A 72,089-nucleotide genomic window follows, 5' to 3' on the forward strand; every position below is an offset into this window, starting at 1 on the left:
TCTGTTTACCTCCGGCGAGGGAACATTTACTGGCCTTTAGACGTTTTCGTTGGTAATAAACTAGTTTTGTTTTTTTTATTGGTTTCACGAATTGTGGATTTGTTGTGACAGTTTCAAATAAATGTAAACCAGTTTTATCGTTTGCTTAACAAAAAAAACCCAGACTGTTTTTTGAAACTATCGAAATTCCCCCAGAAGGCGGTTTCGTCGGTTCGTTCCATCCGAAAATAGCTACTTTAAAAAAAAAAACATGGCCGACAGTGATCCAACACGTGTATTGAACATCATGTAGATAAACCAGGCAAACCACCGTCTGCAGTATCATTATTATGAAGAAATTCGAAAATAATTGCTTCGTGCAGAAGCCTCATTATGTTGCTGAAGCTGTTCAGAAAACCATGCATTTACAACATAAAGCAAAACTTTCGACACAGGTTTCTTATCCGCTGAAACTCTTGATACCAAAACTAAAACTATTTTGGTATCAACAAAACGCCCTCAGTAATGAAACTTGACCCTGATAGTCATACAAAGGGAGATAAATGCAATATATACTCACGGTAAATTACGAAGAGTTGAGAGGCGATACCGACTAAAACTACAACAATCACGCATTTCTTACAGTATCTGAAAGAAAAAAAAGAAGGATTAATTTCGTTTAGTTAGCAACGACTGTTAAAGAAGTTATTACATCAGTATCTTTATCACTTTCGTTGGTAACAGGGTAAGGCGAGGGTGTGGTCTTACGTTGCGGGGGCAACCTAAGTACCCTGAGGCAGATGTGGGTCTTATAAGTTACCATGAGGTAAACCAACAATTTGACGTCAGAGTTTTTTCCTATAAACAATACGGCTGTTCATATTACTTATATTATAATTTGGGGTAAAGAATAATCTGACATGATGTAAAAAAATATTATTTTAAGGTAAGCCCTCCAGTTATAGAGTGCAAATATGTGTTAGTGCATTTTAAATATAAACATCGATATTTTTTTTATTTTTTAAATTATACTGATTGATCATTTTATCATTTTGCAAATATGTGCAATATGCGTAATTGCATTTTAGATATAAACATCGATATTATTTCTATTTTTAATTCATATTGATTGACCATTATATAATTTTTACATGGTGGATAACATGTTTGAATTACACCATAATGACGCTATTATATATCCAAGGGATGCAATAAAACCAAAAATTTACTATGCACATATAGCAAAAAAGCTCTCGGTGAAAACTTTAAAGATATTTAAACTTAATGCTTTCAAATTTACAAGTAAGATTTCTTTGTATTTATGATGGATTGCTTACCTTGAAATTTAATATAAGAACTATTTCTGCATACCAATAAACATAGAAGAGAATTAAGAATAGAATATAGAACAGAATATAGAAAAATAACATAACATAATATAGAATAGAACATAGACTTGAATAAAGAATATAACATAGATAATTACGTATATATAAAAGAACACAGAACGGAATAAAGAACAAAACATTGAAAACAATAAAGAAAAGACAATATAACAAAATATAGTTTAGAACACAACAGAATAAAGGATAGAACATAATATATAACAGAACATATAACATAAGATTGAATAGAAGACAACATATATTATAAAAAAGAACTTATAACAGAATGCAGAATTCAACCGAATAAAACATAATTTAGAATAAAACATAGAACAAAATATATATTCAGAATATAACAGGACTGCTCAATACGGAATGTATTACACGAGTTTTCTGAAATTGATAAAAAGAGCCTAGCCTTAGTTTTTATCAGTTCTAGTACACGACTTTAAAGGTATAACATCTTGTTATATGCATAAAGAAAACCGAAAAAGCATATGATTTGTGTATAGATAAAAAATAATTAGCGATATTCTATTTATTCTTTATTTATATTTTTTTTGTGGAGAGTTAACTAGAGAATTCATGGCCACGTAGATATTAATAGAAAAAAAAACATTTAAAAAGGCTTTTATTTTTATCTAGACTTTTTGTCAATAATAAATTATAAATTGAATGACCACGAATGTGAAAATCTATTTATACCATTAAAACTAATTTGATGAATACATTAACGTCGCTATATGGCGCGCACATTTCAACGCTATTCAATTAAGAAATGTTATTACACCAGTTATATGTCAAATATAGAAATCTGAAATATTAGTATATTCATTGAATTTTATCGTCAGAATTCGTGGCTGAATAACAAAGTGTGCAATAGGAAAAAACAAATCACTGGCCCAGATGCGTACATAGGCATACTCTAGTCCGCCCGGGCGTACAAATCAATTTTGGTTTTCCGACATCAGGAATAACATTTGAAGGCTTTCAAGGGCCTATATTAACATGTATAATTATACTGATTAAAGTTTGTGGTAATTACACGAAACGTTGGCGTTTTTTTTATCATGATAATGCTTAAAAATGTTCGTTTATAACTCTTCTACAAATATGTATACGTGAGGGGACTGACCCTTTTCGGCCCCACCCCAATAACATATTGAGACCAAACTAATGAAATACCTTATTGAATACGGGCGTACGGCTCCAAATGAACATAGTACGTCCTTGACTGCAAATTGTATCAACTAATTGACTGTTACAGATTTAGTTCCTAACTGACAGATGCCATACTCATGCCATTAGATTGGTTTCTAGAACTGATTCCAGAGAAGTTGGATTTCCAGAGAGCACGGCAGTGCGGCCAGGGAGGTGTAAATTGTTTCCACATTCTGGTGAAATCTACCAGACCTTGCTTATAGCCTGGTCGCAGTCGTGTTGTGTTCACCCGTGGTCACTCTATATTCAAATCATTGTTAAGCGCCTTCCACAGTACAAATGTCATTTTTTTCATTTGTTAATTAGTTTTGGGTGTATGTTTTTCAGCCTGAAAAGATTGTACCTCAAAACTAAATATAACATGTGTCATAGGGTGTGACTTTTATACTTCAATAAAAGTGTTACAAATATATTTATTCGCATTTTGTTAAAATACCCTAATTCTCATTTATTACTCAGCCACGTAAATTATCAGGTTTGGTAACTTTTACATATAGTGTAGTGTAGTTTGTTGAATATCGAGTAATAGTATATATTAACCTAAAACTAATACGTCAGTGTTTTAGATTAACCAATCAACTTATTGCTACTTTCACTTTTAAGTCAACAAATCTACACGTTCAACGCCATTTTTATACGATGCTTTTCTATCCAATTTATGCAGCTACTTATTTAGAATACTGCAGGTAATTCATTTAATCCCGTTATTATAATCTGTTATCTTTGTATTGATCTATAGTGTTATAGGTTTTTGTATGTCGTGAGATATTTACATTGTTTCAATGTATTGTTTAATGATCGCGCCATTGTTTATCTGAGACTTTTAAAACGTTTTTATTTTTGGCCATCTGCATTTTTGACGGCCACTTGTTATCTGTTTTGGGATTCAATGAAGACATATGACCGGTGGGATGCCCGGGTAAAAGCTTGGTGCGACAATGGCAATATTGTTCTTGCGCATGATGGAAGCAAGCACTTCTTGATTATGGAATGGCTTATCAGTAAATTGTTGAATTTAATTGATTGAAGCTAACACGTTTTGTTAATGGAATGGCGGGTCAGTTAGTTGACCAGTCGCATCTATGTTTGGCCTATCGAATAACATATTCAGACCTACCAACCTTTTATAAAGATAAAATTAACCTATATTTTTGAAACAAATTGCCATCAACTGCTCAAATGATATTTCCTATTACTTTAGGTATCAATAAAGTTATCTTTCTACCAATTAGCCATACCCTTTGACCGATCGCAATTAATATATGCATCAAATAAAATTTATCAATGATCAACTTTCTTTATTATTAAATTGTATAAATTGTGTGAGCTGTTAAAACGAAATAAACTTTGTTCTATTCTGATCATAGAGCTATTACTACAACTTCTTGATGAGGCGCATCAGTTCATTCATTGGATAATGCAACAACCTTTTATCATTTATTCATTAGAAATATACGTTATTATTGGTAACTGCTTGTATGATTGACAACTGGCATTCGGGATATAGTTCGACCATAAGTTTATGGTGCGTTTTATCTCATTCTATATATCGGCTCGTATCAACGTTAATTCTCCTGTTAGAGTCAGCATTTGGCTCTATGCAACCCTAAAGCACAAACTCCACGTAGTGTAAAATCCCTACCAGTACCAGTACAGTAATCACTGTCACCATGCAAATCACAAGACCATGATAATGATATCACGTGATACTCATATAAAGAATGGAATATATCTTTGATTTTGTTTTGTTTTCGTATTTCAACCTCAAATTACCCCAAATAATTGAAACGATAGAAAAAAATAAGAACAAAAAGAAGAAAACACGTTTAAAAAGTTCATGTAGCTGAAATCCAGCTTTACTCGCTCATAGTGGCAGAAAACTATTTTGCTTTTCAGGGGAGATCACTGCGTAGGAGACTGCCAGAAGACATTTTACTAAATGCGCAAATGAAACGAGACGAATTTCTAAGCAAGACATCAAAAACGCGGCTGAAAACACAAACAAAACGAGACGGTTTTCTTTGCAAGACACCAAAGACGCGGCTGAAAATACAAACAAAGCGAGACGGTTTTCTTTGCAAGGCACCAAAGACGCGGCTGAAAACACAAACAAAACGAACGATTTTCTATGCAAGGCACCAAAGACGCGGCTGAAAAGATTTTAGTGTGAATACGTACTTATAATAATTCGAATCAGAGTAAACATTAGTTTAAATGTCCTCATACGAGATGAAAATATGCAGAAGTGAAATGGATTGACATACCCCGGTAAAATTTATTAAATCAAGAGAACGCCATGTTTTTAAAAAAACATGTTTAAGATTAAAAAACATGTGTATCGCCAAATAACTGAATTTCAGCCAATAAGTCATTTGGCACTTAATGTCTGCGGAACAATTAAGGAGATATTTATTTGTGAAAAGTGTTCCACACACGTGAGGTCTATGTCAAGGTGCGTAATCGCCTTATTTGAGTTTATAAATGTCTGCTTAATTTATAAATCCGAACATTGCGATAAGCCAATGACTTGTACACTGTGTTTATCATCGTTAAAAGTAACGACATGTATGCGCGTGCATATATAAAGCGATTTTCAAGCATACTACTTTCCCTTGTCAAAAGGAAATAAACACTAAGTCTGACCAGCGACCAGTCTAAATCAAAAGGCATTGAATAAGTTTGTGTTTTCTTTCGTTATAAAGGTATGACGTCACCATTACGTCATATGTACTTCCGTTGTGTGGAAAATTCTCAATAAAAAATAATGTTTTCATGACTGATAGACATGTTTTCACATGCTCAATAGACTGTAAATAAAAAATATCCTTATTCCTGAAACTTTTATACCTTAAGTATCTATTATTGCTTGATTTATCATTTAGAATAGAGATTTAAGCATAAACTGCGGCCCTATAGTTGAAAGGTAATTTTGGGAGAACTGTCATGGCGGACTGTGGAATTTTGAGAGTTTGTTTTTCAAGTGGAGAGATTTTTCTTAGGAATAACTTGACCCCCCTTTTTATTGGCTTAAAAGGTAATTTAAAGCTTGTACTCTAAGAATATATATGTTTATCATAGTCTGCATTCGCTCGAAATGCCTTAAAATGTTGTCTAAAATTAATCATTTCACATTGAATTATAGAGGAAATGACAATGGTGGTGTGTAACCTAAAAAGGGGGTTTCAACCGCCCGTTATAGGCTAACGTTTCTTTGAACACTTATTTTATATCCGTGTTTTAACAATGTCCGGACATAAAAACGGATTCTTTACAATATATGTTAAGAAAAGTTGAAACAAATTTGTTATTGATAAGTATACACTTTTAGTTATCCATAAACCCTTGTTAATCGACATTTTGTACATGCATGAGCCGCATCTAATGAACTGCATTTGTTTATATTAAAGGGATACCACATACGTATTCTAATAAATAGGTTTAAAATAAAACTACAGTCGAAACCCGTTGGCTCGACCTCGCTTGGCTCGATTTCTTCGCTGGCTTGAATTGGCTGTAAAGGACCGATTCCTTTTCACAGAAGGTTAGCATTCCCGGGTGGGTCGAATTTCCCGAGGCTCGAGTAATTTGTGCCGATCCCTGGGAATTCGAGCCAAGGGTTTCGACTGTGAATTATTCATGAAAACCGTCTATGGCTACCAAGCTAACTAGATGTTTCTCTGAAATTTCTCTGAAATTTTAAAAATGCCTAGTACTTGTTGGCGGAAATTTTTATTGTTGAAAAATAAAAGAAAAACACAGATTGTTTCTCAACATTTACATCAAAACAAATTAAATATGTACATACTCGTCTGCGTATTCTCCGCCAGAAAAAAATCCTACGACATATAGAAAAGGGATGAAACCTCCCGCTAGCTTCGCGTTGTGCTTATGCACGGCGACTAACATAAGACATTAAACAGTGGGCTGGGTATCTTTCCATGATTTCAACCAGAACGCATTTTTACAGTATCTGCCAATGATACCGTTTATTCTTGTTATTGTATGCCGATTATTATTTCGCCGTAAATTATATCTCTAAATAAATTGATCTTATGGATAATACAGTTTCAGATGTATTGGAATAAAAATAAAAATGTTATGAACAATTTACACGAACTTCGCGATCACCCCTCGTATCTTTCGAAAAGATAGAAGAATCCTTTTGCCAGGCTACGTCTAAACCAGATGCCTTCCTATCGCGTCTTATCTTAACAGTGTTACTGAGAACTGACAGAATTCCTGATATTTTTCCCGAAATTATATTTTTATCCCAAAACCTTCGTCTTATTATATTTCAACTGATGTTTTCATTTGGAAAACTATTAGAATTTAACAGTGTGTTATTGTTTTAAAAAGCGTTCCTCTATGTTTTTGTTTTTGTTTTGTTTTTAATTTGCAATTTTGCTGAAAACTTCCATGATAAAAATGCTTAAAAATAGCCAAAGATTGACGGAATTCCGACTAATCAAAATGTTGTTTGTAAACAAAATGAGAATGATCCGTACAAAAAAAATATATAATACTTCTAATAATATAAAGCGTATTTTAAACAATGATAAAATTAAACGTTACTCAACTAATAATAAACAAAATGTACGTTTACCTAAATCGTGGCATTTTGTATCCAGATGCGTTAATCGTCCATATATCCGTATGTTTTGATTTTTTATCCCAGAACTCCCGGAGTTCCAAAACAAACTTTCTCGTCTGTGCAATCAATCAAGCGCGCGCATTTGCATGCGACAGAAAGTAGCGGGCTTTTGGCAGACGATAAACTATCAAGCATGTGATTATTCGAGGAAAGAACAAAAAAAAGCGAAGTAAAATCCATTATCTCCAAGATGATTTTATAATGAAGTTTTATGGAGAATTAATAAGTCTGGTATTTTTATTCGGCGAAAACTCAAAACTTATATATTACTCGATCGATTTTTTTTAATAGTGACGGTTGAAGAGTACGCCTTAGCCGCTAATTTTCACGTGCATCGCGCTTCGCTATTGTTTGCTGTAATGAGGACTTCTTTTTTCTAGAAGTGAATTTAGAATTAGTCAAAAACGAGTTTCGAGTAGAAAAGGCAAGAATTGAGTTTGAAAAATTCCGGTTCCAGTTGTTAAAAGCTAGCTTCGAGTTAAAAAACTGACTTTTGCTCAGTGACCACTACAAATTCAAAAAAAATAAGTCCATGGGTTGGAGTTATCCCTTGACACGTTGTTTAGATTTTGCTTTTTTTGACCAGTCGGTATCAGACAGCAGGTTTCAGCCGGGCTTGGGAGGCGTGTCCTTACAGCTGCACTCTCACAGATTCACAAAGTGCAGCTTTTCATATTTACGTTCGAAAATGAATGATTTATGGGTAAAAGCGTTACGCTTTATCAAAAATGCATACAACATCAATTTGAAGATAGATATGAAAAACTGCAATCAGATTTTTGTCAGCAGTCTTAGATCACTGGTTTCCATGCTTTTTTGCAAAAAATGGCTCGTTCCAAGACAAAAAAGACGTTATATCTGTGAGAGTGTAACGTTAAAGCTAATCATACCCCTTGATTAAAATTAAAAATTCCCCGTATCTCCGATAAAAAAACATTTTTTGATGAATTGGCAATGGGAACACATTGACTTCTTGTTTTTGAAGCATTTTACTATCAAAGTTAGATGCGGCTGAAAAGTACCCATTTCACTAATATTTGCCCTGATTGCCACAGATATGAAGAATTATGTTCCTTAAAGGGACTAGACACCAGACGATATGATTGCAAGAAAAAAGGAAAATTGACATCGTTACGTACAACGCATTGATTCTTACTTATAGAATAACTGATGTTACGTCACATGGTTTGGTTTATTCAGAAATACATGTAGACTAAATGTCCATGCGTATACATTCGAGAACATAATATATATATATATATTTAACTTGTCAAGTGATCAATGCCATCATGCATCTTGCTCAGTGTCTACGCAGTTTTCCAATTGGCAAATTACTACGGATGTCTACTACTTAAATCATAGTATGTTTAAACATCGCGTCTGTATTTATCTGTACTCATAAACAGATATGATTTATACTGGGAACCATTATGGGCTATTTTAAACGGGGAAACACAGATGAGACATCAACATGATTGTTGCGCTTTTTATTAACTTTAATCATGTAAAGTCTCCTAGCTCGCAAATACAATTCAAGCCTTGTTTTGTGGAAATACTGTATTTGCTGACTTTGGGATCATCCGGTGTCTAGTCCCTTTAATTATCATATTGACGAACAGTATGTACACCTTACAATGTACAATTTTACTAGAAGAAAACTAGACATACGTTTGGCACCAAATTCACTATTTTAAATACATGTTATACCGTTTTGCTATTGTAACACACTCAAATAACTGTTGTCATTAAAGCTCTATTTAGATTTGTAGATTGCTTATGTTGATGAAAAGATGTAATAATATTATAACGCTGTATGATGTGGTGAACCTGTCAGATGTTGCCGGGTAGCGCGGAATGCACACTGATATTAAATTATGTTTTCTTTAGCAATGTATTCTAACCTTAATGTATATTGAATAATGTAAATAACTAAACTATCAAAAAAAGAGAGAAGAAAAAGCATTTAAAAATAGTTTATATAGCTGAAATCAAGCTATACTCGCTCATGACTTGACAGGGGAGATCACTGCGTAGGAGTTTGTTATTCAGCTACGATAGTTAAATCCATTTCACGCGATCACATGACCTTGGCTCAAGTATCAAATAGCGCCGAGGTTATATTACACTAAGTTTTATAATGATCATAATAAATTATATCAGCGTTAAGGGCGCTTCTAATCTTTTAAACTTCGCTAAAACATATTAAGTACATGAATTAGTAAGGTCGATTCACTATAGAATATACAGGAAAATAATTTATTAAAAATTAATTTCCTGTATATTCTATAGTCAATCGACCTATTGGAACGCTAACTTGAATCAATGATTTTTAGTGCTTCACGATCCCCAACGCTTATATGAAAGGAGAGTTCAACTTGTGTACTAAACATTAAATAACGATATAATTTTTATATTTGTTTTCATAAGAAAAATGAAATGGGTTGAACGTAACCACCGTCTATTCGATAAAGTGACCAAATCCGGTGTAGGATTTCTAACAATGCGGTAAAAATGTAAACAATAAAAAGAAGATCAAGTAGATCCAGCATGTTCAGAAGAAATTTGAAATCACAAACCATTCAGCTTCAACCCTTATAAAGATGGAAAGTAACCGATGGTCTGAGATGATATAATCATGCCTTGATTCACTGTCATATCTTAATAAAACGAAAACTAAGGAATGTAACACTTCATAATTGATATAATTTGCCATTTTTTGCTGCACTCTCACAGATTGTCAAAGTCAGCAGACTTTGGAATTAATGCCTTCAGTAAAGTCATATAAGATGACTCACACGAGAACAGATCTTAAATTCTCGAAAAACGACTGAAAAGAACGCTTTTAGCTGTAAAACATATATTTTCGACCATACATATGACTTTTTTTTTTAAACTTGTCAAAACGGTCAATCTGTGAGAGAGCAGCCTTATTGAAGTCATAACTGCAACTATCTTAAATCTGTAGGAACGTCAAAGTTGGCTACATTTTGTTTTTGACTTCATTGTTTTACAAATCAATATAATTTTTTTTTTTATTATTCTTAGATAATTAAACTACATTTGAAACAGGTCACATGGTCGGCCGGCCACTTCAATTCGATAAGCAGGAGTCGGCTTAGTGTTCAAAATTATGCTTTGTCTGAGTGGCCCAGCCTCTGTTTAAATCAACAGATCTACCTGATTAAATATTTCAAACTTTTTCACTAAAATAAACGTGAGTCTGCTTTGAAAAGTACTGCCATCTAATTAAACAAAATATTATTTCGAACACCAACTTTGCTTTCACCACTAGTCAGACATACGATACACTTAAATACGGAGTGCGGTTGATATCACTTCATTTATTGACATGTTAAAAATCAGTGTTACGTACCGCTGGTCGCGTGTTAAGTTAACCGGCGAGCTGGTGTATATTATGTTTTACGATGTGCATTATGATACAAAATGGTAATTTGGTAACGCTACCGACTTAACCACATATTACAATAAAGCATAAACTATCTATAGTTTGTACATTATTATTCACTTCCGTTGAGCCAGGAAGTTAAAATTCTGTCTACTTAACTAAGACACTCAAATGCTTCCGTATAGAATTCAAGATCCTTAAACAAAGAGAGTATTCATCGCAAGTATTCAGATTTTGGATACATAATTTTATGTACATGTCAATTGTTGGGGATTTTTGGCTGTGAAGACAGAAGACTTTTCGGATAGTTTTTCATAGCAGACGACATTGTGTATGAAAAGACAGGATGCAGGCGATCAAATGTGTCGTTGTTGGAGACGGGTGAGATTTGATTTTCATCATTAAAATGTACTTTGTATGTGGTTAGAAATATATGCATATATAAAGTTGTATTGTTCATGCTGTGTGCGGGTTTATTTCTTCATTTATTTATAACCCTGAATGGGCCAATTGTTCAAAACTGTGTTCAAGTTAACAACGTAATAAAATACTTTGTAAGGGGTGGAAAAAAAGTATTTATAAAGAGTTGTGTTGCTCATGTTGTTGGTTGGTGTATTTCTTCATTCATTTAAAATCCTTAATGGGCCAATTGTTTAAAACTGTGTTCAAGTTAACAACGTGATAAAATACTTTGTAAGGGGTGAAAAAAGTATTTATAAAGAGTTGGGTGGGTTTATTTTTTTATTATTTATAACCGTCAATGAAACAATTGTTCAGAACCTTGTTCAAATTAACAACGTGTACAACAAAATACGCTGTAAACAGAAAAAAATACGTAAACATAAAAAGTTGTATTGCTTATGTTATGGGTGGGTTTATTCCGTCGTTTATTTATAACCCTCATGAGGCCAATTGTTCAGAACCTTGCTTAAGTTAACAACATGAACAAAAATAATTATAGTGGTATTGCTCAGCATGTTGTGGATGGGTTTATTACTTCGTTTATTTATAACCCTCACGAGGCCAATTGTTCAGAACCTTGTTAAAGTTTACAACGTGAAAAATCTATATATGAAGTTGTATTGTTCATATTGTGGATGGATTTATTTTATTTATGTATTTATAACCCTTAATGAGCCGACTGTTCAGAATTTTGTTAAAGTTAACAACGTGAATAAATATTTATAAAGTTGTATTGCTCAAGTTTCGGGTTGGTGGTTAGTTTCTCCATCTATTTATTACTCTAAATGGGATGATTGTTCACAACCTTGTAATAGTTAACAACGCTACAAACGAGATCATTGTTAACTTTTAAACGTGAACTAATTTCATGATGAGCTCATAAATTTGAATAAAACAGACACTGCTGTAATAGATGTCTCTAATGTTGTCAGAAATAGTGCAGATCTCAAGTGTGTCCGTTAATCATCCAGAGCAGATTATATTTAAAAGATAACAGCGAGGATGTTAACAACGTTGTTAACTTTAACAACGGTTCTGATCAGTGAAAATGTATGTCGAATCTGCTTGTTTATGAATGGAGAACGTATCATATGACACATAATTGACAACCAATGGGTGAAGCTTATTGTTTTAATCAAACAATGGCCACCACTTGTTGTTGTTAAACCTTTGACATATTTTTATTATATTTTTAACTAATAAAATGCTTAAGTAGGGTTCCTGTCATGAAAATCATCTATTTAGAGACGAAAACTTTTCTTAAAGAGACTCTTTCATAGATTTTAAGTTGGAAATATTTTGTTTTTCAAAGTTGCTCAAATTAAGTTATTCTACTTTCTTTTATGATAACAACAACAACAACAACAACAACAACAAATAACAACAACAGCAACAGACAACTGGCAGCTACTCAATTGGACAGAATTTAAAGGCTTGAGTCATCTTATTTCCAATAGCGTTATTACAGTAACGCTTTACGTCAATGTCGAGCCTTTTCTGTCTCGTTTTAAAGCTGCACTCTCACAGATTGACTTTGACTTTTTTAATTTTTGTCTAAGAATCAGCTTATTTTGGCATCAATGCCTTCAATTCAGTCATATAAGATAACTCACAATAAAACATATCTCAATTGTTAAGAAAACTGCCGATTTTTTTAAAAAAAGCATTAGTAACACTTTTAGCTATTGAACATTGAATGTAAATATGAAAAACTGCGATTTTATATTTACGCAAAATTATGGCTCATTCCAAGACAATATATATATTTTTTTTCAAAAACGGTCATTTTGTGAGAGTGCAGCTTTAAGATATTTATTACCAATAGAGCTTTTGTTGATGTTTTATTAATTTGAAAAGCATTTTCTTCACATTTTACAAACATATTTTTCTATTCGGATTCAATAAATCATGAACGAGTCCCTTCAAAACAATAGACTCTGTGACTTAAACGAAAGTTATATAAACTCAAATTCGAGAAGAAAAAAATGGTTTCGTACCACATGTAAATATCTTGCATTTTTTAAAAAGTATATATATTCTATAGCTAACAACGAACTTAATAAGAACAATTTAAAATCTAATATTAAATCCTAACGAGCATATTAATTCGTCAAAAAATAAGGACATTTATTCGTTATTTGCAAGCAAATTGAAACCATCTATTTACCTAAGATAATTTATCATCTTATCATAAAAGCAACCCGGAAGATTCAGACGTTAACTGTTCTGATCATGGTTGACAAGGATGTTTAAATTGTTTACTTTTTACGCTATCAGATGCATGTGTACTTGTGTAGACGTCCAATCGTAAAACAATGAATACTAATATAGTTATGACGCATATGATTGGTAGATAAACAATCGGTGCATTGACATTTAGTACTGTACACAATCGATGTCACCTATGTATGACATGACACTGCAGTTTATATGGTATTATAAAATGCAGGATGTCATATTTTTATACTAAAGACACGACACTGTATTTTATATGATAATATTAAATGCAGGATTTCATATAGAATCAAATTGCAGACAATGTACGTGAAGTTAGCGGCCTAGCGGCCTAGCGGCCTAGCGGCGTGAAGTTAGCGGCCTAGCGGCCTAGCGGCGTGAAGTTAGCGGCCTGGCGGCCTAGCGGCCTAGCGGCGTGAAGTTGGCGGCCTAGCGGCCTAGCGGCCTAGCGGCCTAGCGGCCTGGCGGCCTAATTATTTTTTCTATTTCCAAGCAATTGTTAATGCGTTTTTTTTAAAACAATGATAAATCAAGGTTTTTTATTCATATAGTTACATAGCGGCCTTAAATTGTTATATATTCAGAATATTTTTCTTTACCTTTTATTCTAAAACAATTTTAAATTAACTGTTTTATGCACAAATTATCACTCTGAAGCGTTTTTCAAACTTTTTTCAAAAAAGTCGATCAAGCACTTCAGCGACCAAGCGGCATAGCGGCCTGAAATTAGCGGCCTAGCGGCCTAAATTGAATCCTATTTCAAAGCATGTATACATGCATTTTCTTCTAAAACAATAACAATTTAACTGTTTTTATGCACAAATTAACATATTGAAGCGATTATCAACAGTTTTTTTCCAAAAACGTCGACAAAGCAGTCAGCTATTTCAAAGCATTAAACATGCCTGTTCTTCTAAAACAATGATGTATTTACTGTTTTTATGCACAAATTATCACTCTGAAGCGTTTTTCATTTTTCCCCCCAAAAAAGTCGATCGAGCAGTTCAGCGGCCTAGCGGCCTAGCGGCGTGAAGTTAGCGGCCTGGCGGCCTAGCCGCCTAGCGGCCTAAAATGGTTTCCTATTTCAAAGCATGTATACATGCATTTTCTTCTAAAACAATGACATATTAACTGCTTTTATGCACAAATTAACACTTTGAAGCTATTAGCGATAATCAACATCTTTTTTTTTTCAAAAGCGTCGATAAAGCAGTCAGCTATTTCATAGCATTAAACATGCCTGATCTTCTTAATCAATGATATATTTACTGTTTATATGCACAAATTATCACTCTGAAGCTTTTTTCAACTTTTTTTTCAAAAAAGTCGATCGAGCACTTCAGCGGCCTAGCGGCCTAGCGGCCTAGCGGCCTAGCGGCGTGAAGTTACCGGCCTGGCGGCCTAGCGGCCTAGCGGCCTAAAATGGTATCCTATATCAAAGCATGTATACATGCATTTTCTTCTAAAACAATGACATATTAACTGTTTTTATGCACAAATTAACACTTTGAAGCTATTAGCGATAATCAACATTTTTTTTGAAAAGCGTCGATAAAGCAGTCAGCTATTTAAAACATTAAACATGCCTGATCTTCTAAAACAATGATATATTTACTGTTTTATGCACAAATTATCACTCTAAAGCGTTTTGTTTTGTTTTTTTAAAAGTTGATCGAGCACTTCAGCGGCCTAGCGGCCTAGCGGCGTGAAGTTAGCGGCCTGGCGGCCTAGCGGCCTAGCGGTCTAGCGGCCTAAAATGGTTTCCTATTTCAAAGCATGTATACATGCATTTTCTTCTAAAACAATGACATATTAACTGTTTGAATGCACAAATTTACACTTTGAAGCTATTAGCGATAATCAATATCTTTTTTTCTTCAAAAAAGTCGATTAAGCAGTCAGCTATTTCAAAGCATTAAACATGCCTGATCTTCTTAATCAATGATATATTTACTGTTTATATACACAAATTATCACTCTGAAGCGTTTTTCAACTTTTTTCAAAAAAGTCGATCGAGCACTTCAGCGGCCTAGCGGCCTAGCGGCCTAGCGGCGTGGAGTTAGCGGCTAGCCGCCTAAAATGGTTTCCTATTTCAAAGCATGTTTAAATGCATTTTCTTCTAAAACAATGACATATTAACTGTTTTTATGCACAAATTAACACTTTGAAGCTATTAGCGATTATCAACAGTTTTTTTTCAAAAGCGTCGATAAAGCAGTCAGCTATTTCAAAGCATTAAACATGCGTGTTCTTCTAAAACAATGATGCATTTATTGTTTTTATGCACAAATTATCACTCTGAAGCGTTTTTCAATTCTTTTCAAAAAAGTCGATAGAGCACTTCAGCGGCCTAGCGGCCTAGCGGCGTGAAGTTAGCGGCCTGGCGGCCTAGCGGCCTAGCGGCCTAAAATGATTTCCTATTTCAAAGCATGTATACATGCATTTTTTTCTAAAACAATGACATATTAACTGTTTGAATGCACAAATTAACACTTTGAAGCTATTAGCGATAATCAACATCTTTTGGAAAAGAATTAAAAAACGCTTTAGAGTGATAATTTGTGCATAAAAACAGTAAATACATCATTGATTTAGAAGAACAGGCATGCTTAATACTTTGAAATAGCTGACTGCTTTATCGACGCTTTTGAAAAAAAACTGTTGATAATCGCTAATAGCTTCAAAGTGTTAATTTGTGCATAAAAACAGTTAATATGTCATTGTTTTAGAAGAAAATGCATGTATACATGCTTTGAAATAGGAAACAATTTTAGGCCGCTAGGCCGCTAGGCCGCCAGGCCGCTAACTTCACGCCGCTAGGCCGCTAGGCCGCTGAAGTGCTCGATCGACTTTTTTGAAAAAAAGTTGAAAAACGCTTCAGAGTGATAATTTGTGCATATAAACAGTAAATATATCATTGATTAAGAAGATCAGGCATGTTTAATGCTTTGAAATAGCTGACTGCTTAATCGACGCTTTTGAAAAAAAAGATGTTGATTATCGCTAATAGCTTCAAAGTGTTAATTTGTGCATTCAAACAGTTAATATGTCATTGTTTTAGAAGAAAATGCATGTATACATGCTTTGAAATAGGATACCATTTTAGGCCGCTAGGCCGCTAGGCCGCCAGGCCGCTAACTTCACGCCGCTAGGCCGCTAGGCCGCTGAAGTGCTCGATCGACTTTTTTGTGGGAAAAATGAAAAACGCTTCAGAGTGATAATTTGTGCATAAAAACAGTAAATACATCATTGTTTTAGAAGAACAGGCATGTTTAATGCTTTGAAATAGCTGACTGCTTTATCGACGTTTTTGGAAAAAAAACTGTTGATAATCGCTTCAAAGTGTTAATTTGTGCATAAAAACAGTTAAAATGTTATTGTTTTAGAAGAAAATGCATGTATACATGCTTTGAAATAGGATTCAATTTAGGCCGCTAGGCCGCTAGGCCGCTAATTTCAGGCCGCTATGCCGCTAGGTCGCTGAAGTGCTTGATCGACTTTTTTGAAAAAAGTTTGAAAAACGCTTCAGAGTGATAATTTGTGCATAAAACAGTTAATTTAAAATTGTTTTAGAATAAAAGGTAAAGAAAAATATTCTGAATATATAACAATTTAAGGCCGCTATGTAACTATATGAATAAAAAACCATTGATTTATCATTGTTTTAAAAAAAACGCATTAACAATTGCTTGGAAATAGAAAAAATAATTAGGCCGCCAGGCCGCTAGGCCGCTAGGCCGCCAACTTCACGCCGCTAGGTCGCTAGGCCGCTAGGCCGCTAACTTCACGCCGCTAGGCCGCTAGGCCGCTAGGCCGCTAACTTCACGTACATTTGCAGACAAGACATTGCATATCTGATATTATAATATGCAGGATTTTATACATCACAATATTACAGACACGTGACTGTATTTAATATGATATTATAAGATGCAGGCTGTCATATTTTATCATATTTCATACATACTTATATTTGTATAAAAATCAGAGACGGTTACATTTGATACAGTCGAAACTCGCTATGTCAAACTCTGTTATCACTAAGTTCTGGTTATGTCCAACTTTTCGGTTTAGTTAAACTCTTTTTGTTTTCCGGTTATATCGCATATTTGTTATCTCGAAGTATTTTCCGCGATCTCAACGACTTCGACAGCGACTTTTGACTGTATTTTGCTCTGGATTAACCAAACATAATCGTTGAATATTTATGGCCTTAGCAGTGCAAAAACTCATGCATATTATATGAAGACTTTTCCGAAAATAAACAAAATCCTTTTTGAGCTTAAATCTGAAAAGAAGTATTATTTCGTTAAAGTTGCTAATTTCCCGGAAACTCTCCGGCACATGTTTGAAAGGATGTATATATTATGCGTGCTAAATATTGAACCTCAAAAATACATACATAATTTTTATTAAAAATGTCTTGGCCCTTCTAGCCCACGGTTGTAGTGTGGAAGGCCCTTTATAGCTAATTAAATTTCGAACGTCTGCGCAAACTTTGTTGACGGTAGAAGAAAATAGCAAATACACTCGTACATAAACCCCGTTCGGGTTCGAACTCACAGGACTCGGCGTAAATATATCGAGCATCGGGAAATTCGAGCCAAGCGTGAAAGCTTTCATTCAGAGGAAAAAAAATGGTCCCCTACGTCCAGTTCGGGCGTACGAGGACATCGAGATAAGCGAGTTCGAGCCAAAGGAGTTCGACTGTTTAGGAAAATATTTTGTTACAGTGTAAGACCGTTATACGTTTCACTGAATTAGCACCAAACGCTACATTTCACGAGTGACGTAGCCACGAGTGAACATACTGGTTTTGGTGTACATGACGTGAGATCTATATTGCGATCTTATAACTGTGTTCCTTTATATTATATGACTGAAAAGGATATGAATTGACAGTTGCTTGGTGTTTTCCAGAAAAGTAATCGTTACTTTATTTCGTAAATGACGTAGTGACGACGTTGAATTTGTGTCCCAGCCAAGGCTGTTGTGCTCGCTTCATTGTGATTTAAGAGCGGGCTAAATTTCCTAACAGTCAAAAATATCAAAATGTTGGATACTATTAAATTGTTAGCGCTCTTTGAAATAAAGGACGGTTTGTAAAGCATTCGATGGCATTCTTTTAAGAAGGTGGGTCTTAGAAGTATTTGATGGCATTCCTTAAAAAGCAGGTTTTAGGAGTATTTAATGGCACTCCTTAAATCGAGGGTTTTAGGAGGATTTAGTTCAACATTATATATTGTACAACGATTATATAGAAAGCTATGATAGCTTATATTAAGTCACTCTCGTTGGCACGATGTTGCGCGAGAGTGTGGTCTTGTGTTGTGGGGAAAATCGGAGTACCCGGAGAAAACCCACTTGTCCGGCTTGGTGACCACTAACCAAACTCACATGCGCCCAGGCCAGGAATCGAACCCGGGTCGCCTTGGAGAGAAGCGAGTGCGCTAACCACTGCGCTAAAACAGTCCTTTTTAAATGAATGCCATCAAATACTTCTTAAACTCTCCACTGCAAGAAATGCCATAAAATACTTCTAAAGCCCTCCTTTTTTAGAAAAGCCATCAAATACTTCTAAAACCCTCGTCCTCAATGAATGCCATCAAATACTTCTAAAACCTTCATTTTTAAGAAATGCCATCAAATACTTCTTAAACTCTCCACTGCAAGAAATGCCATAAAATACTTCTAAAACCCTCCTTTTTAAGAAATGCCATTAAATACTTCTAAAACCCTCCTTTTTAAGAAATGCCAAAAATTACTTCTAAAACCCTCCTTTTTAAGAAATGCCATCAAATACTTCTATAACCCTCCCTTTTTAAGAAATGCCATTAAATACTTCTAAAACCCTCCTTTTTAAGAAATGCCATCAATTACTTCTAAAACCCTCCTTTTTAAGAAATGCCATCAAATACTTCTATAACCCTCCCTTTTTAAGAAATGCCATTAAATACTTCTAAAACCCTCCTTTTTAAGAAATGCCATCAAATACTTCTATAACCCTCCCTTTTTAATAAATGCCATCAAATACTTCTAAAACCCTCCTTTTTAAGAAATGCCATCAAATACTTCTAAAACCCTCCTTTTTAAGAAATGCCATCAAATACTTCTAAAACCCTCCTTTTTAAGAAATGCCATCAAATACTTCTAAAACCCTCCTTTTTAAGAAATGCCATCAAATACTTCTAAAACCCTCCTTTTTAAGAAATGCCATCAAATACTTCTAAAACCCTCCTTTTTAAGAAATGCCATCAAATACTTCTAAAACCCTCCTTTTTAAGAAATGCCATCAAATACTTCTAAAACCCTCCTTTTTAAGAAATGCCATCAAATACTTCTAAAACCCACCTTTTTAAGGAATGCCATCAAATACTTCTAAAACCCTCCCTTTTTAATTAATGCCATCAAATACTTTTAAAACCCTCCTTTTTTAAGAAATGCCATCAAATAATTCTATAACCCTCCCTTTTTAATTAATGCCATTATATGATTATAAAACCCTCCTTTTTTAAGAAATGCCATCAAATACTTTTAAAGACCCTCCTGTTTTAAGAAATGTAATCAAATACTTCTAAAACCCTCCTTTTTAAGAAATGCCATCAAATACTTCTATAACCCTCCTTTTTAAGAAATGCCATCAAATACTTCTATAACCCTCCTTTTTAAGAAATGCCATCAAATACTTCTATAACCCTCCCTTTTTAATTAATGCCATTAAATGATTATAAAACCCTCCTTTTTTAAGAAATGCCATCAAATACTTCTATAACCCTCCTTTTTTAAGAAATGCCATCAAATACTTCTATAACCCTCCTTTTTAAGAAATGCCATCAAATACTTCTAAAACCCTCCTTTTTAAGAAATGCCATCAATTACTTCTAAAACCCTCCTTTTTAAGAAATGCCATCAAATACTTCTATAACCCTCCTTTTTAAGAAATGCCATCAAATTCTTCTATAACCCTCCTTTTTAAGAAATGCCATCAAATACTTCTATAACCCTCCTTTTTAAGAAATGCCATCAAATACTTCTATAACCCTCCTTTTTAAGGAATGTAATCAAATACTTCTATAACCCTCCTTTTTAAGAAATGCCATCAAATACTTCTTAAACCCTCCTTTTTAAGAAATGCCATCAAATACTTCTAAAACCCTCCTTTATAAGATATGCCATCAAATACTTCTATAACCCTCCTTTTTAAGAAATGCCATCAAATTCTTCTATAACCCTCCTTTTTAAGAAATGCCATCAAATACTTCTATAACCCTCCTTTTTAAGAAATGCCATCAAATACTTCTAAAACCCTCCTTTATAAGATATGCCATCAAATACTTCTAAAACCCTCCTTTATAAGAAATGCCATCAAATACTTCTATAACCCTCCTTTTTAAGAAATGCCATCAAATTCTTCTATAACCCTCTTTTTTAAGAAATGCCATCAAATACTTCTATAACCCTCCTTTTTAAGAAATGCCATCAAATACTTCTATAACCCTCCTTTTTAAGGAATGTAATCAAATACTTCTATAACCCTCCTTTTTAAGAAATGCCATCAAATACTTCTAAAACCCTCCTTTTTAAGAAATGCCATCAAATACTTCTATAACCCTCCTTTTTTTAAGGAATGCCATCAAATACTTCTATAACCCTCCTTTTTAAGGAATGTAATCAAATACTTCTATAACCCTCCTTTTTAAGAAATGCCATCAAATACTTCTGAAACCCTCCTTTTTAAGAAATGCCATCAAATACTTCTATAACCCTCCTTTTTAAGAAATGCCATCAAATACTTCTATAACCCTCCTTTTTAAGAAATGCCATCAAATACTTCTAAAACCCTCCTTTTTAAGAAATGCCATCAAATACTTCTAAAACCCTCCTTTTTAAGAAATGCCATCAAATACTTCTATAACCCTCCCTTTTTAATAAATGCCATTAAATGATTATAAAACCCTCCTTTTTTTAAGAAATGCCATCAAATACTTCTATAACCCTCCCTTTTTAATAAATGCCATTAAATGATTATAAAACCCTCCTTTTTTAAGAAATGCCATCAAATACTTTTAAAGACCCTCCTGTTTTAAGAAATGTAATCAAATACTTCTAAAAGCCTCTTCTTCAAGGAATGCCATCAAAACTTCTAAAGCCCCTCCTTTTTAAGGAATGAAATTAATTACTTCTATAACACATTCATTTTTAAGCTGCACTCTCACAGATTTACCGTTTTGACAACTTCTATTTTTTGTCTTTGAATGAGTCAATTTCTACGTAAATATCTGCAAACCAGTGATATAAGCCTGCTGAAAAAAGATCAGATCGCAGATGTTCATATTTCCGTTCGAAAGTTATTGTTTTATGGCTAAAAGCGTTACTAACGTTTTAAGAAGAATGCATAAAACATCATTTTTAAACTTTAAATTATGAAAATCTGCAATCCGATGTTTTGTCAGCAGTCTTATATCACGGTTTTCCTGCACTTTTGCATAATCGTTCGAAGACAAACAATAAAACAGTTGTCAAAACGTTTAATCTGTGAGAGTGCAGCTTTAAAGAATGCCTTCAAATACTCCTAAAACCCTCCTTTTTAAGGAATGCCATTAAATACGTCTTAACACTCCATTTTTTAATTAATGCCATCAAATACTTCAAAAACCCTCCTTCTCTTTAAGGAATGCCATCAAATACTTCTAAAACCCTCCTCTTTAAGGAATGCCATCAAATACGTCTTAAACCTCCTTTTTTAATTAATGCCATCAAATACTTCAAAACCCCTCCTTTTTTAATTAATGCCATTAAATACGTCTTTTTTTAGAAGTATTTGATGGCATCCTTAAAAAGGAGGGTTTTAGAAGTATTTGATGGCATTCCTTGAAGAGGAGGGTTTTAGAAGTATTTGATGGCATTCCTTGAAGAGGAGGGTTTTAGAAGTATTTGATGGCATTCCTTGAAGAGGAGGGTTTTAGAAGTATTTGATGGCATTCCTTGAAGAGGAGGGTTTAAGAAGTATTTGATGGAATTTCTTAAAAAAAGGGTTTTAGAAGTATTTGATGGCATTCATTAAAAAAGGAGGGTTTTAGAAGTATTCTGTTGTATTTTTTAGAAGAAAAGATGGTTCGAAAAGTACTCGATGACGTACTTCAAAAGCAAGGAGAGTTTGAAAAAGAACACGCAATATTATCTTTCAAGACAATTGTCATATAACGCATTCAGTACCTCAGACATTACATTACATGTTTACCATTCTTACAATAAACACCTCTATTTTGAATAAAATCGAACCAAGACTGGTGGCTTAAGCTTCAAGTTTCTATATAGGTTTTAGGTGTTATTTTCCTGTTTTCGTTTCTCAACCCGGCATAGTTAACGATACGCTATTTAAATTAAGCACTAATACGGAAAATAAATCTGTAAAAGCACGCAAAATAACAAAATTGATATTTTTAACTGCAGTGGAAATAACCGAGGCAAAAAAGCATGATAATTCACTGAAGTGTATTAATTCCATTTCAGGGCCGTTGGTAAGACCTGTTTGCTCATCAGCTACACGACAAACGCTTTTCCAGGGGAGTACATTCCTACAGTGTAAGTACGCTTGATCATTCGTGGTCCTCTCCCTTTAAGTTATACATAGATAGTACCACGATAGCTACATTTACCGTACTTATGTAGATATTGAGGGATCACCCCTTTTTCACTGGAGCCTGTATTATGAGGGAAATAGAGACAGTCCGTTATTTACCATTATCAACTGAATATTGATCTACTGTATATTAGATGTTATAGTAGGCTGTGTCAAGGATCGTCATTATTTTTTACATTATCTAGTCAAAGGATGGACACAAATATATTTTTACTCATTGTATGATTATATACACTTTTAACGATCTCGATGAAACAGCTTTCACTGTATGCTTTCAATACATGTATACAAGTAGCTTACGTTAAAGGTCTTCTTTAACCTTTAATTAGTGGTCAGCATTATATTTTGTCCAATTAGAAGGCAGTATTTCTTAAGAGTTACAATACATTCGTTTCATTAAATCAGCAGTCAGTCGTCATTGATTTTAATCAGGTGAAGTGGGATATATAAGCAGTGGCTGATACAGTCAGTGGGTAGTTTACACAACATAATGTATACCACTATAACCTTTAAGATTTTAAGTATGACTTTACAAAACAAATGGTTATGCGACTTGGTTGCGTCAAACCGTTTTTTTTTGTAATAACTTACTAACAATCTTTAGCCATTACTTGATATGTTCGAGTATATGCTTTGATTGACTGGATCTACATCCTGGCTGTTTAGACTAGCTATCACCAATTAAAATGAGTATAATGATGTAGTAAACAACTTGACATGGTGACAAGTTGTTTTTTAAGTCTTTTTCATTGTTCTAGTAGTTCTGCTGTTTTTCCAAAGTGGTCTTTCGTGGTAAAACCTCTCCTATTCGTTGTTGTTTATATAAATAATATAAATATGAATATATTGAAAAGAAAAGCTCATTAATATGCTGGACTCAATTTTGTACTGAAAGTGACACAATGAAAAAAAAAACTTAGGCAAAGTGCAAATTTCCTATCTCTCTTGAAAGGCCTTTGACGTATAGTTTGGATATTCTGTAGTGTTTTAAGCACTCAATTGATTGTCAATGAACAAGGGTTCACCCCCTACTCGTTTTTAAATACGGAACATAAATTGAAGCTATCAACATTATGGCTTAAAGACGACTCAGCTTCAAATTCTGTTTCCCTGGTAATGCATCTGAACACTTATATAATATTATAACTATTTAACCATTACATACCGAAATTGACGAAAGCAATACAGATAAAGTATAAAAAATATACTTATAATGGGATGTGAACCCATGTCGGTACACTCAAGAAAAAGATGGAAAATGACAACAAAACCTCACGCCCACAAGGACTCTTACACACAACTCAAAGCCTTGTTACTAACGCTATTCAAAATCGTGGACTTTAAAGACAATATTTGAGCATATATCAATGTTTGTTGAAGGGTTCCAGCCGTCAGTATCTTAGTTTTAACATTCCTCATAAGTTGCTGCACTTGAGTTCGTCATACAGAGAAGTGAATTTTACAAACACATGAGCGAGTCCCTTTAAAAACATATTGTTCATGTATTGAAACGAGCAGAATACGACCGCTCCGCTACACACATAACACATAATTATGGCCTCCGAGGCTTGGCCTAAATCTTACATAAATACTCAAGTCATATTTAAACATCAATCTCAACTTATTTTACCGCAAAAAGCAAAATACGTTTTAAAGTATTGCATGTTTTTATCGTTTTTTTAAAATGTATTATCTCATAGAATGTATTGATAAAAAATATTGTCAATATTTCAAAGAAAACTTATTCTAGTAATTGTAGAACAAACAAACCTGATAACTAGTTAGAAAACAATGAATTGTACTCAAATACAGTTTTGGCTATAGAACATTTTCCCCTTGGAATCTTGATCAAAGGTTTTAATCGACATAATATGAATGATATATAATATTATTCTATTATAATAAACCCTTTAAAAAGGCATGTGGACATATATGATTTTTAATAAATTTCGAGTTTATGTGGTAAAATGAGTTGAAACTGAAATTGAGATTTGTCTGAAGTATTTCCGAGACACTGATGCCTGGTGGTTTGTGCGTCCTAGGGGCTTGTTCCGATATGGCCGGTTGCTAACCTAGTTAAATAGTGTGTACCGACTGCCCCACTGAACCCGGCATATATAATAGGGATTGGAAGTTAAGGTTGTTATCAATCAAGGTGTGGCGTAATTCAAGGGAAGTTAAGGTTGTTACCAATCAAGGTCTGGCGTAATTCAAGGGAAGTTAAGGTTGTTACCAATCAAGGTGTCGGTTAATTCAAGGGAAGTTAAGGTTGTTACCAATCAAGGTGTCGCGTAATTCAAGGGAAGTTAAGGTTGTTATCAATCAAGGTGTCGCGTAAGTCAAGGGAAGTTAAGGTTGTTATCAATCAAGGTGTCGCGTAAGTCAAGGGAAGTTAAGATTGTTATCAATCAAGGTCTGGCGTAATTCAAGGGAAGTTAAGGTTGTTATCAATCAAGGTGTCGCGTAAGTCAAGGGAAGTTAAGGTTGTTATCAATCAAGGTGTCGCGTAAGTCAAGGGAAGTTAAGGTTGTTATCAATCAAGGTGTCGCGTAAGTCAAGGGAAGTTAAAGTTGTTATCAATCAAGGTGTGGCGTTATTCAAGGGAAGTTAAGGTTGTTATCAATCAAGGTGTCGCGTAATTCAAGGGAAGTTAAGGTTGTTATCAATCAAGGTGTCGCGTAATTCAAGGGAAGTTAAGGTTGTTATCAATCAAGGTCTGGCGTAATTCAAGGGAAGTTAAGGTTGTTATCAATCAAGGTGTCGCGTAATTCAAGGGAAGTTAAGGTTGTTATCAATCAAGGTGTCGCGTAAGTCAAGGGAAGTTAAGGTTGTTATCAATCAAGGTGTCGCGTAAGTCAAGGGAAGTTAAGGTTGTTATCAATCAAGGTGTCGCGTAATTCAAGGGAAGTTAAAGTTGTTATTAATCAAGGTGTGGCGTAATTCAAGGGAAGTTAAGGTTGTTATCAATCAAGGTGTCGCGTAATTCAAGGGAAGTTAAGGTTGTTATCAATCAAGGTGTCGCGTAATTCAAGGGAAGTTAAGGTTGTTATCAATCAAGGTGTCGCGTAAGTCAAGGGAAGTTAAGGTTGTTATCAATCAAGGTGTCGCGTAATTCAAGGGAAGTTAAGGTTGTTATCAATCAAGGTCTGGCGTAATTCAAGGGAAGTTAAGGTTGTTATCAATCAAGGTGTCGCGTAAGTCAAGGGAAGTTAAAGTTGTTATCAATCAAGGTGTCGCGTAATTCAAGGGAAGTTAAGGTTGTTATCAATCAAGGTGTCGCGTAATTCAAGGGAAGTTAAGGTTGTTATCAATCAAGGTGTCGCGTAAGTCAAGGGAAGTTAAGGTTGTTATCAATCAAGGTGTCGCGTAAGTCAAGGGAAGTTAAGGTTGTTATCAATCAAGGTGTCGCGTAATTCAAGGGAAGTTAAGGTTGTTATCAATCAAGGTGTCGCGTAAGTCAAGGGAAGTTAAGGTTGTTATCAATCAAGGTCTGGCGTAATTCAAGGGAAGTTAAGGTTGTTATCAATCAAGGTGTCGCGTAATTCAAGGGAAGTTAAGGTTGTTATCAATCAAGGTGTCGCGTAAGTCAAGGGAAGTTAAGGTTGTTATCAATCAAGGTGTCGCGTAATTCAAGGGAAGTTAAAGTTGTTATCAATCAAGGTGTGGCGTAATTCAAGGGAAGTTAAAGTTGTTATCAATCAAGGTGTCGCGTAAGTCAAGGGAAGTTAAGATTGTTATCAATCAAGGTGTCGCGTAAGTCAAGGGCCTGTAATCATAAAACCCGATATTAGTTTTTTTAAACTTTTTTTAAAATTAATTTTTGGATAAATACTGACCAATCAATAAATAGTTTACCCAATTTTAACCAAACCACAGTCTTAACCAGATTTATACAATAAGGCTGCAGAGAGACACTTAACTTAGGGAAATGACCTAAGTTAGGAAATTACTAAAGATGTTTTAGAAATACCGACCAAGCGCACTAGTCCTTTATTTATAGGGTTCACTCTATAAAAAAATAAACATACTATTTACTTTTATTGTATTTTCAATACACTTACCCCTCTTTTGTAGATTCGACAATTACTCTGCCAATGTGATGGTAGATGGTAAGCCCATCAACCTCGGGCTCTGGGATACGGCAGGACAGGAAGACTATGACAGGCTCCGGCCTCTCTCCTACCCACAGACTGTAAGAAAAACTTTTCTTGGTGGAAAAAAACATTGATTTAAATTCGAAAACCAGTATACCTAGAGTCAAACCCCCTGGGCTCGAACTTCCAGGGACCGGCGAAAATACCTCGAGCCTCGGAAAATTCGAGCCAAGCGGTATTGTTTAACTTCAGTAGAAATAATTCGGTCCTTTACATCCAGTTCGAGCCAACTAGGAATTGAACCAAGCGAGTTCGAGCCAGCGGGGTTTGACTGTTAACCATTTCTATCATATTAAGCCTACACTCATATGCATTAACGACAAGTTACAGCATGCTCAGATACGAACACACAGTTTACTTACAAGACATCAATATATAAATGCTTTTCTCCAGGTCAACTTTATTTCAAACAACAGTCGAACCCCGATGGCTCGAACTCACAGTGGCCAACGAAAAAACTTTGAGTCTCAGGGAAGTCGAGCCAAGCGGTACTGCTAACATTTAATACAATGAAATCGGTCCTTAAAATCAATTTGGAGCCAGCGAGATATCGAGCTAAGCGAGTTCGAGCCAACGGGGTTCGACTGTATCCAAAAAGCTGTTGGTTACCCAATATCAGACTATCACAGTTTTATCAGACAAGCATGCATGTTAAAGAAGGAAAGTTAACAGGATAGCGAAACTCCGTGATACAGGGTCCGTTTTCACTAGCGGCTTGAGTCTAAGTTTGAAACTAAGGATAAGCAACTGAGTCCCTAATTGTTTCAAAATATCTTTAATATAGCAAATCGTTACATAATTTTACAGTTTGATTGTAAAGCATTTTGTAACAGGTCCACCAATTGTTAGCATTTTTACAACATAAATTAGATAGTGTTTTTTTCTAGTATTCTACTTCAAACTATCAGAATTACGTGTCAGGTATTTCTTTCAACATCTTGTTCAATCTAGGGATGAAACGCCAGAAGTAAATACATAGAAGCAGACATTATTATAACACCATATTCTCTACAATTATTGCTCGTGGGTGGAGACTTGAATGATTGATTACGCCTGCATCGGTTTTGTCATGAAGAGATCCAAGTGTGGTAGAAGTTATCGTATGTTTGTATTGTACTTTAAAGCTGCACTCTCACAGATTGACCGTTTTGACAATTTTATTTATTTTTTGTCTTGGAATGAGCCAATTTTTTACGTAAATGTCTGGAAACCAGTGAATCAAGACTGCTGACAAATGATCAGATCGCAGTTTTTGATATTTACGTTCGAAAATTGATGTACTATGGCTAAAAGCGTTACTCGCGCTTTAAAAAAATGAAATTTTCAGCAGATTTCCAAACAATAAAAATCTATTCTATTGTTAAGTATCTTATATGCCTTCAATTAAGTCATATAAGATACTTAACAATAGAATAGATTTTTATTGTTTGGAAATCTGCATTCCAGATTCTGAGACAAACGCTGAAAAAGTCAAAATTGTCAATAGGTGAGATTGCAGCTTTACGATGCTCTCCAACAAAATTAGTGAAGCACACTGATATTATTTTGAGCATTATATCCAATTAGTGATAGGTCATTTGATATTTGAATAACGTCACAAAAAACTGTTTCACAAGTAATTACTATTCCAAAGTGGACATAGTTCGTCGTCATTTAGAATAAATGTAATACCAACATAATGAGAAACGTTGATAGCCTTAAAATTCTGAACAATCCTTCCATTGTTTAATATGCCTAAAAGCTTATCGGCACGTTACGGATGAGGAATCCCTCGGAAACACAAACTATCTCTTAAGTAACAGTCTCTTTGACAGCAGTGGGAGGTGAAACACTGTCAAAGTCCCTAATGACGGACTAACAGCAGTCTCTGCTTGATTGAGACTGTTCATTTATAGTAATTGATGATGGAACACCGTCAAAGTCCCTAATGACGGGCTTACGGTAGTCTCGGTTTGATTGAGACTGTTTATTAATAGCAATGGATGGTGAAACACTGTCAAAGTCCCTAATGACCGGCATACAGCAGTCACAGTTTGATTGAGACTGTTCATTGATAACTATGGATGGTGAAACACTGTCAAAGTCCCTGATGACCGGCTTACAGCAGTCTTTGCTTGATTGAGACTGTTCATTAATAGCTACGGGTGGTGAAATACTGCAAAGTCCCTAATGACGGGCTTACAGCAGTCTCGGTTTGATTGAGACTGTTCATTAATAGCAATGGATGGTGAAACACTGTCAAAGCCCCTGATGACGGGCTTACAGCAGCCTCAGTTTGATTGAGACTGTTCATTGATAGCAATGGGTGGTGAAACACTGTCAAAGCCCCTGATGACGGGCTTACAGCAGCCTCAGTTTGATTGAGACTGTTCATTGATAGCAATGGATGGTGAAACACTGTCAAAGCCCCTGATGACCGGCTTACAGCAGCCTCAGTTTGATTGAGACTGTTCATTAATAGCAATGGATGGTGAAACACTGTCAAAGCCCCTGATGACCGGCTTACAGCAGCCTCAGTTTGATTGAGACTGTTCATTAATAGCAATGGATGGTGAAACACTGTCAAAGCCCCTGATGACCGGCTTACAGCAGCCTCAGCTTGATTGAGACTGTTCATTGATAGCAATGGATGGTGAAACACTGTCAAAGTCCCTGATGACCGGCTTACAGCAGCCTCAGCTTGATTGAGACTGTTCATTGATAGCAATGGATGGTGAAACACTGTCAAAGCCCCTGATGACCGGCTTACAGCAGCCTCAGTTTGATTGAGACTGTTCATTGATAGCAATGGATGGTGAAACACTGTCAAAGCCCCTAATGACGGGCTTACAGCAGCCTCAGTTTGATTGAGACTGTCCATTGATAGCAATGGATGGTGAAACACTGTCAAAGCCCCTGATGACCGGCTTACAGCAGCCTCAGTTTGATTGAGACTGTTCATTAATAGCAATGGATGGTGAAACACTGTCAAAGCCCCTGATGACCGGCTTACAGCAGCCTCAGTTTGATTGAGACTGTTCATTAATAGCAATGGATGGTGAAACACTGTCAAAGCCCCTGATGACCGGCTTACAGCAGCCTCAGTTTGATTGAGACTGTTCATTGATAACTATGTATGGTGAAACACTGTCAAAGCCCTTGATGACCGGCTTACAGCAGCCTCAGTTTGATTGAGACTGTTCATTGATAGCAATGGATGGTGAAACACTGTCAAAGCCCCTGATGACCGGCTTACAGCAGCCTCAGTTTGATTGAGACTGTTCATTGATAGTAATTGAGGGTGAAACACTGTCAAAGCCCCTGATGACGGGCTTACAGCAGCCTCAGTTTGATTGAGACTGTCCATTGATAGCAATGGATGGTGAAACACTGTCAAACCCCCTGATGACCAGCTTACAGCAGCCTCAGTTTGATTGAGACTGTTCATTAATAGCAATGGATGGTGAAACACTGTCAAAGCCCCTGATGACCGGCTTACAGCAGCCTCAGTTTGATTGAGACTGTTCATTAATAGCAATGAATGGTGAAACACTGTCAAAGCCCCTGATGACGGGCTTACAGCAGCCTCAGTTTGATTGAGACTGTTCATTGATAGCTATGGATGGTGAAACACTGTCAAAGCCCCTGATGACAGGCATACAGCAGCCTCAGTTTGATTGAGACTGTTCATTGATAGCAATGGATGGTGAAACACTGTCAAAGCCCCTGATGACCGGCTTACAGCAGCCTCAGCTTGATTGAGACTGTTCATTGATAGCAATGGATGGTGAAACACTGTCAAAGTCCCTAATGACGGGCATACAGCAGCCTCAGCTTGATTGAGACTGTTCATTGATAGTAATGGATGGTGAAACACTGTCAAAGCCCCTGATGACCGGCTTACAGCAGCCTCAGTTTGATTGAGACTGTTCATTAATAGCAATGGATGGTGAAACACTGTCAAAGCCCCTGATGACGGGCTTACAGCAGCCTCAGTTTGATTGAGACTGTTCATTAATAGCAATGGATGGTGAAACACTGTCAAAGCCCCTGATGACGGGCTTACAGCAGTTTCGGTTACATTGAGACAGTTTATTTACAGCAGTGGTTTATGAAACTATGTTAACGCCTTTTCTCCTACTCCCCGCGCAGCACAGGCAAACGGTAGTTCCATTATAAATTAATACCAAACAATCAGATAGTCACAGTCATCGCGTTAGGAGAACTCACGATGTTTGTTAACTTAATGCTATTTTTATTTTCAGGATGTTTTTCTCATCTGCTTTTCCCTTATAAGTCCTGCAAGCTTCGAAAACGTTCGCGCAAAGGTAAGTACTGAATCTCAACTTTAAAGATACTAAGATAAATTATGTATGGTAACGGATAGGATAAAATAAGTGAATGGCAGATATTTCAACTTTATTTTATTAACGGTATGTCAATTAATTTATACTTATTTCACATAGATATTAATATGCCGTGGTTGTAACTCGTTATTGCAATTTTGATATGGTTGATACAAACCTTATTATTATAAATGCATTTTTGTCGGACAGCCTTTCTTCAAAATGTTTGTGATTTCTTAGATTAATTAGGAGTAACTATTAATTAAAGCGAGTATGTCTTATGTACATGCATTGTTGTTCTAGTAAGAAGAACAGTCGAAACTCGCTATGTCGAATACTGTTATATCGATGTTCTGGTTTGGTCGAACGTATCAATTATATTAAAGATTAAATTACACTTTTTTATGTTTCGGGTATATCGAAGTAAATTTAACTCGAAATATTTCCCGGTGACCAAAATACTTCGACATAGCGAGTTTTGACTGTATATCATTTTGTTTTCCCATATCAGTGGTACCCGGAAGTGAGCCATCACTGTCCCGACACGCCTGTTATCCTAGTGGGCACAAAACTCGATCTTCGGGACGATAAGGACACGGTTGAAAAACTCAAGGAGAAGAAACTGTCGCCTCTAACATATCCACAGGTAATAACATATCGGGGATAAAACAGTGTTTGACGTTAGGGGGAACTTACTTTCTCCCACCTCAGATAAGTAGATCCAATAATTTAACCATGCTAGAAATTCTTATCTTGCCCACGGGCGAAGATAAAACTCCTTTTTAATTGTCGCCACATTGTAATTACCTCCCTTGTTGAAGACAGTCGTCTGTAGCATCATAGAAACCTTGTCTTGTGGCAATATTTAGAATACTTATTAACTATTTCTCGCTTCAAATGTCACCATAAAAAAGTTTTCACGCATATTTCAAGAAATAATGCTCCATTCTCCTCCGAACTATTTAAAGACCGATTTGACTAGTAACATAACTTGAATCACTGCGAGCATATCCATGACAACCACGAATTATCAAATATCCATATACATTTATTTTCACTACGCACAAAGGAGCTGCAACAAAAAGTACATTTTTACACAATTTTGTTTAACTGAGGTGGGAGAAAAAGCATCTACCATAGCCGCTCGTGTAAGATAGGTTCATCCCGACACTCGCGCATGGTGTTTTGCGGAAACTCGTTAAGCCTCGTTTCCGCAAAACACCCTGCGTTCGGGTCGGAATGAACCTATCTTACACTCTCAGCCATTGAAGATACTTATATTCTTCTGTTGATGCATGTGGTGTCTGTGTTTGGTGATCAGGCGTGTAACTAGGGCCAATTTGGGTCATCGCAGATCGATGCATTGGGATGTATTAAGCCCTTCACACCCAACCCCCTTCGATTTTATATCAAATTCGTTTGTTTTTTGCTATTACAAAAACTTCGATTAGTCAAAATTTCATTACGCAACTGCGTATTTGCGTGCATTCAGATACGCGCCTTGTTTATTTTTGAATATTCGATTATTGGGCTTGTCCCTAAAGTTTCATTGGTTTGTTGAGAGCCCCCTTCCTTCCAAGTTTTTCTTTTTGGCTCTAACATAATTTGGAGAATGGGGTCTTTTCTGATTGTTTTTCTTTTAATATTGATCTTAAATGACGTATTTAAAAAATCGACAACATATTATGTTTTTCGGAAAAAACATAGAAGGGTTGCGCACCTAAATCCGCTAGTGGATTTTGATTTATACTGCTTCATATAATAACGACTGTGATATAATTGTTACTATATTTGGTACACTGGGGAGGAGGGAGGCGGTAATTTCTCAAATGCTCCATATTTAATTCATGCTGCCTTGGCTTTACTATAGAAATGTTCATCTGAAGTTGTCTTCTGAATGCATCGGAATACATGTAATGTGTTTTCGCAACGTTGAGGCACCATGATGTGTACAATTTGGTGTTTTTAAAGTCCAAAAACTTACAAAACGTTATAATTTTGCTTCAATATTTAAATTTCCTACGGATGCGTTTAACTATACTTCGCTTTCTAAAACGTGTGTTTTTATTACAAACATTGGAAAGATTTAAAGCCGGGAAATATGTTTTCGATACATACAATAGTTTATTCATCCTAATAGTTTCTGATGCAGTTAACAGGTTTAATGTATATTGGTTAATACGAAATCAAAATATCTCATTTTAAGGTAGTTTTATACAAAACCATGAACAGTTCCGTGCGTCATACCCCATCCAGCTATTTGGAACACATCGGCCATTTTCCATCGAAAACAATCTCGGATGTAAATAGACGGTGTACACTGTCAGAAGTCGCTACATTTAACTACGCTGCAAGTAGGTCGCGAAGTAATTTCAATTTAGCAATGACTTTACTCTTTGGAATCATAATTATTTATGCTATTATTCACTTCAATGGCATTCAACTTAGTCATATACAATTCACGTTAAAAGACTACTATTAATAAATACTAATAATGATTGTTTATTTTATACGAACTACTTCTGCTGATGTATCAGATACATCCGAGGATGTTTTCGAGGGAAAATGGCCAAGAAGTTCATGGCCGAGAAGTCCCGAATGCAAAAATCGATTGATGAGGGAAAAGTTTAAAGACCATTTATTCTCCAAAGTGTTATACTGTTTCCTGGTTGGTAAATATATATTTACCTGATTCAAGAAGTGTATTCCTAGAGGGTTACAAATACTGTATGTAATACAGAAACACATGTTTCAGTGCAAGGTCGTTGTATATATTTCACCAAGTGAGCACTGAAAGTCTTAAATCACGACTGTCGAAGCCACGAGAGAAAATTTCACTTTTGGTGTTCACGATTTGAAAACAATGCATTCTTTCACAAAATAAACAATTGTTCTTCTTAGAACGTGCCAAGACGTGGTAAGAAAATATGTTGCTGTTTGATGAAGCTAGAAGAACGGGCTTAAATTTCATATACAGACGAATATCAAATTGAAATTTTCACTGTATCTAAACTGTGAAATATCATTCTAACTTTACAGACTAATCTCTGCTAACTACAGGAAGGCTTTTAACAAATAAGCATTCTTCTACCGCGGATCGGTTGGGATTTCTCATTGATAAGATCGACCATACCAATTCCCCCCGCCCCCCCCCCCCCCCCTTCACCACACGCTTCTGTTCAAACGATGTACCATTTCAAGGATTTAACATTCATGCTTAAATATCCCTATTTTTTGCAGGGCCTTGCAAACTAAATTAGAACTCTTATACCGTGGATCGGTTAAGACTTCTGTTTGGTGAGATCGACCTTGACCCCCTCCCCTCCCCTAACGCACAAAAAGAACCACCCCACACATGTACACCATGCTTCTGTTCAAACAGTCTGCCATTGTTATGATTTAACAATCATGTTCAAATTTCCCAATTTACCTCTTGCAGGGCCTCGCCCTTGCCAAGGACATCAATTCGGTAAAATACCTGGAGTGTTCCGCGCTCACCCAGAAGGGCCTCAAGACGGTCTTTGACGAAGCCATCAGGGCGGTCCTCTGTCCACGAAAGGTCGTCAAGCCCAGGCCGAAGTGTATAATGTTTTGACGTGTGGCGTCATCTTCCGCCTTAGATTTGAATAAGTGTTCGTTTGGTTTAAAGGGTTCATTTTTTGTATAAGCTGTTTTGAGGTGTGTCGCCATCTTTCGTCTTAGATTAGAATATGTGTTCTCTTGGTTTAAAGGGTTAGTTTTATTTCTGTATGACATATATGATTGCGTTATCGAGATTAAAAATGCACATTTGTGACGTCCGCTGACGTATCTTGTGGAACAAAACTTTTGTTTAACATTGTACATAAATGTATAGGCTCTTATTTAGACACTGTAATCATATGCATTCATTTTAGTGTGATAATTCAAGAACTATTGGAAAACATTTATTGATATTTATAATATCATTTTTGCAAATATACTTAATCTTTTTATGTAAATATATTACTTAAATGATGGGCCAAGAGGGCAATTTGTTTAATACATTGTGTAATATTAATATGTTGGTATCACTGATTTATTAACAACTGTCTAACAGTTCTCAATTATTGGCATTTGCTAAAGGATCGTTTAGTACACCTGCCTTAAAGCTGCAACCTCACAGAGTTACCGTTTTGACAACTTTTTTTGTTTTGGAATGAGCCAATTTTTGTGTAAATATCTGCAAACCAGTGATATAAGACTGCTGACAAATGATCAGATGGAAGATTTCATATTGCGGATCGAAAAATAATGATTTATGGCTGAAAGCGTTACTAACGGTTTAAGAAAAATGCATACAATATATATTTTCGAACTTAAATATGAAAATCTGCGATCTGATTTTTGTCAGCAGTCTTACATCACTGGTTTCCATGCATTTTCGCATAAATTGGCTCGTTCCAAGACAAAAAAAATACAAAAAAGTGTTCAATATATTCAATCTGTGAGAGTGCAGCTTTTAATATAATCATATTATATCATACTACTTTTTCTGCTGTTTGCAAGTGAACTACTTAATACAAACTCGTCCTTCAGTATTAAAAGCACAATTGCAATGGAATCTATGTACCGAAAAGACGTCCAAAGCCCTGTTTCAGCACTTCAAAGGGTTTCGCTTGTCATCATACCGGTCTCGAGAGCCCATTTCAAAGCTACGATTGAAAGGGTCGGTTGATGTGAAACCAATGCGGACTGTTCATATATGGATGTTTTGCGGGGTTATGAGCCTGGAATTCATGGCGATAATTTAAAGTTTATATGTATAATTTAATGGTTAAACAAACTTGAAATGCTAATTTCATTTGGAAACAGCAGTATTAAAGGGACTAGACACCAGATGATTCATTTGGAAGAAAACAAATTCTTACATAAAGTTGACATCACTGTGTTCAACGCAATGAATCATACTTACTGATCTATTACATCGATTATGACACATGTATCTTTCGCAGTTTTTGAGCATTTCTCTAATTGAAAATCTACCTTAGGTTGTTTACCACGTAAATCCCACTAAGTCTAAAAATAGCGTAGGTTTATTTATCGATGCTCATAAACATATATGATTTAAACTGGGAAACCATTATGCTTTATTTTTAAACGGGGAATCTCAGATGAAGCAGCAACATGATTGTTGCGTTTTGTTTATTTTTAATCATGTAAAAATTGTGTATTATCGACCTCCTACTAGCTTGCATTGACAATTTTAGCCTTGTTTTGAGGAGCACTGTATTTTCCAATATTTGGACAATCTGGTGTAAAGTCCCTTTAAGAATCGTACTCGTATACTTTCTCTTTCTCGGATCCATTTCGTTAGCGTTGGAACCTTATGTCGATATATTCCTTAGTTGTTGTATTTTGATTTAAGACTTTGTTATTTTCAAAATAAACGTTTACAATACCAACAGTTGTAGTATTATTATACGACACATGTGATGTCAATACACAAACCAAATCAACTTATAGCCCTTATTACAGAATTATGTCTTTCCTTAAATTGGAAGTTGGCATTGCTGTCTGTTTGTTAGTCGCACGTGTACATGCACAAGAACCTAATGCAGCATGTAAAGTTGTGCATCTTTGGTTTTGTGTGTGGCTGTACAGTTGCCAGTTGATACAAAGTAATGGTCCTTGAGTGCGTTGAACAATAAACTTTAGGGTATGCAAGCCTGTGTCACGCATCTCTCCAAAAACGTTTTAAGCCAGAGTGATGAAACTACAGGAATGTTCAACAGCACGTGCGGTTGTGTATTAAGGGTATGTGTGTGGCTGAACCCTATAAGTGCAGAGTTATGATCCTTGACCTAGTTAAAAATAGCCTAAACAGTATACAAGTTTGTGTCGCGTGTTCTCGAAAAGTAAATGAAACAGTAATGAAACTTTACGGGAATGTTAAGCAGTATGCGAAGCTCTTCATCGGGAGTTTTGCATGTAGCTAATACTCAATAAGTGCAGAGTTATGGTCCTTGACTTAGTTTAACAATAGCTTTAATAATATTCTAGCTTTTCTCGCGGGTATCACCAACAGTTTATGGACCAGAGTCATATATTTACAGTTACGTTAACAAGCACATAAAGTCATGCACCATGGGCTTTGTGGTTTGCTCCGCCCATAATATGCAGAGTTATGTCCCGATACTTAGTTAAAAATAGTATATAGAACAAACAGTCTTGTGACGCGCGTATCTCTAAAACTCAACCAAAGTGAGGACACTTCAAAAGCATGTTAAGTATCTTGTTTAGCTGTGTTTTTTTTGTGTGGCTGCACACAGTAAATGAAGAGTTCTGGGCCTTGATTTTGTGAACATACGGCATGTGGCATTTAGAGCTTGCAATCTTGAGTCACGGATATTTCCAAACTCATGATGACTGGCGTTACAAAACCTTACAATGAGTTGTGCATCTATGTGTGGCTGCTTCCAGAAAGAGCAGTTTTAACAATAATGTGCCTCCCAAACCCCAATAAGAATTAGTTTTAGTCTGAGTTATTTAAACGCAATATGAATGTTAACCAGTATTTGAAGTTGTGTATTTGGGGATTTGTTGTTGCCAAGCAGTGCTGTGGCCATTGACGAAATGGAATTTAGGCATATTGAGCATTGTAAGACGTTGTAATATTTAAAATTATGTTTGAATCTTTCGCAATAGTTCTGCAAACCTCGGGATAGCATGAGGGGAGACGTATGTTTTCGTATTGAAAACAGATCTAGATGTATACGAGCACGGGCACTGTTGATTGTACGTCAGTAAGCTGTGTCCTTTTGGTTTAAACATATTTATTTTTTTAAATAGAAAGCATTCAAATGCAATATTATACACAATACTTAATAATCGGATTGGGCTGGGAGACGATAAACAACTTATGAGAGCCCTTTCCGACAAATGTAATTTTCAAAATTTGGACATAGCATAGCTTTTCGTATAATACTTATTAACACGAGCCAATTTTTAATATGCGTTGTTATATTTAACAAAAATAAGTTAAATTATGTTTAAGAAGAAAAAACTATAAAAATCTAAAAAGGCAAGAATTTTAACTGTGACGTGAAAGAATGGAAAAACTGCATGAAGTAAAGTATGAGGATGAAATGAAAGCTTGCAGGGCAAAGGAGAGCACGAGTGGTGAAGAATTGGGTAAAGAAAACCTTTTTAGTTGTGTCCATTTGGTGATCGCGTACGTTTTAAGACGAGAAGTAAATTAAGGTAATTATTAATGTGTTGCATTATTTTTCTTGGTTGGCACAAATAATCATTCGTGATGTCGAAGGTCTACGCGTATGTATGACAATATTTACACCTCAACTTCCATTCCTTAAATGAACTGCCTTTCGGCAATTGCGGTTATCATCCGATGAACGCAACATCTTCGGATATGTTCGGATCGCAATTCATCGCATAACAATATATATGAAAATTGTTCATCTTGTTATTGTTTGTTTTATCTCAGCAAGTTCCGTAAAATATATATCAACATTTTAGAAAGTGTTTATTTATGATATGTTGTATGTATTGATGTCATAAGTGTTTCAATTTTACGTTTAAAGCTGCACTCTCACAGATAGAACGTTTTGACAACTTTTTTATTTTTTGTTTTGGAACGAGCCATTTTTTTGCGAATATATATATATATATATATATATAATACTGCTGACAAAAAATGAGATCGCAGATCTTTATATTTAAGTTCAAAATTGATGTTTTATGCATTTTTCTATTTGCTTGTTCCAAAACAAAAAAGAATAAAAAAGTTGTGAAAATGGTATATCTGTAAGAGTGCAGCTTTAAAAGTGATTCAAGTGGTCGATCTTTTCCCGCGTTCTTGTGACGTCATTTGATAAAATGTTTCTGGTCGTTCCATTAACAGAATGTGTAAGAAAGGGTTACTGAAAGGTTTTCTTAAATGAAATGAAGTATTGTTTTAACAATAATGAATTAAATAATGAACTATTGGTGTAAATATAAGTAATGAATTGCAGTTTTGATGTCATTATCAGGGATATGGGCTGGTCAAAGTACGCGTGGAGTCCCTCGGACTCCATACACTTTGACCAGCCCAATTGCGTGCATACCCCGATAATGACATCAACCCCGCAATTCATTCCTTAAAAAATCCTTCGCGCACAATTTGCTCAATTCAATTACTTTCGTATGTATTTTACCCGGTCAAAAATTGTATCTTAAATCTAAATAAAAGTGTTCAGGTGTTAAAAGATTTGACCTTCCCCATCCACTTCAGTTTATCTTGTGAAAGATCCTTTAAAGGCGCACACTATAGGTTGATACATTTTTTAAACACTTTGACTCATTTGACTCTTATAATATCAAGAATTTAATTTGAGTACAGATCACAAAATATTAGCCTTTAGAATGGATAGTGTTTTTCAATTAATAACTACGTGGCCACAAATTACCCAGTTAAAAAAGCATCGTAAATATTTCTTTTATCTCTACACAGACATACCTTTTTTCTTTTGATCATTAAAGTCAAATGAGGTGAACATCATAATGCATTATAATAAAAAAAATCATCAACCTGTAGTGTGCGCCTTTAAAAGTAAAATTAAGCTGTTAGGCGATAATGTGAATTGCTTCCTGTAATTAATGGTAATATTTTTCATTTGCAATGTATTTATCTACATCTAGCATCACCTTTTCTAAATCATCATCATGTTTTAATAAAACCACATTTATTTGCAAATAAATAAGTTTTGGTTTCATAATTTGTGGAAAAATAATGTAAAAGCTGAAATCTATTCTGCAAATTCATAATAAAGTGGCGAACTGGAGTGATTTTACATAGAACAAGAAGGGCAATTTCGTTGTGTGCTGTCACCTTAAATGGATGTCGATTACGAAACTACAGTAAGCATGTCCAAAGCAACAAATCAAAGTGAAGATATGTCGTTATAAATTAATGCACCAGTCAATTGTTACCACGCCCCCCCCCCCCCGATCAGGGGATAGCCGGGGAAATGGGCCGTGTTTTTACCTTCAGGTGGCCCCACAGTGCTGGATGAATGCGGTGGTTTTGTCTTCGCTTTAAATATAGCGGGGAATGGGCCTTACCTAGGGTGCGAGGGCAATTGTCGGGAATTTTACCATCTGGTCGTCCCCGCAGGGCGGGGATTTTAGCCGGGGTTGGCTGGACCGAAAGTCAAAGTCCCTTCTATTTTCCCCGGACCGGGGGCGTGGTTACAATTGACTGGTGCATAACTCGTTTATTAAAATTGCAGAACACTATTTGTCTAACTCCTAACTCGAATCTGCATTATTCTAAAACTGGAAATTGAAAACGAAACCAATCACGAGCTCATAAATGCTAGCTCCAACATATTACAGAAAAGTTACTTCCCCTTGCTTTAAAATTGTCATTTTCTCTAAGGAACCTCGCGCGCTTTCACTGAACATATGGCTGGTTGAGGAAACAAATGTTGTAAATCAAGGAAAACGGGACCGATGTAGCTACGTTTTCAATATTCAGGTAAGAAAAACATTTATTAAAACATATATATGGAAAATGGCATGCTATTTTTTTCTCAAATTCAAATGTCATCTGTTTCGCGACCCGTTTACAATTACAGCACGATTCGAATATTAAGAAGGGCTAAACCTTTCGGCTCGGCGTCTGCTTCCGGTTAAGGGTTTGGGGCTAGCTGGCGTTTCGAAAAATATTGAAATTGTATTTAGTGAAGTATTTTATGTTTGAACTGGATCACAGGTACTTGACACAAACTTTTTTTAATGTTCTATATGGGCTATATATTATGATAAGATACAAGGTCTCCAACGGAACAAATACATCATGCTGAACAAACAAGAACACTGCTGCAAGAAACGACCAGATCACAGTTATTTCTTTGTGGTCGCCATTTTAAAGCATCAATCCAAGCGTTAAACCTTTTTATTTCATTTAAATCACTCAAATAGCAAAGAAATGAGAAAAAGTTTCAAAAAATGCTATTATTTTCAATTCATGTCGTTTTCGACGTCCATTCTATTCATGTATACAAACACGATTTCTGGTCGATTCCTACGAAGTAAACAAAAAACGGCTAGAATTTCCACGTACGTTCCATAACAAAACTATTTTCCTTTCGATCTGCGAAGTCTCAACTGAACGAAAGCCCTCTACATACGTAATTCTTTTGAGAATATCGGTTGTGGAAGCGCAGATCAAGTAAAGTTCGCCATTTTGATTTTGAAGTGACAGGAGAATGAAGCGAAGAGATAGTGTTATACGATTGGTCAATAGTAAAACAGGTTAAAATGTTTAATTATTTATTTTCCGTTATTCCTACTGCATTTATATATTATTCTATCTTAATGAATTTATTATGTGCATTATCATGAAAATATTATCTAAATTCAAATTAAAAAATAAGTTTTAAAAACGAATGACCTTCACCTTGCATGTCAACATACTGTCTCGCTAGCGCCAAATTCAAACTGTAAAATTTACTGTTTTTTTTTTTTTTTGAGAACGCCTACATCTACGTCTTGATTTACCATGGCCTTTGTAACATGGTAACATTGCAATGATATACTTGTTTTTCTGTAAAAATTGACGCCAAATATTTAGTACTAGAATAGAATAGAACTGTTCTGAACAGATTTCATTGCGTGGTCTTGTGATAACTACTGGGAATGACACTACCAACAGCATAGTACATGAAGTTAGCCAGGCAAGACGAAGATTGAAAGATCAATTAATTTATAGGTGGATCCTTGATAAGGCTGAAAATGTGCATATCAGGGCCTCAGGAAAAATAGCCACTTTTTTTGAGGAATTGCCAATTTTAAACTGTAGGCCCACAGTATTGCTGAACTTGGGCCATATTTTAATAAAAAAATTGTATCCACTTTCCAAAATCTGTATGCAGTTGCTTGTTTTTGTAGAATTTTGCTACATTGTGGCAAAGGAGGCCTTAAAGGGGCCTGGTGCACAATGTTTGGTTGAAAGACAGTTCATCTACTTAAGACTTTGCCTACTAGTTTCTGGTCGAAGCCTAACTCAGTGCTGAGTTCTTAATGTGAGGTAGCTATGCAACAAGCGGAAGGTCGATGGTTCTACCCAGGTGTCCTCTGGTGATGGTATCATGCATATAGGGGTACCTGGGGTCTTCCTCCACTGTCAAAGCTGTTAAGTCTATAATACTTATAATTGTGTTTGCAACAAATCTAAAGCAGGCAACCAAAGGAACATTCCTGTGAAGTTTCATCAAAATAGGCATAGTACTTTAGAATGAAATACTTAAAGGACAGAGTGTACGGGCGGATGAAGAGCTATCACAATAACTCATCCTGAGCACTTTGTGCTTAGGTGAGCTAAAAATAATACTTGAGGAGTTGAATGGTCACACATTTATTAACTACATTGATTTGTGTACAATTTGCCAAAAATCATTTGACTGACCTGAAGCAAAGTAAGTTAAGGTAAAAGAAACACTAGTCCTCATTGTCTTGCATTTACACTCAATTTAAATCTTACAAATACTCAGAAAGAGAAATAATTGTGTTGCGTTAGAACACATTATTTTTATAACAATGTACTTTAACAGACGAAGCTGTGATATTTCTCTTATTTTTCATTTTGGGAATTTTATATCTATATCCATTAGTAGCAGTTTTGAAGAGGAAGTAGTCTATGACTTTTCCAAACTTCCCAAACAGGAAACTATTACATATAATTATTTGCTGCTTGCTCGGGAAGGTGAATTGACATTTTTCCTTGTTTATTTAGAGGGTCATCTGCTAATCACTATACATGGTATATTCCATAGAATATAAAATTGTCAACCAAACTGGCAAATACACATTTGATTCCAACATTTCTACCGTTTAAACTTTTTAATGGCTTAACAAAAGTTTAGAATTCTTAGACTTTGACGTTTTAATTGAAACTTAACTTTGCATTCCAAAACTGAGATATGAACTTAAATATGTATGAATGTATGTAATATTGCCAGAAAGTGTTCTCATAATTATAAAATGCTGATTTTATTTATTTAACAAAACTATTCACAGTCACCAAAAAAGTAGGACAGCTCTCTAATAGAGAATGAAATGTATATATTCTAACTGACACAAAAATTCAAAAGTTTAACAATATTGTAAGCCATTTAAAAAAAGAGAGAAACATTTAGCATTGATAAAAGACTGAGACAATAAATATTATAGATTACTGTATATTTAGTATAATTATCCCAATCGGGAAGTAGAGAAAAACCCAAAGATTGTTTCCAGTTTCCAATATCATATTCTTTGCAATACCATTTCACTGCTTTATCAAAATAAATTTGAATCACTGACAGTGCATACAGTAATAACTGACACCCCTTTTGGAGAACTTTTTCCATTTTAAAGGATTCGATAAGCCTGCACATTTTCTATAAAACCACTTATTACAACTGTCACAACAAATCCAGTCTGCTCCATTAACATACAACTTATTGCACTTTGTACAAAATGTGTCATCTTCATCAGAAGATGCTGTTTTCTCTGATATTATAGGGCTGGACTGTTCAGCAGTATTGATTCCACTTGCTGTTGATGGAACTGGGTCCTGAATGCCTGATGTTGATGGAACTTGGTCCTGAATGCCTGATGTTGATGGAACTGGGTCCTGAATGCCTGATGTTGATGGAACTTGGTCCTGAATGCCTGATGTTGATGGAACTTGGTCCTGAATGCCTGATGTTGATGGAACTTGGTCCTGAATGCCTGATGTTGATGGAACTTGGTCCTGAATTCCTGATGTTGATGGAACTGGGTCCTGAATGCCTGATGTTGATGGAACTGGGTCCTGAATGCCTGATGTTGATGGAACTGGGTCCTGAATGCCTGATGTTGATGGAACTTGGTCCTGAATGCCTGATGTTGATGGAACTTGGTCCTGAATGCCTGATGTTGATGGAACTGGGTCCTGAATGCCTGATGTTGATGGAACTTGGTCCTGAATGCCTGATGTTGATGGAACTTGGTCCTGAATTCCTGATGTTGATGGAACTGGGTCCTGAATTCCTGATGTTGATCGAACTGGGTCCTGAATTCCTGATGTTGATGGAACTTGGTCCTGAATGCCTGATGTTGATGGAACTTGGTCCTGAATGCCTGATGTTGATGGAACTTGGTCCTGAATGCCTGATGTTGATGGAACTGGGTCCTGAATGCCTGATGTTGATGGAACTGGGTCCTGAATGCCTGATGTTGATGGAACTTGGTCCTGAATGCCTGATGTTGATGGAACTTGGTCCTGAATGCCTGATGTTGATGGAACTTGGTCCTGAATGCCTGATGTTGATGGAACTTGGTCCTGAATGCCTGATGTTGATGGAACTTGGTCCTGAATGCCTGATGTTGATGGAACTGGGTCCTGAATGCCTGATGTTGATGGAACTTGGTCCTGAATGCCTGATGTTGATGGAACTTGGTCCTGAATGCCTGATGTTGATGGAACTTGGTCCTGAATGCCTGATGTTGATGGAACTTGGTCCTGAATGCCTGATGTTGATGGAACTGGGTCCTGAATGCCTGATGTTGATGGAACTTGGTCCTGAATGCCTGATGTTGATGGAACTGGGTCCTGAATGCCTGATGTTGATGGAACTTGGTCCTGAATTCCTGATGTTGATGGAACTTGGTCCTGAATTCCTGATGTTGATGGAACTGGGTCCTTTGAAATAGATGCAGCTTTTTTTTCCTTTTTTAAATTTCGAAGTTGAAACATGAACCTGTTTGCGGTGCTCCATTTTTTTTAATTTCAAATGAGTTAACTACATCTTTAGAAAACTGTTCAAACAAATCTGAACAGGCCATTGACAGAACATTACCCAAAAGATCGTTCAGAACTTCAGCATTATAAGTAAGGTCATCTAAACAAGAACTGACATTACATCCAATATTGTCTTCAACATCTTGGTTGTCAAATGAAACCTCTTCTGTAACAGAAGCTTTTGATATAACCTGAAGAAAACAGTGGTGCAAATTAGAATTTTTGTTCACAGAATCTGTAACATGCTTGTGGAGATCTGCACCCAACTTATTGAGGTTATCTACGGTCAGATGAGATAAGAGAGTACTGATCAGATCTTCAAAAAACTTATAAGCATTGTCAGTTATATTTGTGAGACCTCTATTAATATTTTGTTTTCTTGCAGTTTCCTTTAAAGTCTCAGGATATTCAGAAGTAGAAGTCTCAGAACACATCAATATATGTAAAAACTTCAATGTTCTTTTTGCCAACTCATACTGTTCAATTTTGGATATTTCTGATTTGAAAGCATTTTTTGAACTATTGAATTTGTTCGATATCGAAGTTTAGTTACTATGTATCCTCCAAATTACTTTTCCTTTAGCAGTATCAGTCATGTCATTGTCAAACTGCCTTTTTGAACAAGTTTGAGAGAAATCCTGTTCTGGTAGGTTCTCAGCTGCATTACTTGTTATTTCTTTTCTTAAAAAAGACATTACATCATACCCTAACTGAAAAATGACATCTACCATGAACAGACTCTGGTATTAAATTCATTACTAAAGATTTGTATACACCAGATGTTAGATGTGACTTAAAGGCTTTGAAAAAGGCAGTCTGTGCTTTTTGTGTCTTACTGTCTTTCACAGTTTAATTGAACATTTCCAAAAGATGAAAGTACTGTGTCGCACAAAACTCTTGAAGTTTTTCATTGTTATCAAGTAAATAGTGAATAAAAAGATTGTAAACAGTCTGATTTTCTCTCAAGGGTTCTTGAAATTTCAATGATATTAGTTTTTCCACTATTTTGACATCCTCCGGCAGAGACAAATTTGGTCGTTGTACTGTATTTGGTGATTCTGAAATTAAACTTTCAATATCAAGACCTGCCAATAGCTCAGTGGTGTCAGCATCAGAGTCTAATGGCTGGGCTGACACTGCTGTACCATCAATTTCTTCTTCATTCACATTTCTGTTAAATCTGAAAGCACAAAGAAATGCTGAATTAAAACAGAAGTTTTATACTTGTACAAAGCAGCAATGTTTTCTTTTAAATGGAACATCATTCTTGTGTATATATATATATATTTCCTAAAATACCATCGCATCAAAAAATAATCATTGTTTCATGTTAATAAAATATAAAATTAAAAAAAGTCTTAAATTCAATAATATTATGTTAAACCTAAATCTATGTCTTCTACTTCATAATTTATCAAATGAATTCTGCAGAGCCTAACTTCACCATCATCCAATTTTTGAACAGTGTCACAATTTCATATATGTGCATAGTGTCAATTAGCACTATAATTACGTGCACAGTGTCAATTAGCCCTATAATTATGTGCATAGTGCCAATTTGGCCCTATGTGTGCACAGTGTTATAGCCCTATACATGTGCACAGTGTCAATTAGCCCTATATGTGCACAGTGTCATAGCCCTATATGTGCACAGTGTCATAGCCCTATATGTACAAAGTGTCAATTAGCCCTATATGTGTACAGTGTCATGGCCAACATCAGCCTGCATTTTCATGATCTGCACTGTCCGCAAAAGTGCTGACCCTAACCCTAACCCTAGCAAAAATTGGCTCGTTCAAAGACAAAAAAAAAGTTGTCAAAACGTTCAATCTGTGAGAGTGCAGCTTTAAAGTATTTTGTTAAAATATGCAGTAGCCTCTGTTCATAGAATTAAGACTCTGGTAGCTTTATAGGGGTTGTGGGGAAGGGATGAAAATGATTATCTAGTCCAGACAGTATAACTGACCATTTTTTTGTATTCCACAGGCTTATTCAACATTTGTCTGCTGATTGTGGTGGAAGCATATGTGTACAGGATATAATATACACATACAAAATGGAAATCCTCCTAGATTCAAAAGATGGAGCACACAACCTGACCAGTGACCAACTTGGGTCAATATTACAAAGGGTTTTCCAAGTCAAACCAAAAAGGAATTTGTTTGCAGTAAAGAAACAGGCCCATTACCCGCTTGCCTGGAAAAGGGAACCATCAATACTTGTAGGCAGTGAATTTAATGCAGAAACTGTTGTTACTTCTTTATCACCAGGATTCATTGTCAAAAATTGTACTGATACAAATGTTGAAGTAATGTATGAAACTGACATGTCAGTGAACAATTTTAAGATATGTAAGACTGTTATTTTTGAAAGTAACAAATTCTCAGTTTTAATTGACCTTACGACAGGATTTGATTGACAGGTCCTATCAGCCAATCAGAATACAGCGCTGATAAGCCGTGTTGTTATCCGCCATTTTGTCCGTCAAACTGACCAGAGTCCGTCATATACATGCATTGACATTTCCTCGCCTTTTTAGTATTATGGTAAAAAGGTGTTGTTATGACACTTGTAATTCGGATACAAGGTAACAAGACCGGCGTGTAATTCGTTCCGTTTTCGAAACCAGCGAGTGATTTAGAAAAATGCAATCGCTGGATCAGACTCTGTGGAAGGCTGACAAAAAATCACATCGCAGATTTTTATATTAAAGTTCAAAAAATGATTTGTCAGCAATCTTATATCAGTGGTTTGCAGATATTTAAGCAAAGATTTGCTCTTTCCAAGACAAAAAATAAAAAAAAGTTGTAAAAACGGTAAATTTGTGAGAGTGCAGCTTTAAATATACGTTTGGCCACATATCGTTATTTCATGTTAAATACAATTCAGCCAATGATCCAGAGACAATTCTATTGGTAGTTTCCTCAGTCCCATCAAATTTGAAACACAAAAAATCAATAATAAAGTTATATCTTGTCACTTCTTGGCCATTGCCCATAGTATGTCGAAAACATATAGAGTTGGTAATATTTGTTCATTGTACAAAGTATATAAACAAATATAAACGAAAATCATCAGCATCAAGAGATAAATTCATCTTATATCTTAGCATGTTTTTTCTCTATTCAAGAGCACTTTAGTTCTATAAAGTACTATAAGTGATTTCGAGGACGTTGATCGGTTCTCAGCAAAGCAAGTCAATGTCCTCAGAATGCCCCTTCTCATAAAATATATGAAAACATGTCTGTAATCTATTAGTGTTTGTGAAAAGCAACTTTCCAGTTAAACGCAAATGAAAAGATGCCAAAGTGGAGCTAAGCATTCAAATGGACGCGACAAAACAATTTAGCTTTTAACATATTTGTGATCAAGAGGGTACACGTTCTTACGTATGTGTAATAAACACGAGTGTACGAGTTGGTTCTCATAAGGCTGCACTCTCACAGATTGAACGTTTTGACAACTTTTTTTTTATTTTTTGACTTGGAATGAGCAATTTTTTCAATACATTGTTGTTTATCTCATTGTATGTACCCAAAATGGTTTTAAACAACATTTTAGTGACAAACAATGATTCAGATGCCTGTGAGTACATGCACCAGTTTTAAACACCAATTTCCCTTACAATATTGTTTGTACATTTCTTTGTATAAATTAAATTATTTATTCAGAACGCAACTGTTCTTTATTGTTTACAAATTACTATTACAGAACATAAGACAACAGGCTCTAATTTTTGTCTTACATTTAGTATTGTATACATGTGTAAAATAATAACAAAGAAAGATATTGATTTGTTTTTTAATAATCAGTCAGTAGCAAGTACAACAAGCAGTTGATTATTATATATGTTTTACAAGAACATTAAACTGAGAAAACTAAATTCTTACATTGTAAAAAGTAAACGGTAACATGTTTTAAAAATCACTTTTAAACCACAAACATGAGAAGTTGAGAACCAATCCTTTAGCAGTTAAATTACAAAGAAAATTTAACATAAGATACTCTAGTGACAAACTGACTTGATAAGAATATAACTAAATAACTTAACATAGTTTCACCTTAATGTTTCAACATGAACTAGCATTAACCAGAAAAAGAAAATCAGTCGGTAGCGGTTACGTCCCTTGTTCCTATAATCGATTGTTCAAATTTTACTATCGATTGTCGCCAACGTAGGCCTTTCCGATCAATTGTCGATTGTAATCGATCATCGACACAACACTAGTATAAGCGTTTAACTAACGAACCACAATACGTGTGTAGAGGTATGATAGCCTTCATGCAGTAAATCTTACAGGTCTTGATAATATAAATATTTAACTAGCACCAATCTTTGGCTCCACTATGTAACCTTGAAAAATAATTATCACTTCATATTAAAAAAATACTTTTTTATTATTTATTCAGTTAAAAACCACTTAGTGTTTGCAGTTTTGTGTGGACCAATCACAATCGATGATTTTCAACTTTATCAGTTCTTTAATTGTTTTTAGGACAATTCTGACGAACGTAAGGTGTCATACATTGACCTCTACGTCACAAAACACACTTATGTCATGCTGGGTTCTTTCTAAAGTTAAAATATGAATAAAATAGAAACCAAGAGATTTTACTGTTAAGCTTTATTCAGACATTATTAGTGAACACTTATTGAAAACACTACCAATTTGTTTATTTGTGTCTATTTGTTCCTAAAAAGATAAACTGTTTACAATTCGCCTATGGAACAAATATATAATATCTGATTGATGTTTAATCTGTGACCGCAGTAACAAATCATCTTTACGTAGTTAAATAAATAAACTAGTGCAAATGAATACAATTCTTGGACAAACGGTTTTCAAAATTTCTTTGCCCATCTGATTCATTCAAATGCATTATTTGGTTACACCATTTTCTTGGTTTTCTCAATTTTTTGTGTCAAAAAACAAAGTTCGTTTACTTTAAATCCAATTTAGGACCAAAAGCAAGTGTGAACTTAGTTGAAATTTTAATCTGAGTTGCTCTATGAATTATGCCAACTTTAATTGGTTTGTTCCATGAAGATAACACATTAATGTACATTGTAAAATGAACGTAGAACTAGCTTAGGGCTTGTCCCCATGGCTCCATATGGTTTAGATTGAACCCATATAATGCTAGGATATATAAATAGAAATTATTTCTGATAACTGATCTTTATTCCTTATTGGAGGCATTTTCGTTAGTCTTTTGCACGAAAAGACGAAAATATGTACAAATACCTAATCGAGTTTTTACTACAAAAAAGAGAATGCCAACCGGTACGGACATACACGGATATTACCGATTCTCAAGGAAGTAAATATTTGCAAGTTCTGTTGTGTTTTTTATTGTATGTTATGTAATGTTAAATAATGTTTCTTAATGTTATTGTATGAAATGTGATATGTATCTAATAATACTATATATATTTTTGTGTGTTTTGGGTTGTTAAGATTCTTTTGTGTTTTATGTGATGTTATGCATTGTTATGTTTAGACATGGCATGTATTATATTATGTTATGTTAATACGATGTTAATATCTGATTTTGACTTTCTTATGCTGTGTTATGTTTGTATTACAGATATCTCAATGTTCATTTGTGAAGAACGTTATTGTTTACACAAATTGTAACATTTCTTTATTTCGAAACCCAAAACTATAGAATATGCGTATTTTTGTGAGGTTTCTGTACACTAGAAGATTAAAATCGATTTTGTCTGCAGCGTTGAATTAATCTACATATTCAAAAAACATCAATGGGATGGCATATCAGATCCCGGTTGAATAACGATGTCTTCGGAATGTTTTCTGGAACTCCACTTCTAGAACATGCATCTGCGATCTGTCGAGACATAATGGTTAGGCAAATGGAGATTGTTATGCAGGCCTAGTTAACGTGAAGATTCCTGGATGGTATTAGTTCAAGTCAAATAAAAAGCTATCTAAATGGAATCTCTCCTATTCATTGTCTATATTAATAAATATTCAACTCAACACAACTTGCTTGTCTTAAAACACTATTAGAGGGACTCATTTTATGAAAAAAAGGTTTTTGCATGGACATAAAATATCTGAATAAATGCCATTTTTATATATGTTAACAATTACAATAAAATCACAAATTTACCTAAGCAACCAATCAACTCAAAGCGCAAGGACACGTGATTGTGCCAAGAAAGCGGATTGATTCTAATACATTTCGCATTCAGGGCAGGACTGAACCAATTTGTCTTGCTGTTGTCAGTGTCCTCATTGCCAACGAATATCTGGAAAACAACAAAGGCATAATTGAAAAACACAGAGGAAGGACATGGTGTTCAATTTTATATCTATTCTCAAGTTCTTATCAAGAGTTGAACAAGACACAAATTATTTGTGTTAAACCAATCAAATACCGACGACCCCATTTTTGGATTTTCGTTTTGTTAATTTCCGGATTTATTTATATTAACGATGATAGTTCAGTTCCACATACCACATCAGTTCCGCCAGGGTTCTCAACAGCTTGAAATCGTTCGCAGTCGATGCTGTACAACACTCGATATGAAGTGACGTACTGATTGTAACCATCTGCATTATCTCTCGCCTTTGTCACAATTCCTCTCACCTCGCTTAGCCTCAATTTGACCTGTTTTAGAAATAAAACATGTTTTTAATGCATTTCAAACTGTACTTACATACTTGGTTTGCAAAGATTTGTATTCTGTTATGACTCGATCAAAGATGATATTTTATCGATAGACGACTAATATCTCCCCACCAGTTTAAATATTCCTTTTATTTACTTTATTGTATATGGAATGACTTAATTCTTATAACTGTTTGCATTATTCATGTAAGTGAACTGTAAACATATGTTTAAATTGGAATGATACTCTGTCATGAACGAAGGGTCCGTTTAATGTAATGTCATGCTCTTAGCCTTGACTTAGTTCTTATTATGATGGGAAACGAATGTGAATAACAACACCGCTGAAACGAAAACTATTACTAAGCAATTTAAAAAGTGCGAATGTTATGTTTATTGGTATACTGTTTTCTGTATTTAGACAAACAAGTTCAGGCATTGGCTTAGCGCTCTTGAGGGTCGGTCAGCGGAGTTTTGAGAATGGATGTGACGGGGCTGGTTCATATGTAATTAGAGCAGACCTTTCAAGCCGAACTACGCTGCACCATTTCCAGCTTTTGATATATGTGAAATGGTTACTTATTCATAAAAAGACTCATATGTGCTCCTTTGTCTTCTTCTTCTTGTTATATGCATTATCTTCAATTGTTGAATTACAATGACAAGTCCTCCGATAACGTCCAGGTATGTTTGGAGAGCATTGGCATCTTGTTCAGACTTGGTGCTTCAATACAGCACACATTCATCGGCAGAGAGTCTTGCCTTTGATTCCAAAATGGATGTAGTTGGGAAGGTATATCGATATACAGGAAAAAAAGCCTGTTAATCTAGGAAGCTTTCATTTTTCGAAATGTACATGTAATGGTACATATTCAGCTGTACATTTATCAAGGTTCACTGACTGTGGTCCTTCATGAAGCTTCTGATCCACATGCATATGTTGTTACGCACACCGTTATACTGAAACTAATGTTTCATTATTGGACTGCTGACCAGGTTCTTTAGTGTGGTATATGTGATGATGGTAAGGGAAGCTGAATGGTAGTTTCCAGGTTCGCTTTGGTTTCACCTTTCTCGTAGAAGAAGCTGAAGCTCTTTTAACAGTCTTGTTGGCAGTTGATAAGGTTCGTTGGCTTTTGGTTGCTATCTGTGTGTAGAATACTGGTCTAAATCATGGGAATCGTCTTAGGTTAACAATAAAGACAGTGCTAATAATATAGGTCATATAATTGATAAAGTGATATAAACAACTTTGTTTTAGAGAGTTTCTACAGACATTTGGAACGCAAGATTTCTTTTGGTGTCTTTGCTTTTATTGCTTTAGCTGATGATCTCTTGTTACCTCGGCTCAGTTGATTGACCTCTTTGTTGATCTTAAACTGTCTGAATATGGAGTTGCTCATCTGGGAGGGGACGCAAAATTCAAGTAAGTTGACTAGTTGCAGCTTGATTTCTTCTAACACAGAGTTCATACAGCTCTTCTCGCTAAACTTCTGGATGATTTGCTGCTCGAAACTGAGACATATGGTTTTCATCGTCGCAATATCTGCTGTTTTTATCAAGATCGTATCTAATTATTACCAGTTGAAATGCAGTGAGAACATTTTTCTAGTTTTCTCTGCAATATGAAATCATTCAAAAACATTTTTTTATATAAAAACTGTTTGTTGGAATACTTTAATGTAGTTTTTTAAAGTTTCTCAAGTTTGTTTCAATTTTATAATTAAAAAACGTAACATTTGCTTTTGGCCATTTCCGTATGATAATGTAAAAGCCAAAAATCCTTTCCACGGTGTTTTGTTTGCTGTTAATCAAATTAATAATTAATTATCATCGTTCTTAATCTTGCCTCGTAGACAGACAAATACTACTGAGCTCGACTTTCAGACAATTTATCATTTAGTTTCCTTATTACATTCATTTTATAAACATTAACCTGAATGTATTGTTGTTGATCATTCGTTGCAGCAACCCAGCCTCCATATTTGGTTGCTCCATCTTCAGTATGGCGTGTAGAGTTCAACCTAGCACGCCACGGTCCACCGTCGCCTGCAACTGAGGGCAAGTGGGAAGATGCACTAAACTGGGAATCCGGCACGGTGCTCAGAAGATGTTGCCTTACGCACTTGTCTACAATAAATATTGCATTTTGTCAGCTGATTATTCCCGAATATCCGTCTAAATATGTGTATAGGTCACCAAAACAATAAATAGTTCATTACAATGAGTGTGTTTGTCTTTAAATGATATCTTTTCGTTAGGTTTATATAATAACTACAGGATGTTCATATATAAAACATCATACCTGGACAACCAAATAGGTCAAATCGCATAGATATGTGTATATACCAAGACAAAGGATTGATTCGAATGCATTTTGCCTCCAACGGTGTTGAGAAACGGTTCGTTACCATGTTCGACGTATCCCTGTTACCGGCAAACACCTAAAAGTCGAAATACATACTATGTTTTAAAAATCTTGATATTTTTTACGGGGGTAGAGTTTATGAAGTGGAAATATATTATCTTATTGACATAACTTGGTTGAGCTTCTTTTGCCAGCAGTATATGCCTCATTTGGATAAACGTTAATGTTAAACACTCTGTTTGTTTGGAGAAGGACTCACTTTAGAATGACTTACACACTGGAACATACCACCACCCACCTCTGCATAGGCGCACGGCCTCATAGAAGTGCCAGACCACAACGCTAATAAATACAAAATTAACGGTTTGATAAATGCTTGTCCATGTCAAATTACAAGCGAATTCATTTACAAAACAAGACATTTAGGACATACGTACATTATCACCTCCGTTCTCATCTTTAACCGTCTCGAACGTCCTGCAATCCTTGCTATACAGTACAAGATATGATTTTACATATTGGTTGTAGCTGTCGGAATTGTCTCTTGCAAGGGTCACAATGGCTCGTACTTCACTGATCTCATTAAACTCTACCTGTAAACATGAAATATATTCTAGGAGGCAACTCCATCAGAAGCATAAACTACATCTAAAGTATTTCCCATTATAAGGTTCCACTTTCAAAAACTTTTTTAAAAAGATGCGCTTGTCAGCTTAATGTTCTGTATGGTTTTTCTCCATGGCAATGACTGTTTGTAATCTAAACTTAGACTTAGTAATCGTGGGGAGATTTTGGAAGGATGAAGATCGCATGCGTATGTTGATTCAAGCATTCAAATATTTCAAATCGCTCTGTGTGCTGACTTAGGATAAGGAATTCGTTTAAATGAAATACAGGTTAAAAAAATATCGAGATAATCATTAATACGGATATCTTTCAAAAGACTGCCAATATTACAAAATGCAATTACATGATGGCATAGCTTACCTTCTACAAACACGTAAAATTGTACATTGAACATTGAGAAACTTCATAACTAGAACAGTCAATTGAGAAATGGATGGTGTAAAACCTGAATGTATTGACGCTGGTTATTTGTTTGAGACACCCAGGCTCCATAATAGGCATTTCCATTCTTAATATAGAATGTTGAGTTCAACCGAGCCCGCCAAGGTCCACATCCGTTTCCCCTACTCGCCCAGTAGGAAGATGAACTAAATTGTGAATCCTGGATGGTGTTTAACAACGAGTTGTTACAAATACCTAAAATATCAAAATGAGGCACTCGTTATGATCAAACAAATACATTGCACACATTCGTTAGTAGTTTAGTTTAGAAACTTAAATTACATATTAATGATAAATCTGTATACTGAGTGTCTTCATGCATAGTCTCTTAAGGTAGAAATATCGTGTGTTATGTTCTTTTTTTCATATCAAACTCGGTATCCTTCATAAAAATCATTGTTTACGACATTTATTCATCCCTTTTGGAATATTAAAACAATATTATTAATTGTGTTAAATCTTTAATGGGATAAAGAGTCCATCTTTAACATTTTTATTTTCTGAAATGTATTCAGCTCTTACTAAATTTGAAGCAATCGTTCCGAATGAAATTCATTGCTTTATCTTGCTTTTAAAACATAACACAAATGCAAACGATCAATAATGCGATAAATTTATGAAATGCCTTGCAAAAGCTAATTGCAGTTATTGTGGTAAGAACTGCAAACATTACATTTAAACAAATAATTAATCGAATGATGTATATGATAAGAGTGGATGCCTTTCGAACGGCCGGTATCCCGTCTTTTTCGGTGTATTTTCATCCGTCTGACTTAATTGATATACAGCGTGATATAGAACGTCAGAAAAGCGTCCTGTCACAATATCTGCTACTTATTAAAACATATTTTCCTCAATGCCGAATGCTATATGGTCTCGCTTTTAAAAAACAACAACTTAAATCCTCTGAAATCTTCAAACGCTGAGTTTTTATATACATGCAACGTATAAAAGTACGACTTCTATGTTCTTATCTAATATTGACGTTGCTCATGTATGGACCGCTCGGTGTTATAACGTTGTTAGGCCACACCAAATTAATGTTTAGTTCCTCGGATTTTTGCCAAAAAAAAATTGGAGCGAGTGAGCGAAAACAAATATTTTTTTTGTCAGTTTTCATAAAAACCGAAGCGAGCGAAGAGCGAAAAATATATTTTTCCTTATATTCAATATAAATGAGAAAGATTGTTCAAATAATTGCCCTTAAACCCATTTTAATGCCATCTTGAACTGAACCTCTAATGGACATTGGGAAAATGTTGGAATACATACTATTTATTCATCCGTGTTTAGTACAAACATTATATGGATAAATCTAATTTCTTATATAATTAAAACGTACTTTAATATGACGATCATTCATAATAATAAATAACCCTGCTTTTAGTAAAAAGTTTGAAACGACTTATATAAATCTACCTGAATCAGTTTAACATAATATGCAACTGTATTTAGACATAACTTAGGATTGATTTTGGATTTGTAAAAAATAATTTTTTTTTACATTTTCAAAAAAATAGGAGCGGTTAATCCGCGGAACGAAATATGAATTTGGTGTGGCCTTATTTAATTTATTGCTGCACTAAGATTGGACAACCGCTTAGTTATTTGACCAAAATAAACAATTCTAAAATATCGGTTGCTTATTTTCAAAGAATAAAATAGACTCTTTTCTGTTGCAACATAAGAAACAAATGTTAACATAAGCAATTAATCTTTTTTTTCACGTGTATATGAAGTAAGAACGCCCGTGAGCGAGTTTGCAAATTAACATGCGATTTAAAAAATCTCGGACGAGCCTTAATACTGCATACATGCACGAATAATAAGAAACAATCACCTTACATGTAACGAGATGAACTATCCCATTCTTTTCGCACATAAGGGATTCACATCAGATGCAGCAATCCAAGAATCCGTAAAGTTATAATAAGGATTGTGTTTACAACTATTAACGACTTAACAGTTACGTCCACTTACCATCCGTTGTGTAATCTTCAAATCCTAAAACAACGTTCACGCAAAACAGAAACGCAATCGTAAAAGCAAGCATTTTTTTGTATTATTGTGAGCTTCGCCTGTTCCGTTGCTGCTAGTTTCCTCTACGGAAAAACACAGATGCAAACGTATATATTCATGTATTTTACTTTACACTGGCCAATCAATTACCTCGTCCTTGATAATTCATATCCTTCTTCCTCGATATTTATTTGATAAAGAATAAACCAAAAGAGAATAAGAGCAATATACAAAACACACTGACAGTTTATGAGTGCGCTAGTCAACAACAGGAAAATAATCCCTTTTTTATAAGAGTTGCTGCCATGTGAAGCCCACTGAATGATCCTGGTGTCAAAGAAATCAAATATAATAATACTACGTTCAAATGTCTTCCGTGATGCTAAATGTGATAGTAAACAACAAAAACAATGCAAACTAGGTTTTTGATTTATATTTTCATAAATGTTGAGGGAGCAGACACTTCGTTTTACAAACATCTTGTTTTTGTTTTTGCACAAACTGAAAGCATATTTTAGATTCTCAAGGTCATGCCGATGTCAAACGTTAGGGAAGTATACAAAAAACATCAACATAATACGATTATATTATTTTCCTGCACATATATGAATCTTTTATGTTGGGACCATAAAGCACGCAACCTTGTAAAATTATATTATGATTTTGTAATTGCGGAAACTAACAAAACATAATACACATATACAAAGAGAAGAAAACAAGAATTGCATTAATTATAGTGTCAAACCACTGAATATACAATGGCAATTTAAAAAGTATCTATCACGACGTTATACACAAATGCGTAAATTTGTAAGTAAGCGAATCTATGACGAGCTTACTAGCATATTCCCTGAACTAATTAAATAAGTGTGTGTATCATATAATGTAGAGTGTCAGATTCTTTTTATCGCATGTATTTTTCCAATTAAGGTAAACAAACGACAGTTGTAACAAGAAGTGACGAATGTCCCCGAAGTGCCATCCCATTCAATAGATAATACAGTTAAAACTATGTCTAAATTCCGAACAGCTGTCATTAAATATAAACTATAAACAAATATCAGCTCCCACCATGGTCGACAACAAGTGTTGAGGAGTGATCCAGTAAGAAGTAGGAAACACATGTGCAAAGAAATCTTAAAATTGGGCTATGCATGATAAAGTTACAGCTTGTGAAAGACCAGTTTTACCTTATATATGCATATATGAAACATTCCCTAATCATTCAACTCTAAACGTGACCTTTGATCATAAGGAAGGGCCATAGGTATTGTACACAGCACATCAGCCTTATGTCGAAGCACATATACTTAACACAAACAATATATTTTAAAAGTCTCCCTGGGTATAACAAAGTTAATGTCCAGACACGGGTATTATATCTATGTATATACATGCAGCATTCCATAATGCGTTCCAAGGTAATCCTATCATTGCTACAAAACATCGATGCATGTGTAGAAAGTCCAGATTTCATTGAATTATTTCAAAGTTAGAGGCATATTCATGCATATAATTGATATTGTAGGTACGTACCTCTCTTTAAACTATATGTTTGAAGCACCTCATTCACACTATTTTGAGGATTTGCTTAAATATTTCGAAGTAGTTTCTACAGCAGGTGCGTATAGGAATTATGTCGTGAATCGGTCATCTTCACTGCAATGTATTTTGACCGTTATATTTCCTCTTCATATAATACAGTAAAAATGACTTCAAAACTTTCAACCTCTTCACTTTTCATTAGGATGGAATGGCGTCAACAACAGATATCGATTCTACAAAAGAAACTATATGTACAAGCTATCATGTTTAGACAATTGTGAGTTTTGCGCTGCGTCTATTTTAACGAAAATGATTGCCCTTTGTTCTTGTTCCTCTTCCTAGAGTATAATAAGAACAGAACGGATCCATGTTTTACAGAATTATGCCCAAATTCTTCTCAATCGAAACACAGTTAAGAAATTTGTATTAAATGCAGATTCACAAATCCCATTACAACTGTCCGATTTACATAATACTAATTATATCATGTCTCTATTTGCAGGCAAAACAAAATACTGGCTAACAAGGCATCCATATTTTCCCATGATTTTTGCCGTACATAAAGCATTGTAGCATGTAATTGCCCAAATCTCCTACGCAGTGATCGGCCTTGACAAGTATGGTAGAACTTTGACACAATTAGCGAGTAAAGCTGGATATCAGCTATATAATTTGTATACATTTTTATTTTGAATATGTTTTCTTCTTTATTTTTTAGTTAGTTTCTTTCAAATTTCAATACAAAAGCTGCATTGATGTTAAACTACCAAAGAATCATTTATTATACGCAACTCACTTATAAATAATTTAACTTGATATAGTAGTTATGAAACATTCTCTCACTGCCAAAGTTAACATAATAATTATTTGGTATCCAATTTACATAATATTTTTGCTTATATTTTATTTTATTATATTATGTTTGTAAGTTTAGATACGTGACATGTTTATATGTATAACTATATGTATTACGACGATGTACACATGTATAATTCGAATAAACTGTCTGTTCTGTTCTGTTCTGTTCCTCAAGATATCGAGCCATCCGATCGAAATTTATATGAACAAAGAGTAAATAAAAATCGGTCCTTTTAATTTGGTTCGAGCCAACGAGGATATCGAGCCATGAGATATCGAGCCAACGAGTTTCGACTGTATGAAATTCTATGATCTGATCTTTTGTCAGCAATCTTATATCATATATTTGCAGATACTTACGCAAAAATTTGCTCTTTCCAAGACAAAAAATTAAAAGGTTGTAAAAACGCTCTATGTTTGAGAGTGCAGCTTTAACATCGGTCTTTACCACATTGTTGTTTAGACCCTAGAGTTGCAAGTTTGTCCTTAATCTTCCCACATTACTTCATTCTTTGAAATTGTATCACACTTACCTTAATTTATCTAGTATTTGTATAACTCTGTCAGATTCCGTGAATGGCAGATTGTGACTAAGCATCCCATAGACTACAATGCACTGGTTTGGAACTGCCAGTGCATAGTACATTCATGGAATACTAGTCATGTTCAGATGTTTATAGCAATTTCACCAATTTCCTATGTAGAGAATACATGTCTTTGGTCAAAACCAGCGTGAACCATGATGAAGTTCTCTCACCTTTAGAATGAACAACATATAATTGCATGCACTTCTCTGCATATTTCACAATAGAAAGTTTTGCAAAATTAATGTTATAAATAGATGCATACATCTGAAGTTTCTGCTAAATGATTTAACATTTTGTGCAGGTTTTATCTAGCTAACCTTCATGTAAAATTTGGTTGACATTTGAGAACTTTTGCTTAGCAAATCATCTATTCCATGGCTAATTTACATAAAAGGGATGCTACTCTTTAGTCAAGCCTACGGTTAGAGACGGCCTTTCTTTAAATACAAACTTTGATAGTACTCCATCAATAAATACATAGGTTTTTGAAGCTATTTTTTTGTAACATTGCACGAGATTCCTTTTGTCAGTCAAATGACTGCCACTAAATCAGCTTGGCATTGCCATCGTTTTGCATGCCTGTTATGCCAAGTTTTTCATGATAATTTAAGTGACTAAATTTTTGATGGCTGGCAATTTTTTTCTTGGTCTTTCAACATCACATCTGGTCAAAGGAGTGGATTGGACAGAGGCAAAGCTGTTGCCTATTTGGGGTACTTAGGGCTAACACATCTAGCCCAAATTGAAATTCTAGAACCGCCCCTGCATATTAGACTGATACTGGTACACTAAATTATTCACAGATTCAGACTTCAGCCTGGTTCAGGGACACAGGATCGTCATTTTGAAACTGTTTCAAACTTTCAGTGTTTGACTTGGTTGAACATATTGATTCGTTTCATTTCCTTCTGTTAACTTTCAAATTAAAAGCGCCGTCTTCGGAAGATTAAGCAGAATCCATATGTTTTACTCGTTATTTTGGTGATAAAACCATGTTAGTGGACGCGGAAGTTGACATGTCGATTGACTGGCTCCCGTTTCATCTTCATTCTCTATCAAAACCGAGAGGCAGTACCAAGGGAAGCAACTACGCACGTATAGCAACGCCAAGGGAGGCAAGTCAGTCGAGTTTTTCGGAAAATGCCGAACAGGGGGTAGTTTGTAACAAAACTGCCAGCTTATGAAAATGATCTGAACTGAATAACATATCGTATCAAACTTGAAAATTATCAATCTTTTATATCGTTATGTAATAATTAAATGTCAAATATCAGTTCAGTTCTACTTTAAATATGTGTAATAAATAAAATAAATTTGTTGTAATATTAAGTGATAACAATCAATAATTAAATGTTAATCAAGCTGTATGGGTCGATATTCCACTGTAATTTATGTCTGTAGTGCGCTGCGGTTTGTCGTATTTGCATTTTTAAACTGAAACAATACATATTCATTGTGTCACCACAAAACCAGTTTAGAAAGAAATCGTCTTTTAAACATACGCCATCTTAATTAATAGTCGTCTCATTAACCTTCTGTTAGGAAATGTTGTTTATTACTAGAGGTAGGTTGTATTTCAAGTTGGAAAAATGTGCAAACATTACTATGAACTTGTAAATTCCGTACCATTTGCTCTATTTGACACTAGGCAATGTTTGCTGCTTTTTATTTTGTTCCCGTGGATCAGATGCACGTGCAGATACGGGTATATAACCATCAATTTTCAAATTGTTCATTATTCAGTCAGCAAACGTTTTATAATGCAGATAGCGTCTATGCACATGGTAAACCCACCTAATTTATAGGTTGAAAAAACATAGGAAACAGTTATCTTTCTTAAAACACATCCATGAAAAAAACTGTTATGTCAATTATTGCTTATAATACTTTCTTCAAAAAAGGAAAACTCTATATAAAGAATATTTGAAAACTTCATAATTAGTACATTTAATTGATAATTGGACTGTGTCGAACCTGAATGTATTGAACTTGATCATTTGTTGCAGCCGACCAGCCTCCACGCTTCTTTTCTCCATTCTCAACTTGGTATGTAGAGTTCAACCTAGCACGCCACGGTCCATGGTGGTAGGAAGATGCATTAAACTGAGAATCCGGCACATTAATCAGCAACGATGTGTCACAAATACCTTGAGTATTAAGTTAAAAAGGTAGTACTTACTGATGATCATAAGGCTATTTGCGGATTATTTAACGAACACAATTTTTAATTAACTCTTTTAATATGTCCCTGTCTTATCGCACATAACAGCCTCACTTCAAAAATCAGTATCTTATATCGGTTGTGTACACAACTATACTTAGTAAGTGGTAAGGACGTGGGTCTTTCACCCGACTCGTTGACTCTACGTACTGAACACATGTGCAAAGAAATCTCAAAATTGGTCTGTTTTTGATAAAGTTACAGCTTGTAAATGAACAACTATACCTTATGTATGCACACATGTATATGAAACACTCCATTATGACTCAACTCTGAATGTGACCTTGGATCTTAAGGTAAGGTCATAAGTATTATACACAACACGTCAGCCTTAAGCCCAAACACATGTTCCAAACATATACATTAAATTTCAAAGTCTCCACGGCTATAATAAAGTTAATGTCAAGACGCTGGCACTAGATCTATATACACACATGTACCTGATGCGGTAATCCCTTCATTGCTTCAAAACATCTATGCATGTGTAGAAAAAGTAGAATTTCAGTGAATTATTTCATAGTTGGAGGCATATTTATGTATAAAGTTGCTATTGTAGGTACGTATGTATCTTTAAACTATATGTTTGACACACCTCATACAAACCATTTTGAGGATTTGCTTAAATAGTGTGCAGTAGATCCTACAACAGGTGCGTATAAGAAAGATGTTGTGATTTGTCCATCTTCGACGCAAAACATTTTTGAGCATTTTATTTCCTCTGCATAATATATAGTTAAAAGGACATTAAACCTTTCGACCCCCTAACTATACATAGGCTGGAATGGCTCCATTCACCGATATCGATAATACAACGAAAAACTACATGAGCAAGCAATCATGCGTAGATAATCGTGAGTTTTGCGCTGCGTCTATTTTAACTAAACTAATTGCCCTTCGTTATTTTTTCTCTACATAAAGTATAATATAAACAGAACAGATCCATGTTTACAGAATTATACCCAAACCTATTTATTTCCTTTGTTTGAAAGTACTTAAAAGTGACATTTTTTTGTTTATTTGGCAATTTATTATACAATTTGAGGGATTGTTTTGATATCATTTGTAACTTGAATTCTGGGTTTGGCCAGTATACTCCAATAACAGAACGTTATCTAGTAAATGTCTGCTGTTTACTGATTAAAATGTCAAACACTCTTGTGTACATTATTCAATAATTTTGGCAAACTATATTATTCCAAAATTCCAATAATAATTAAAATTGAAATGTTTCTTCTTTCGAGCGATCATTCATATAACATATACGTATACCCATGAACATATGGATATGAATTATCGTAGAATATGATAGTATATATATTGCAAAAACAAAGGCATCTCGGATAAACGTTGATTAATCCCAAATATGTTTTAGCTGTTGCTGGGCGGTTTTAGCTGTTGCTGGGCGCTGGGTGCTGGCATATTATGTGTAGCCTAAATCTGTTCTGGTAGTGATGCATCTCCCTTATTTTATGTTGCCCCAATGACATTCACAGAAAGTATTTCTCCCCAGGTAAACTTCATTTTTTTCAAACCAGAATCTTCAAAGGAGATTTGGCACGTCACTAATAACCAAAATGATTTGTTCTTTGTTCCAAGTATGCATACAAAATAAACGATGAACACCAGCATCATAGTAAAAATCATCTTACTTTCATATTTAAAAATCTTTATCAGATCATTTTAACATGGCTTTCTCTTCGTACTAGCACTTTATTACTGTAATTGATTTTGATGGCGTTCATCGCTACTCAGCGAAACAAGTTAAACGAATTAAGCATCTTATGTATTTGATACATAAGCGGGTACATTCTTGGGATTTGTTTAAATTGAACAAAGCTTATTTTCAGTATGATTTGCTTTTTAGCAACGTTTTCTCGTACTCTTGTTCAATGTGTATTTCAAGCTAAACAATGTCCACATTTAGGTCTCATCTATCTACAGAAAACAAACGTCTACCGACATTTGGAAACTACTGATAACATCTATCTTCAAAGAACATCATGAGAATTGGTTCTTTTTATAACGAATGATGTAGCATCTTGATGTTGGTTGTTTGTTGCTGCCAACCAGCCTCCTCGCGTGTTCCATCTTCCCTATGGTATGTAGGGTTGATTCTAGCACGCCAAAGGTCATGATCTCCATTTGTCAGAAACAAGGAAAATGCGTTTAACTTAGAATCCGGCACAATATTCAACATCAATATGCCACAAAAACCTGGAATATTAAATCAGCAAAGTGGTGTTGGCGTTATTGTTTACTTGTAAAGGGAGTAATGATATGCGTGTAGGCTATGTCTAACCGGAAGCAAGGTATAGCATGAAATAGATATATAATTTTCATAGGTCATAATATGTTTTGTCTAACGATTCATCAACTCAACTCAACTAAACACAATTTATTTGTAAAAAAGGCCTCCGACCCAGAATACAACATAAAAAAACGTTTGAAATAATATAATCTGTGCCACCCTGAAATACTGACTGCTTTATCATATACTGCAGTCATGATTTGATAGATAAGATATGCAACATATTTAACGACAAAGCTATCTTTTATCAAACGTTGTCCTTGTAGTGTTGATATGTGAACATAAACTGACTAGCTTGCAACTCCATGTATAAAGCGGGATGGGTATACATGCTTTCCCTCCTTCGTCATACTATTAGTGTTCTGATAAACAGAAGATTATAAACATAGCAAAATGTACAACAAATAGACGAAAGAGACATCACTATCTTTAAGCCCGAAGCACAAAAATACATGAACTACATACTAATTATCCAATACCACTCATTGCACCAAATGAAGAATTAAACAGTGAAAAAAACCTTCCAAATAACATTTTGCTAAATCTCTGAACTCTTAAAGCTGCCAGGTAAAATGTAAAAATGAAGCTGTCTCCCAAAAGTGATGTTTGCACGCGGCCTGTCAGTCAAACTAGCTGGTCGATACCCGACTTACCAATCATCTTTTAGATAAAGTTGGGCTTATCAGTTGCCGTTGCTATTGGCCCCGAACTCATACAATCTGCACATAACAACAGTAGTGTTATAACGCTTTTTCTAAACAAATATGTTTATCATAACTTAAAGATAGTTAAGTCAAATAAGCAAATCCGAAATACTGACATTTTCCCTTAATACTGCTCAAATAATGTACTTCAACCCCCCAAATGTATTCATCGTTAATGTAATCGTACATAATATACATATATTTTCCGTTAGCCATTAGATAGAAAATGAGTAATCAGTATTAGTGATATAACGATATCATGCGATTTATTTTTATTGAGAAATTTGTCTCCATTTGTTGCGTAAAATTTGAAATCCGAAGCAAATACATTTGCTTTTAAGTATGGTTTGACATACTTTTAGGGGAAAAGACAACTGAGTTGATTTGAGTTACAAATTTATATTTTGTTTCAAATTTAGATAAAAGATTTAATATTATCACAGACCTATGAATTGGTTTATAGGTCCATGACATCGTATAACCCAAGGTCATAAAAAGTATAGACTATATATCAAACATAATCATCTTTGCAATCGACGCAAACCAAATTATAAACTTGTGACGGTGACTTTCTTCATTTCTTATTCCTTTGTTGCTTGTTAAAACAGTTTTGAATTTCATTTAGTATGGATATTTGTGAAATTTGATGTTAATCATGGACAAAAGCATGTTCTTCCTGATATTGCCAATAAACTGAAACTGAAACGTATATGAAAATATTGAGAGAACCATTAAGGTTGTTACATAAATACTAATAAATCATTAAACTTGTATACAACAGGAATTTTTTAATGGAGAAAGGAAGAAAAATAGGAACATCCATTGTGCTTTCGCATTTGATATAAACAAACGTTGATTTTGTTGCCCAACTTAAGCCAAAGTTCATTTTACAAAGCTTCGTGTCTCTTTTGTTGCCCTCATAATAGTTTCATCTGTTTACAGGAAGATAATATAATTATACTTTTATTATCAACTATATCTTTTTCAAAAAAATGACATAGGCATGTTTTTGAAAATATAAAGTATGCTATCAACTTGCCCAATCTCAAAAACAAATTTGTTAAACAAAATGTTTGCTTACTCGCTGTTTTTGCAGTTGAAACGCAAATACCTAGGGTGAATTGATTGGCCGGTGTAAAGTAAAATACTTAAATATATACATTCCCGGACAGAGGTCTTTCAGTAGTCAGATATTGCAGTAACGAAAAGGAAGAAGCTCGCAATTATGGAAAGGATGATTTTTATTACGTTTGCATTTTTCTTTCTTATGAACAATGCTTTTGGAAACACAGATGACATAAATGACGGTAAGTGGAAGTAATTGTAAGTAATGTAAACAGGATAAATAAAATATACTGATTATATCTTGAGCTTCATAATCTGAAGTGCAGTCTTTATGTGCGAGAAGAGTGATATTTAATTCTGGTAACACATAAATGGGACTTTAAATCTGGTAACAAGTGAATGGGACTTTTAATCTAGTAGTATGTTTAAGGGATTTTTATCTGGTGATATGTGAAATGGACTTTTAATCTGGTAACACGTCAGAGGAATTTCGCGTCTGGTAACATACAAATGGTACTTTTCTACTCGAACCATTGTAAAGGTAATTGTAATCTTGTAACATGTAACATGGACTTTACATCTGGGAATATGTGAGAATAGCTTTCCATCTCATAACATGAAGGGGCGTTTCGTCTGATGACATGCGATGACAAGTTGACTTTTTCGTTTAGTAACATGTTAAAGGGGCGTTTCGTATGGTAAAATGTAAAAGGAAGTTCTCCATCGGGTACAATTTGAAAGCAACTTTCTTTCTGGTTACACGCATTACTTTTCGACTTTTCGTCTGGTAACATATTAAGGGAATTATCGTCTTGTAAAATATAAAAGGGTAACGTATAGGGTCCTTTCGTCTGGTAAATGTACAAGGGATTTTTCTTTCGGTAACATGTAAAAGAAACTTTCGTCTGGTGTAATGTTACTGATATTAATTTACGTCATCTCATGAACTACTGAGCACTGTATGTAACCTATTTGTTTAATTTAGGGTCTTAAAACAATACAAGATCAAGCTGCATACTTTTGTGATATGATTGTCAATTAAGAGCAAAGATATCTTAAAGGAAGTTAAAAAAAATTGTAACAAAGTTGTCTGAATATTTGTATCGCGAGTCATCGTTTAATATCGCTTATTAAATTTTCCCTTCATTTTTTTAATCCTTGCAGTCGTTAAAGGGATATGAGTAGAACACAGCAAATTGTTTTTTTTAAATTACAAATATCTTTATTTCACATGGAACATTAATGAACATTCAATACAACAGATCAAAGGCCACGGTCAGATTTAAATTACTTATTAAACTGAGTTTGCTGCTTTGCAGACTGTTTAGTATAAGTGTTTTCAAGTTGTTTAGTGCGTCAACATGTAATAAAAAAGGTAAACTATATAACATACATTCAAAGGATTTACACAGTGTACTTCTTAAAGGTCTTTATCACATTTCCTTTTCGTACTGTGGATACTTATAATGGGTTTCGTTACAATTAGTTAATGTATAAGATAATTTAGGAATGAGCTGAGTACGGTGGCATACCTAAAGGAAGTCAGAGAGCATTGCCTTCTTTGTTGTTGCAAAACCAGCTCCAACGATATTTCTTATGAATTTACATAAATTTTTATATATGCTTATCAAGAAAGGGATATGCAATTACACATGGATACTGTTTTTAACAGCTATAAAGCGTTTTATAGAAGATTTATCTAATATAGATACTTACTTTATAAGTATACCCCAAACACATCATCGTTTATGTAATATTGTAGGTATTTGTGACATATCGTTGCTGAATATCGTGCCGGATTCTCAGTTGACTGCCTCTTCCTCCTGGTCGGAAACCCATGGACCGTGGCGTGCTAGGTTGAACTCTACTTACCATATAAGAGGTGGAGAACAAATGCGAGGATGTTGGGCGGCTGCAACAAATGACCAATTTCAATACATTGAGGTGTTGTACCATTTATTATTAAAAAAAAACTTAAGATATGTTCTGAAAGGTTTTCCAAATATCGATGATACTAGTTATTATTCTGCTGGTATTTCATGTGCTTGCATTCAATATCTGCAGTCTGAATATCTAGCCCACATAGTATAACGTCCAAGAACGAGCATGTTGAGTCAATATCTGCAGTCAGCATATCTAGCCCACATAGTATAACGTACAAGAACGAGCATGTTGAGTCAATATCCGCAGTCGGCATATTTAGCTCATAAGTATAACGTCCAAGAACGAGCAAACTTTATCAATATCCGCAGTCGGCATATCAAGTCCACATAGTATAACGTCCAAAAATGAGCAAGCTTTATCAATATCCGCAGTCGGCATATAAGTCCATATAGTATAACGTCTTAGAACGAGCAATTTTAATCAATATCCGCAATCGGCATATCTACTCAAAATAATGTAACGACCAAGAACGAGCAAGTTTAATCAATATCCGCAGTCGGTATATAGTCCACATAGTATAACGTACAAGAACGAGCATGTTGAGTCAATATCCGCAGTCGGCATATCTTGTCCACATAGTATAACGTACAAGAACGAGCATGTTGAGTCAATATCCGCAGGTAGCATATCTAGACCACATAGACTAGTATAACGACCAAGAACGGGCAAGTTTAATTAATATCCGCAGTCAGCATATCTAGTCCACATAGTATAACGTCAAAGAACGAGCAAGCTTTATCAATATCTGCAGTCGGCATATCTAGTCCACATAGTATAACGTACAAGAACGAGCAAGTTTAATCAATATACACAGTCAGCATATCTCGTCCACAACGAGCAAATATTGTGTCCGTTACCGCATGTGCATTCAATTCGAATAGTCGAGAAATCGCATTATGAGCGCATTTTATGCGGATGCTGATCAAATGTAGATATTGCTTAGCATGAAAATCATATCATATATTTAGAACAAATCTTATCTTATCTTTTTAAATGGATTTTTACTTACAAATTTGCATTTTGGGACCCACGTATTAAAATGCTGATGTGGAAGACGGATGCGTAGTACGGACGCAGAACGCTGGCAAATGAATATCGGCTGAATTTGGCTCGATACAAATGCTTATCCATTGATAAAAAGGAAAAAAAAATCAATTAATTGAAATTCCATTTTTATGCCTAATCATTTGAAATACAAAAATAACAGTCGTGCTGACAAGACATTGGACAGTGGACTTTCAAATGAAAGTCGTGCTGCCAAGACATCGGACATTGGACAACCAAACCCCTACAAGCATTTACATCATATATATTTGGTTCAAAAGTTGCGCCCCCCTCCTTTAACTTAATCATGGAAAGTCCTGGATCCGCGCCTGGTCACTGTTATGATGTGGACCTGACAAGGGATTTCAAAATACGTCTTAAGTTTGATCTGAATAGCAGTGAAGTGAAACTTTTTTTTCTGTATCTTGTTAATACAGGTGATTCAGATATAAATTATGTTCGTATACACAGTAGGTGTGTCCGTTTTGAGAGTCCATGCAAAACGCTACCCCTCGTTTCTTACCTTAATAACGATTTGAAATCATTTGCTGTTCACCCATTCAGTCTTTGAGGTTCACTTAGATCTGTTCACAAAATGGCCAATTCCTTTTTAATATCAGGTTTTTGATTGGTCACCAAAAGTATTCATACCTTGTATAAGCTATATATCAAAGAAAAATCTGTAATGATTATAAAAGTAGCAAATGTGGAATTATATTATTGCGGATTGTATTGAGCAACACAAATAGATCACCTTTACTAAACATATTCCGACTTTGTTTCGCAAGTCCGATCTCACCTTGGACGACGGAACTTTGTACGGTTAGAAAGGGCATGTATAATATTTGCGTGGTAAAAATGCTTATACACGATGTTTTACGCTGGATGCTCACCAAGGAGTCCACCTTCTAATATATTAAAACTATTCAAATTGACATAAGGCGTTTTCCATATATCAACAGTTATAGCAAACAACACAATTTACGAGTAAACGAGGAAACACATACGATTGCAGCAATGCGTTCCACCAAACAGTTATTCCTAGTTAGGTTATTCAATAACAATTGTAATTATACACCTCACTTTTGTCTACAAAAGAGATATTTTGATTATCAGAAACATTTTAAATATTTTTGACACTTGACCAAGCGCAAATTCACTGTCAGGTCATGTGGCCGTAGTGAAATTTTGAATATCATAAAAGGGCAAATAACTGCTTCAATATTTTAGCTAAATCATGGCGTGATTGCCCCCCTTATACACATACAGCAGAGACGTCACGTTCAATGTATACAGAAAAACATCAGACAACAGTCTTTGAAGGAATTGTAGCGTAATTAAGCTTGGAATTTTGTTCAAGATATAATTACTTTATTATGTTATATTTTGTTTACCTTGTTAAACTTGTTTGAATAAATACATTTTTAAACTATTTTATGTAGTTAATTGTGTTCGGTATAATAAAATAGATATCATATGACAGCATGTGTGACATTGATAAGGTCAACCCTTGAAACAGAATGTTACCCTCGGCTAACGCCTCAGGTGACATTTTGGTCTCGGGTTGACACTATCAATGTCACACATGCTGCCATATGATATTTATATAATAATCAATATGTAGTGATATAACTACTGCCTTTATGCAACAATGACTATCTGTATAATTTGGATTTCATATTATTGGTGCTAACATCTGCAACATTTTGTAAATATTGTGCTCAATAAAAGTTAGAGATTCAAATATGAAAAACAGTTCAAATAGACTATAATACTGGTCCCGTATTATTCAGCTTATGGACACGTGCACTGCTCATATCTATCTAAAAAGATTATTCGATGTCACCTTCTAATTGGTGTCCGAAATTGTCCTTTAATACCTAGAAATTAATAACACTCCAATGTCGAGCCAGCACGGCTTTCACTTTTCTGGCACGACATTCGATTTTGAATGTCCAATGCCCAATGTGCACAACTTATATTTTAGGATGACTAATGTCCAATGTTGTTCTGGCACGACATTCAATTTTAAATATCTAATGCCCAATGACGTGCCAGCACGATTTTCATTTGAATGTCCAATGTCCAATGTGGTGCTGGCACGACATTCATTTTTGAATGTGCAATGTCATGTCTGCACGACTTTTATTTTTGAATGTCCAATCTCCAATGCCGTATGTTTAACTAACTTCACACAGCTACGCAGAACAGCTTATACATAAACGAACAGTTGCAGTCAAACCGAGACGGCTATTTTCGTACTACAAAGTATACATGTAGTTGTGAAGAATTTCCCTTCCAGAAAATGTTTCATCTTTCACAGGTGGAGTTTGCTAATATCACTGAGGTTTTGGCTGTTGTGACCCGTGCAAGAGATAATTCCGACGGCTACAACCAATATGTGACATCATATCGAGTACTGTACAGCAAGAATTGCATGATATACAAGACCGTTGAAAATGAGGATGGAA

At 35.0% G+C, this 72,089-nt stretch overlaps 4 protein-coding genes across 5 annotated transcripts in view; 2 read left to right on the top strand and 2 right to left on the bottom strand.

Annotated features, from left to right (window-relative positions):
- LOC128220183 (alpha-(1,3)-fucosyltransferase 10-like) overlaps positions 1–7,523 on the bottom strand; it is a 16,900-nt gene extending 9,377 nt beyond the window's left edge. The window contains exons 1-2 of one of the 2 annotated variants that reach the window (XM_052928464.1): positions 7,189–7,523; positions 560–627 (exon numbers count right to left, since the gene is read on the bottom strand). In XM_052928464.1, the coding sequence (XP_052784424.1) occupies positions 560–627; positions 7,189–7,202 (82 nt within the window). In that variant the 5' untranslated portion in view covers positions 7,203–7,523. Of the gene's footprint in view, positions 1–559; positions 628–7,188 lie in introns of those variants that run through there. The other variant, XM_052928472.1, reaches the window with a different exon arrangement.
- Positions 7,524–10,756: 3,233 nt separating this feature from the next.
- On the top strand, positions 10,757–36,885 carry LOC128206985 (ras-related C3 botulinum toxin substrate 1-like). The gene is made up of 6 exons (XM_052909756.1): positions 10,757–11,023; positions 22,854–22,925; positions 27,058–27,175; positions 31,382–31,444; positions 31,974–32,108; positions 34,902–36,885. The coding sequence occupies exons 1-6, from the start codon at positions 10,989–10,991 to the stop codon at positions 35,055–35,057; spliced, it is 579 nt and encodes a 192-aa protein (XP_052765716.1). The 5' UTR covers positions 10,757–10,988; the 3' UTR covers positions 35,058–36,885.
- A 12,153-nt stretch (positions 36,886–49,038) lies between these two features.
- On the bottom strand, positions 49,039–57,488 carry LOC128209426 (lactadherin-like). Its single transcript, XM_052913453.1, has 8 exons — positions 57,304–57,488; positions 55,328–55,518; positions 54,693–54,848; positions 54,193–54,331; positions 53,824–54,017; positions 51,735–51,887; positions 51,387–51,525; positions 49,039–51,101 (listed from the first exon to the last, which is right to left on the bottom strand). The coding sequence occupies exons 1-8, from the start codon at positions 57,374–57,376 to the stop codon at positions 51,082–51,084; spliced, it is 1,065 nt and encodes a 354-aa protein (XP_052769413.1). The 5' UTR covers positions 57,377–57,488; the 3' UTR covers positions 49,039–51,081.
- Positions 57,489–66,690: 9,202 nt separating this feature from the next.
- The window catches only part of LOC128209435 (lactadherin-like), an 11,231-nt gene continuing 5,832 nt past the window's right edge, over positions 66,691–72,089 (top strand). The window contains exons 1-3 of the mRNA XM_052913464.1: positions 66,691–66,872; positions 68,393–68,574; positions 71,942–72,089. The exon at positions 71,942–72,089 is cut by the window's right edge and continues 8 nt beyond it. Coding sequence (XP_052769424.1) covers positions 66,791–66,872; positions 68,393–68,574; positions 71,942–72,089 — 412 coding nt within the window. The 5' untranslated portion in view covers positions 66,691–66,790. The remainder of the gene's footprint in view (positions 66,873–68,392; positions 68,575–71,941) is intronic.

Source organism: Mya arenaria, chromosome 2 (genome assembly GCF_026914265.1).
Source record: "Mya arenaria isolate MELC-2E11 chromosome 2, ASM2691426v1".
In the NCBI taxonomy this organism is placed as follows: Eukaryota; Metazoa; Mollusca; class Bivalvia; order Myida; family Myidae; genus Mya; species Mya arenaria.

Coding starts and splice junctions, on each gene's coding strand:
- LOC128206985 (XM_052909756.1), top strand. CDS start 10,989: ATGCAGGCGATCAAATGTGTCGTTGTTGGAGACGG. Junction 22,926..27,057: donor GGGGAGTACATTCCTACAGT/GTAAGTACGCTT, acceptor CCTCTTTTGTAG/ATTCGACAATTACTCTGCCA. Junction 27,176..31,381: donor CTCTCTCCTACCCACAGACT/GTAAGAAAAACT, acceptor TTTTATTTTCAG/GATGTTTTTCTCATCTGCTT.
- LOC128209426 (XM_052913453.1), bottom strand. CDS start 57,376: ATGCTTGCTTTTACGATTGCGTTTCTGTTTTGCGTGAACGTTGTTTTA. Junction 55,519..57,303: donor TGAAGATTACACAACGGATG/GTAAGTGGACGT, acceptor TTGATATTTTAG/GTATTTGTAACAACTCGTTG. Junction 51,526..51,734: donor ACCCTGGCGGAACTGATGTG/GTATGTGGAACT, acceptor GTTGTTTTCCAG/ATATTCGTTGGCAATGAGGA.